The sequence below is a fragment of the Jatropha curcas genome, chromosome 10 (genome assembly GCF_041381405.1).
Source record: "Jatropha curcas cultivar XTBG-Jc1 chromosome 10, XTBG_Jcur_1.0, whole genome shotgun sequence".
NCBI classification, from domain to species: Eukaryota; Viridiplantae; Streptophyta; class Magnoliopsida; order Malpighiales; family Euphorbiaceae; genus Jatropha; species Jatropha curcas.
The window spans coordinates 11620220-11692308 of NC_143160.1; the positions used below are offsets into that span (position 1 = coordinate 11620220).

At 31.8% G+C, this 72089-nt stretch overlaps 3 protein-coding genes, 1 long non-coding RNA gene and 1 pseudogene across 5 annotated transcripts; 4 read left to right on the forward strand and 1 right to left on the reverse strand.

Annotated features, from left to right (window-relative positions):
• Window positions 1-5333: 5333 nt before the first annotated feature.
• LOC105635669 (berberine bridge enzyme-like 21 pseudogene) lies at window positions 5334-6861 on the forward strand (annotated as a pseudogene).
• Window positions 6862-16937: 10076 nt separating this feature from the next.
• On the forward strand, window positions 16938-18792 carry LOC105635664 (berberine bridge enzyme-like 21). Its single transcript, XM_089726528.1, has one exon. The coding sequence runs from the start codon at window positions 16999-17001 to the stop codon at window positions 18622-18624; it is 1626 nt and encodes a 541-aa protein (XP_089582654.1). The 5' UTR covers window positions 16938-16998; the 3' UTR covers window positions 18625-18792.
• A 2294-nt stretch (window positions 18793-21086) lies between these two features.
• On the forward strand, window positions 21087-24333 carry LOC119370142 (berberine bridge enzyme-like 21). 2 transcript variants are annotated; one of them, XM_089715722.1, is made up of 2 exons: window positions 21087-22783; window positions 24162-24333. In XM_089715722.1, exons 1-2 carry the CDS (start codon window positions 21169-21171, stop codon window positions 24248-24250), a joined length of 1704 nt encoding a protein of 567 aa, XP_089571848.1. In that variant the 5' UTR covers window positions 21087-21168; the 3' UTR covers window positions 24251-24333. The 2 variants fall into 2 exon arrangements, 1 of the variants encoding a protein (XP_089571848.1); XR_016318566.1 differs by having other exon boundaries at window positions 21088-23793; window positions 24138-24333.
• A 6034-nt stretch (window positions 24334-30367) lies between these two features.
• LOC149493096 (uncharacterized) lies at window positions 30368-32458 on the forward strand. Its single transcript, XR_016318509.1, has 3 exons — window positions 30368-30849; window positions 31526-31591; window positions 32305-32458. It is a non-coding gene; the product is annotated as an uncharacterized LOC149493096 (long non-coding RNA).
• A 3466-nt stretch (window positions 32459-35924) lies between these two features.
• Window positions 35925-53369, reverse strand: LOC105635661 (uncharacterized). The gene is made up of 21 exons (XM_012218738.4): window positions 52972-53369; window positions 52796-52880; window positions 52633-52672; window positions 52301-52549; window positions 51130-51229; window positions 50967-51041; window positions 48285-48383; window positions 47796-47912; window positions 47559-47674; window positions 47338-47437; window positions 46293-46651; window positions 45449-45779; window positions 44611-44825; window positions 43340-43558; window positions 42425-42611; window positions 40650-40900; window positions 39617-39709; window positions 39413-39514; window positions 37856-38213; window positions 36875-37012; window positions 35925-36789 (listed from the first exon to the last, which is right to left on the reverse strand). The coding sequence occupies exons 1-21, from the start codon at window positions 53101-53103 to the stop codon at window positions 36169-36171; spliced, it is 3987 nt and encodes a 1328-aa protein (XP_012074128.2). The 5' UTR covers window positions 53104-53369; the 3' UTR covers window positions 35925-36168.
• Between the last annotated feature and the right edge of the window lie 18720 nt (window positions 53370-72089).

Sequence of the window (72089 nt, forward strand, 5' to 3'; positions counted from 1 at the left end):
TCAAACCATGCAAACAAAATTGAACGAAAAGAGTAATATTTTAAATAATAGCATTTATCTTTATATTAATTCAATCTCTTAAACGAAAAGCATATTCCAGATTTGCGCAACTACATATATAGAAAGAGAGATTTGCAGTAGGAGAAATTTCTATGAATAAAATCAAATAGTTTCATATTTTTCTTGTCAAATCATATAATATCACATGCTTGGATATTACAACTAATAAGAGCTTCATCCAAAATATTAATAAAAACAAAATTACTTTCATTTTCACATCATTATTATAGACCAACATCGCTATTGTTTTCTTTTTTATTTATTAGCATTTTGTTCCTTTGTCCTATTACTGGCTGCAATCATGAGCAACAGTCTAAGCATTCATTGAATAATAATACGCAAAAAAAAAAAAAAAAAAAAAAAAAAAGCAAGTGGATTGACATTAATATAGCATATCTTGTAATTTAAAGGAACATTTGCTTGGTCTTTCATTTTTCTAAAATTTTCCCCATATCGATTTAGAGAAACCTTCATATGTAGAATCCTCTTACTGGTATGTTTTTTTTCTATCGTTGATGTTTCAGACCATAAAGGCTAATGAAGTGATGGCTTCCACCCTATAATTGTTTGTATTTCGAACTTGTTTATATTTAGGGTTTTTAAGTCTTTATTGTTTGCACATGTCAAGTATAGCCCAATAGTAAATATATATACGACTTGATAATAGATGTATGTTCAAATTCTTTTTCAATACTAAAAAAAAAAAAAATTTATTGTTTGACTTTCATTTTTCGAGTTCAACAAAAAACATTTAGTCTTGATCCTTTAATGGAGAAATGTAAAACAACTTAAAAATTTATTAAAGAATTAGTATAAACATAATGGAAGATTTTGCCATATGCCAAAATATAATTTAGGAATAAAGGTCAATTTGGCTTACGAATTTATTTAGTGGGATCAAAAAGGTTAAATTTGACCTTTTAGATCAATTTAGCTTCTGAACTTGTTTAAAATGACTAAAAATGTTAGATTCAACTTTTTAGACTAATTTAATCCCTGAATTTATTTTAAAATTTTTACAAATTAATAAATTGATTTAATTCAATATGATTGACTTTTCTCTCTTTTTATTTTGTACTAAAAACACCATATCAAACTTTTCTAACACTTCCGAAAACATGTTCAACATGAGAAATACATGGATTCCATATCAATTTTAAATTATTCAAATTAATATATTTATGAATTCAAAATAAATAATCAAAGTAAATAGGATATAATATACTTCATATATGGTTTTCCTTTATTTTATATTTAATGAAATTTTTTTAATAAATTATACAGCATGATCTCAACTATAATCTTAAATGTCTATAAATACAATAAAGAAAAAGCGGCTAAATTAACTTTAAATATTAAACTAAATTTTTTAAATTATTTTAAATAAGTTTAGGGGAGTAAGTTGACTCAAAATCTTAAATATAATCTTTTTAAATTTTAAATAAATTCAAGGGTTAAATTCATCGAAAAAGTTAAATCTAACATTTTTTTATCTCGCCTAAACAGGTTCAGAGATAAATATGATCTTTATTCTTAAAGTTTATTGATTGTAAAGCACAAACCTTATTGCACAGAAAAGGATCCCTTCTGTACATGTAACCTTTTTTGGCCAATCGTAAATAGTAATTGATGATGAAAGTAAAGCTAAAAGGAAATAAAAACTGTCAGTCGATGATGAAAATAAAGTTAAAAAAGCAAATAAAAACTGTGAGTTTAATAAAATGCATTCAAGAAAACAGAATTTTAATAAAATAAAGGATCTATTTGTCATTCTCCTCCTCTTTGAACGTCTCTCTTCTTCAGCCTCAGCTTGTTTATCCGTTTTTGTTTGCGTGCAATTAAGAATTAAAAACATCAAAGTCAAAATAATTGTAAAAACACCAAAACCAATTATATTGATTTTTTTTTTCTTTTTTCAGTTTCCATAAGACGAATAAATTGAATAATCAATTGCAACTATCTTTTTTTTTTTTTAATTCTTTAAATTATACAATTCAATTTTTTAATTCTTTAAATAATTGTAAATACTCTATATATATAGGACGTATATTAGCTTTAGCTTTGAATTGTTTCTTTGCAGATTTAAATGGAGATGAGTATTTTGGAGATATTTAAAGATGGATGTAGACAATGATTAGATAGATATGATTTAGTTTCAAAAAGTCTGAATACATAAATTTACTCCTAAATTTTACAATTTTAACCGTGTTTGAACTTTGCGGATGACTATAGTGCTGCACTTGAATTTATAAATTTTAGTAATATTGCATGTCTTTGGACACTAACATCAATAATTTTAGGATTTTCGTCTTTTATTTGTAAAATATCGACTTGATATACAGTTAGCATAACTTTTGAAACAATAATTTTCAAAATTCTCAAATTTTTAATAATGCTTAATTAATTTGATTTTGCGAATTAAAATGTTTAATAAAATAATTTTTAAAATTGAAGTGTTTAATAGGTATAATTTTATAAGTTAAAGTGCTTGATAGATCAAAGTAAAAGTTAAGAGTGTCATAAGGTTAAAGTAATAAAGTTCAGGGATGGGTTTATATATTCAGCCGTTTCAAAAATTATCTTTAAGATATTAAATGTTAAATCAATTAAATATTAATGCACCAATCAAAATATAGAAAAATAAAAAAAAAATTCTAAAAAAAAGAAAAATACAGTACTGAAAAACACCTTAAATATTTTCTTAGTTTTAGCTTTCATATAGGCCAAATCATTAAAAAAAAAAAAAATCTCAAACTTTGCGGAAAGTTTTAACTATACCTTAAATTAAACTTTTCTCTCTTAGTACCATGAACTTCAATTTTAGTTATAATAACGCTTTAATTTTAAATTGTACTTAATTTAATGAATAACATATTATTTTCGTTGGATCTATGCTCTCTCTCATGGTCAGATTAACCAAAAACTCACGGTTTAACAACACTCTAACTAATATTTGTTATGAATTTAAACTCATAAAAAGTAAAGTAAAACAATAAATTTTAGTTAGTTATAAGCATAGAATATTGGTTTAGGTTTTTGTTTTGCCATTTTTTTAAGCATGAAATTTTAGTTAGGGTTTAGTGAAATTATACTCAAGTTAGTTCTCTTATAAAAATATGTTTTATTCATTATGGTATAATTTTATTTTTAGAGAATCATAACTTGTTGTAAATATCATTTTATTTATTTATAAGCACACGTGGTGGTGAGGGAAGAGTTTGATTCGGAGAATGTTAAAATTGCATACAAATTGAAATTAGAATATTATTGTAACTAAAATTGAAGTTGAGGGTACTAGGAGAAGAAATTTTAAAAAAAAACTTGGCGGAAAGCTCTATGGGCCGAGGCTATATGGGTTAGGAATTTACGGTACAATTAAAATTACCAGCAAAATTTGTATTATCCGACAAAAAACCTAAATTTAATTTATGCGACTTATAGCTAAAACACCCTAAATTGACCTTTGTCTCCCTAATCTCCAAATTAAAAACTTTACAATATTATCACCTCAAATTTAATTTCAGCTAGGATTTTGAATCAAAACTAATAGAGTGTTTCTCATAGAACCAAGGTTGGTTAACTTTAACCCAGAATATCGTCTTTGTCGATGCTCACCTCTAACTTCGTCCAAAAGTCCTAGTAATGGAGAGATTAGGGACGAAGAAAACAAACACCAAACCCACTGATCAATCACCAAAAACCACCAACTGTCAAAATCAACTTTTACACTTACAGATCTCGTGAACCCACGTCTGTTACTTTTGAAAAACCTCCTCAAAATTTTGATACCCATTTCACTCATTTCCAACAATCCCCTGCAGAAGAATACCATCAAACCAACCATTTCTTTCTAGATCTCCTTCTATGCTTCAAAGAATCAAATCTATCAACTTGGGTGATCACTGGTTTAATCCGAACCAATCCAAACGGAATAACTCAATCCAAAAATAGCTGAATTTCATAAATTCATTATCTAATCCAAATAATATTTAATATAAAACTGAAAGTAACCAAACTCGATAATGTGCAATTTCATTACAAAAAATCGCAACGGTTCGAATAACCGCATTAGTATTTTTAGCCGGTTAATTCAAACTGATTACGAGGGAATATCCAAATCCAAAATTTTTCATTATCTGTATTCCTGTCTCCAGATTTGCAACGTGCACTTTTAAAGCAACTATATACATTTGGATCAACAAATAAGGTTTAGACTTAGATTTCCTCTTTTATCTTTATTGATTTCTTAGTTTTATTTTAATGTGGCTTAAAAAACATAATATTTTGATAGGAAAAAATCTGAGATCAAAAAAATATCTTGACTACTAATTTAAATTAACCGAGATTCTTTTCGGACTAACCGCATCATAACCGAAAAATCAAATTAAAATTTATAATTAACCAATTCAAACCAAAATTAATCTATTAACAACTGAACCAAACCAAAATTACTCTATTCGGTTTAAATTTTCGGTTGTATTCGCGATTTGCTCACTTCTACTATCAATCTTTATAATTACTTTAATCAAGAGCCTATTAACTTTTCTTTACAAAAAATCAAGAAACGTTGCCAGATTTCCATTCCATTGTGCACCACAGCAAACTTATCAAGAAACCGGGGAAGAGGAAAAAGAGGAGGTGGAAACAGGGGAAGGAGAAGAAGAACAGAGAAAATTAAAGACAAAGAAGAGACCTTGATTCCTTTATCCAGTACAAGGAAATGATCGGTAGGGGTTGTACAAATTAATTTAGTTTATGGGCTTTTTTTTCTTGTTTTACTTTTTGTTTGGTTAACTTCCATTATTGCGATGGAAGAAAGAAGGAGGAGAACGAAAAGGAGCGGCTGAGAAATTAGGGATTAGAGATTAGGGATTTTTCGACAAAGTTAAACGGTGAGTATTGGTAAAAAACGATGCATTTTGATAAGTTGGGTTAAGTTAACCCAACATAGTTCCGCGGGACCCATTTTATTAGTTTTTTTATTTAAAATCATAGCTGAAATTGAATTTGGAGTGCTAATATTATAAAATTTTTAATTTGCTGTGCTAAAAGATTTAATCACAATCACAGTTAAGATTTTTCGCTCTTCCCTACAGATGTATTTAATGAGAATTGAACTCAATAGCTCTTCTCAGATGTCCAATCTACATTGCTAATTGAACTATATAATCTGAAGGTTTTATCGTTAATATCCGTAAACAAATATTTTAAAGACAAAATTAAGTTATTTTTATTTTTAAAATATTTTTTTCAAACAACAGTTTAGACAGCAATGCAGAAGACACATGACGGTAAATCCCATATATATAATGTCTTTACAAATGACCCAACACACAACAGAACACAATCATTGTCCTCCCTCTCTCCTACTCTGCCAAACCAAAACAAAATGACAAACTCAACAAAGTATATTTTACTCTTTCTCTGTCTTCTTATCTTCAATCTTTCTTCTTCAATTACCTGTGCAGCCACTGTAGATGATACAGTCTATGAATTTTTCCTTCAATGCCTAAAGGACAGCACAGACCCAAATGACCAAATCACAAATCTTGTTTACACAAAAACCAACAAAGCCTTCACTTCAGTTCTTCAATCTTACATTAGAAACGCTAGATTAAACAAGTTAACAACTCCAAAACCTTTAATCATTTTGACTCCAATGCAATATCCCATGTCCAATCAATATTAATCTGCACTAAAAAAAAGTTGGTTATCAGCTTAAAATCCGCAGTGGAGGCCATGATTACGAGGGAATTTCTTATATTTCAGATTCACCCTTTTTTATTCTTGATATGTTTAATCTACAATCAATAACATTGATATAAAGAATATCTCTGCTTGGGTTGAATCGGGTGCTACACTTGGTGAATTATATTACAGAATTTGGGAAAAAAGTAGAGTTCATGGCTTTCCTATACTGGGGTTTGCCCCACTGTTGGTGTTGGTGGCTATATTAGTGGAGGTGGGTATCGTAATATGTTGAGAAAATATGGGTTAACTGTTGATAATGTTATTGATGCTGTAATTGTTGATGTTAATGGTAAGGTTTTGGATAGGAAATCGATGGGTGAGGATTTATTTTGGGCAATTAGAGGGGGCGGTGGTGGAAGTTTTGGGGTTATTATCTGATATAAAATTCAACTTGTTTCTGTTCCTGAAACAGTTACAGTTTTTAGAGTTCAAAAAACTTTTGATGAAGATAAAAGTACTATTGATCCTTTTTATAAGTATCAACTAGTTGCTCCAAGAATTGATAATGGTTTTTTTATGAGGAGTTTAGAGCAGCCTCTTAGTTCAAACATCAACAAAGGTCAAAGAACAATTAGGATTACTTTTAGGACAATATATTTAGGAAATGCAGATAGTGTTGTGAGTTTATTGGGCAAAGAATTGCCTAAACTAGGGTTAAAGAATAGAGAATTGATAGTGTCTTCTTTGGAGCAGGTGGAAGTGAAATTTCACTGTATAAACAAAGATGAGAATCATTTTGCTGACTATACGTCCAAGAAAAGAGTTGAGGTGACTGCATCATTTTTAGCATAGATATAAATTGAATTGAGCTGAGTTTTAAGAATCTGTTTTTGTGATCGTTGCTTGCTAATTCTCTCTTATCATTTTTCATCTCAAGAAACGGTTTTGGATGGTTGGTATAGCTACAGATTATTGCACCTGTTGTTTTGGCTTTATAATTTTAGTTGAGTGTTTGTGGGGGCCTATTGATTCAGGTCAGTACTTGGATAAAATAAATTTTTCTTGTACATTATAAGTTAATAAAATTTAATCTTTTTGCTGATAAAAAAAAATACAAAAAGTTCCCCCATTTTTGGATACATTGTTTTGTTATGAAATCGTTCATGTAATTACTGTGCAGGAACAGATTCTCTAGTTACAGGAATTAAAAGAAAAAAAAAGAATAGTTAATATGTATCCCACATAGCTACTAAATAATTAATTCAGAGCTGATTTAATATATAGAAAATCAAAAATTAAATGCTAATTTCTTTCCTTCAAAAAGTAATAAGAAAAAAAATGTGCAAAGAATATTAATGAATTTTTATACTGTTTCCATAATACTTGTCACATTTAAGGAAATAGTTTGTTCTAAAATGCTTGTCACCTTTACGGTTTAAAGGAGTAATAAATATTTTTTTTCATGTTTATCTTTTGTATATAACCAATAATTATTACTTCAAGTTAATGATTTTCTTAGAGAATTAATATTAAATTAAAGGTAATATAGTCAATGTATTTAATAATTTATTATAACTTAGACAAATTTAATAATTTTCTTAAGAGAGGTGAAATTCCAATTATGACAAGTATTATGGAATAGAGGTAATAATCTATAAGGAATGGTTTAGGTGATAAAATAGGTTTTAATTTTGGATAATTGCGAATTCTAAACTATATTAATTCCACACTCAAAAAATTGTTTAGGTGTGGAACTGCTAACTAGACTTGGAAATATACTAATCATTGAATTGTTAAGCTATGAAACTTTTCAAAGCAGTTTGAATGTATCTGTTATATATATATAGTCTCACTTTCTTTTTTATTCTTCTTAAAATGTATTCCTATTTTCTTTTTTAAATAATTATTCATTGTTTAATTTTTTTAATATACTCCTATTTAGTGTATATCTATATTCTCAATCGATACGCATCATTTAATATTATAAATGGATATTTTAGGAAAAAACCAAATAAAAAATATAATTCAACTATATTAATTAGTTTTTCTTAATCTATGTAAAAGTCAAACTAAGCCTATATATATAAAATGGAGGGAGTAAAAAATAAATTCCAAATTTTGCAGGTAATACTTGATTTTCTATGTTGAATGGCATTAAATACTATAAGAATTTATTGTTCACTCTGTATCCGTATACAAACTATACGATGAGATATTAATTATTATTCATTTAGTCTCATTTTATTTAATTGTTATTCATTTTTGAGATGTCTCAAAATATTTGCAAGTTTTCTAAATTTGTACATATAAATAATTATTTTTCTATAATAATCTTTATGGTTGTTCATTAAATGAATAACTTTTATTAATATCTTAATTACTTAAGGGTAAAAGAAGGTCAAAATAATTTTTATTTGACTAAATTCTTAATACGCGTGTTTTATCAAACCATGCAAACAAAACGGGATGGAAGAATTATTATTATTATTATTATTATTATTATATAAAATAGAGTTGGGCCACCGGCGATACCCCTTATCAGAACCCATGACCAAAGAAAATCTGTCCGGCTAACTTTCAACCAGAAATGGTTAAAATATACGCCTAACCAAACAAATTGACAAATTGATGGTGCTCTAATACAGTTTTAAGATGAAATTGTATCATAAAAGCAAATTAAGATGTAATTGCAATTAGAGTGTACCGTTACAACTAGATTGACAACATTTAGAGTGCACATAATATAAAAATCGATTTAAAGTGAAATTTCAGCCACATGAAAAATTCACGGTGAAATTGAAGATCATTCTAGAATATAACTCATTCAATTATATAGGTATCACTATTGAAATTATCGGTTTAAATTTAAAAACCGCGGAATTTAATATAGAAAAGATAAAATAAGAATTGAACCACTTTTAAATACTTTTTAAAATAGTGTTAATTTGTTATTTAAATTTAAATTTATTGGATAATTTAATAAACTATATTACATAGTAAATAAGGTACATATTAAATATGGTTAGAATATAATATTTCTAAGGATTTTAATTTTATTAGTTGAAAAAGTAAAAATAATTTTAATTTTATTAGTATATTGTACATAAAAGGTATATATTAAATATAGTAAAAATATAATATGTTTAATTCTTACTTTAATATGTAATTATTTTCTACAAATAACTTATTCTACAAAGAATAAATGTAATTTATTATTAGTATTATTTTTATAATAATAGATTATAAGATCTATTTTTGATATAAAATAAAAAATAAAACTCATTGGAATATATATAAAATATAAAATTATGATATAACACATTATATTAGCAAACTATATAACATGTTGAGAGAAAATTTTTTTCTCAAAAAGTGAAACCATAATTAATTATATGCTCATAGACTTTAGCAAAAAATAAAAAAGAAGAAAAATATCAAAATTATAAACGATGCTCTAAAACAATGATTAGTACATTAATTATTATAATAGCTATCTATCTATCAATAATATCAATTCAAAACGTAGTAAGCCAAGTCAAACTAATCATTACTTTGAGAAAATTTATTATTTTTTAATTTAATAATTACTGTGCATAATATTATAATTTATGATAAAAAATAATAAAAATAATATTTATAAATTAATATAAGATTATATATAAAAATTAAATTACATTTAATTGTAACGAGTAAAAATTAAAAATTACAAACAACATGCAACGCGCATTCGAGAAAATATATATAATATACATATAAGTGGAAATGAGGAAGGAGAACATTGAAATTGCCAAAAACGCCGTATTAAATTTATAGATTGATGAAAACATCATTAAAGAGTTTAATCTTATTGATTAAAAAAATTATAAATTTAATTTTATTTGACCGGTTATATTAGTTTTGTATATAAATCTAAATTCTATTGGCTAAAATAAAAAATTATAGTATATACTATATAAGATATATATTAAATACGGGAAGATTATAATATTTTTAAAGGGTTTAATTTTATTGATTGAAAAAATAAAGGTAACTTTAATTTGATTGGTTATATTAATTTTCTGCTTAAATCTAAATTCTATTGATAAAACAAAAAATTATATTATATATTAAATAAGTTATATATTAAATATGGTAAGAATATAAGAATTTAATTTAATACAATAAGAAATTATATAACATATCAGATATGTTGTATTAAATATGGTAAGGATATAAGAATTCAACTTGTTAAAATAAAAAATAATATATTAAATATGTTATTTTTAAATATGGTAAGAATATAATACTTCAATTTGATTTCCTAATAATATTTAATTTAAACAAGTAATTCAAAAAATAATTTTTAAATAATAAAAGTTTTGTAAAGATATATCCTAATAATTATATTTTGTGAGTTTGTTTAATTTACTAGAGTAGAATAAATGTAATTTATTTTTAATAATAAAATAATATTTAATTTGATTGGTTATAAATCAAACTAAAAATATATACTCTAATGAGTAAAAACTATCTTATTTGACATAAAATTAACTATATTTATTAAAATAAATATATTTTCTAATTGGTAGACTAAAATAATTCTATTATAAGGAATATTAATTAAATTATACAAACTATTTTATTGCATGAGATATTAACTATCTTATTGCACAAGAAGTTTTTTAAACATTCTTTTCTATATACATGCACACTTCAAAATATTACTTTGGTGTTATTTTTATGGTTTTGTTCTTATATCTTTGTTACTTTATCTTAAATCTTTTTCATTTCTATCTTTGTTAATGGTGATTAATATAATTTAATTTTCTTTTTTAAATTCTCACAAATGCTTTGGATTGCTTGTCTATATATTGAAAGCTTTCACGGAATTTAGTTTGTTCAATAAAATAGGATTTCTTGCACCTTTATATAATTAGATTTATTTTATCTCATTTATAATATATTACTAATTATAATTAATAAATCTCGAGTAAGTATATATATATATATATAGTAAAAAGAAGTGTTACATTAGAATGGATTAAAAAAAAAAACAATAGCTAAAATTTAAAAATGCTAACTGCCCTGAGCCTGATTCACAGCTGCATCACAATTTATTTTCACAAAATCATAAGAAGGAGGAGGTGTCCACTTCTGCAAAGGCCGAGAATTACAACTCTGTGAGAAGAAAACCATGTTAGCTTCACGGTATTCATACAATAGTTGAAGACCTAAGTTCACCATTTGATGCGGTAACAGAGTTTTGTCCTGAAAAACTATGAGATTTTGCATACGCCAAATAGCTCATGCAACAACCAAAGCAACATGTATTTGTTCGATTGCAAAATGCTCATCCAAAAATTCAAACCACTCAACAAAAGACCTGTGAATATCAGATGTATTAATCCGTATTGGACTGAGAAGCCAAACCTGCTGAGACAAAGAGCACCTCAGAAAAATATGGTCTATTGTTTCAACATTATTACCACACATAACACAAATGGGATTTACTGGGACGCCACGATATAGCAAAGCTTCCTTGCATGGTAGCTGAGATTTACAGACCCGAAAAATGAAGTGGTTAATTTTTTAGGGTACCTTGTACTTCCATAAACTTTTCCACTAACTGGACCCTGATGAGGAAGAAGCAGCACCAGTGTGCAATAAATTCAACTCTGAGAGAGCCAAATATTATATAGTTTTCACACTGAAGTGTCCAGACTTTGTTAAAGGCCATATAAGCAAATTTGCACTCCTTGTGTCACATAGAGGAATTCTAACAATATCCTCCAATTCAATAGGTAAGAAAAGTGATTAAAATAAAGGAAGATTCCAACAAAAAGCATCATAGTCTATTAACTCGCTTACCATTGCCCTTGGATCTAGTACAATTGGGAAAGAAACAACTCTATGGCCCTGAAGCTTTGGAAGCCACTTATCTTGCCAAATTCGAATCTTTGTACCACAACCAACTAACCAGCGGGCACCTTGTCTAATTAGACATCTACCATCCAGTAAACTACTCCATGTAAAACTCGGGTTGAAAACTTTTTGTGCCTCTAAGAAAGAATTATGAGGTAAATACCGAGCTTTAAGAATCCTAGCAAGAAGCGACTCCTCATCTAGGCATAACCTCCAGCACTGCTTGGCGAGCATAGCTAAACTAAAAGCACTGAGATCGTGAAAGCCTGAGCCATTAACAAACTTTAAAGAACACAGGCTCCTCCAACTAGTCCAATGGGTGCGACGCTCATCCTTCCTTTGCCCCCACCAGAAGCGAGCCATTAGACCTTCAATCTGATCATAAATGCCCTTAGGTAATCGAAAAAAACTCATGACACAAGTCGGGATAGCTTGAATAATTGCCTTAAGTAAAACTTCTTTGCCTGCACAAGAGAGGGTCTTTTCTTTCCGTCCCTTGAGTTTTTGCGCAACTTTGTCAACAACGTTGTTAAACATCTATTTCTTTTTCCTCCCTATAGATGCTGGCAAGCCTAAATACTTAGTGTATTGTTCAATAACTCAATCTCCCAAAATATTAAGAATGGTAGTCTAAGCATCCATAGGAACATTTTTGCTAAAAGATATCTTCGACTTCTTCAGATATATTTTCTGCCCAAAGTAATCTCATATTGTTGAAGGATATTGGTCATAATAAAATTGAGTAGCATTTGCCCGACCAAAAATAATACTGTCATCTGCAAAAAAGAGATGAAAGACAGATGGGGCTCTCCTGCAAATTTTAATCCCATGTAATTGGTGGCGAGACTATGCACGACTGATGAGATTAGAAAAAACTTCTGCACATATCAAAAACAAATATGGAGATAATGGATTGCCTTGACAAAGTCCTCTCTGAGGATAGAAGACTTCACTATGCTTCCCATTTATTAGCACTGAATATAAAATAGAGGAAACACAACGCATAACAATATCCACCCAAGTTATAGCAAAACTCATTTTAAGCATAACAGACCTCAGAAAAGGCCACTCCACCCTATCATACGCTTTACTCATATCAAGTTTTAAAGAAAAAGACCATTTCCTACCTTTAGTCGTTTTCTTTATGAAGTGAAAAATCTCAAAAGCTAGTAAAGCATTATTAGTTATAAGACCACCTGGTATAAAAGTAGATTTAGACGGACTAATGATAACAGGTAAGACAGTTTTTAACCGATTGGCAATGACTTTCATAATAATTTGACATTACATAAACTGATGGGCCGAAAATCTTTAGCATGAAGCAGGTTTTTAATCTTTGGGATCAAAGTAATAAACGTCTGATTAATTGATGCAGGAGATTTAAAATGGATAAAACTTTTTCCTTAACAAAAAATTGACCTAAAATATGCCATAATTTTTGAAAAAGGAAAGGAGGCATACCTGGTGGTTTGGAAGGATGCATTTGGCTGAGTGCTAGACAAATCTCATCAGAAGTGAAGGGCTTACAAAGATCAGAATTCAATTCCGCTGTAACCTTGGTTTCCATAGTATCCAGTGCAGAAGTCAAATTTGATGAAGCCGAAGAAGAGAACGATGACTTAAAATAAGTAGTAACCACCTTAGCAATATAATTCTCCTTGTAAAATCGGTTACCATTATCATCCTCAATCTTCTCAATATTATTCCGATCCTAGTGAAAAGATGCCTTCTGATGAAGGAAAGCTGTATTCTTATCCCCCTCCTACAACCACTGGATACGCGAGCATTGAGCCCACATCAACTCCTCCCTCTTAATCAGCTCATTTAATCGATCATCTATCTCTTTGCTTCAGAAGAACAGAAGGAGATTGGGTACCCATTTGTAACTTATGAAACTGCTCAAAAATAGTCTGAAATTTGTCTGTTAACCATCCCAAAATGTTGTCATTCCCATTTGCACATAGTTCATCCTGATTGGGTAAGACGATTCTCCAACTCATTATGGATAGTTAAAGGGTCACACCAAGCATTACGAACTGCCTCAACACAAGACGGTTCTCGTAACCACATGTGTTCAAACTTAAAAACTCATTTTCTTTGTCTTTTACACTGCGTGGTAGAGAAATTAAAAAACAGTTGGAGAGGACAGTGATCTAAACCTTGTCACACTAAGTGGCTAATAAAATAATTAAAAAATAGTTGCACCCATTCCTCAGTAGCTACAAATCTATCCAAGCATTCCTCAATCAATGTATTATCAGTGTGACCATTACTCCATGTAAATCGACAACCATTAAAACCCAAATCTTGAAAGTTGCAAAAATTCAATGCATCATGAAATGCGTTTAACTTCCTCTCCTGATTTTTCATGATGGAAAAGAACTTCATTAAAGTCCCCTCCATAGAGCCAAGGCAGATTTGAAAGACCTTGCAAGCTACATAATAAATACCAGGAGAGATGCTGATTATTTTCTTCTGGCCATCTATAAAAGCCAGTAAAACGCCACTGGTTATCAACCACCACATTGACATGATTAAAAGATGAAGACAAAATCTGAATATCCATTTCACTTGACCATATAAATCCCAATCCTCCTTTCCTACCCACAACTTGGTCACAAGAAATTGCAAAGTGATTAGGAAAACCACACCGGTTACTAACCTGACTAAACTCTTGTGATTCCAACTTGGTTTCCTTTAGAAATAAAAATTTGGGAGACTTATTCAAACTTCGAACTGCATTGAGGTTCCCAAGCCCCCTGCAGTTCCATACTATCGAACTTATAGCATTTGACGGGGTTGCAAAGTAACCTCTGCCATTGGGATACAGAGACGCCTACAATCTTCAAATCACCACCTTTTCACCTTTTACTATCATCAGTATCCATCAGGTTGTCAATATTGGAGCCAGACTTGTCTTTCCATTTTACCGGAAGTTGTAATGTAGAAGTAAAGTCTTTCATAACCTTTCTAGCAAGTCGTTTCCATGATACTTTACCATTATCAACATGGGATGTAGACAAGAGGAATCGTCCAGAGGTTTAGACAGTCAAGGTTGGGTTAGTGTTTTCTTTGGGTGACAGAATCAGTGGGGATGGGTTCAGAGTGGGTTGGCCAGATTTGGGTAAGGGGGTATAGGACTAGGAAGTGATGTAGGGAAAGTAGCATTTTGCATGTTTTCAGTAGGTGAAAGTGGTACAAATAAAGGTGTAGTGGACCTTAGAGGGGCCTCCGTACAAGGTAGGGTAGGTTGTTTAGGATGGAGCTATTCTGAAGCTGTGGTGATAGTAGCTTAGTCTGTATGAGTTTCAGGGTCCGAGCTTATAAGGACAGGTGAGGAGGGAACATGTATAATGGGTGAGGTGGGTAAAGGTGTGGTGTTGTACTGTTGATTATTGGGCTTTTGTTGTGCTGATTTGACATTCATATTTTTTAACTTTGTTAAGATATCCTCAGTTGACATAATACCTGGAGAGACTGGATTCTTATCCATCGTTGTATGGCTACTGGTATCACCTCGTGCAATCTCCATAGGACATCCCCCTGTACCCTTAGTGTCTGACTTTCCTATATGGTTAAAAACCAAACCTCTTTTGACCCACTGCATTGTCGATGCCTGACACTAACTTCCCCGTCTTCCTGAAAGGAGAGGCTCTAATAACATCACCATACGTCATTATCATGTTGTTATCCTCTGGTTCCTCCACACTGTCACATTGTTTGAAACTATAACCATATCTACCATATATGTAACAAAAGGTAGGTAGGGATTCATATTTGAGAGGGATCCAGAATGGTTTCCTCCTACACTTATATTAGTGCCACGCAAAAGAGGATTTTTGAGATCCATATCAACTCTAAATCGCATGTATTTACCCCAACCAACTTCATTATTGGTAAACCATTCCAGGATATTGCCCATTTTTGCACTGGTTAATCGAGCCACTGATTCCTTCATGCAACTCAAGGGAACATCGTAAGCCTGGACCCAGATAGAACAAGAGAGAAACTGTATGGAAGATGATTGTTCATTCCCAATAACTCGGCGAAGAAGCAATAAATTCTTATCGAAGTGCCATGGTTCATTATCTAAAACAAATTTAATATCTCTCCAATGATGAAATTAGAACATGAATACATCTTTGCCCCATTCACGAATCACAATTCCATGCTTCGGTTTTCAAACCTTAGTCATCGTGTCCATGAAGATGAATTTGTTAAAAGGTTTCATAGTCCATAATTTACCTGCGACACATAGTTGAGCTTGCCTATCAAGACTCTCAAAAACTTCATCCAAAACTTCTATTACCTCTGCTTCTGCCACAATTGGAGTGGTACATGTTTGATCAGTCATTGCTCCCTCTTGACTCCACAACAGATTTGCCAAAGCTAGATAATGAAAACAAAAGTGCAATCGAAACCAAAACTTAACACAGAAACATATTAGAAAAAAGAAATAAAGAAACAAAAGCAGAGAGGAGACATGGACATGAAGACAAAAAAATAAAACTCAATATATGAGGGACTATAGCCGTCAAAAGACAAAACCTTAGCTCTCACCGTGGAGAAGATGTGAGCTCTCACAAAAGGAGAGAAAATCTTTCTTTTTCAAATATAGTGTCGATTATTTTGTAGTTGATTAGCTGTTAACAAGTTGTTATTTATAATTTAATCTAATGGATTATTACTAAAGAATTAAAATCTAATGGTAAAGAATAATTTCTTTATTGATAGAATATTATCATTTTCCATTGTATTTTTGTCCACGAATAGAATAAATCTTTACCAAAGTTTTGAGGGACTAATGCCCAAATGTATAAATCCATCCATGTATTTTATACAAAAGAAAATATCATAATGTTTTTAATTTTTATTTTAATACATTAAACATTTCAACTTATAAAATTACATCTATTAAATACTTTAATTTAGTAAAATTTTTTGATTAAATATATCAACTTATAACCATATATACAATTAATATTTTACATATAAAAATTTAAAAATATTAAAAAATTATCATTGATAACGTTGAGCAGTTCTCAATGTTTCTAAAATTATAAATTTAAGGGTAAAATAAATTCAATGTAAAATTTAAAATGCAATATAATTGTTGGCCAAAAGTACAAAGATGAATATCTATGTTTGGGCGTAACCGAATTAAAACTGTAATCCTCTCTTTCCTTGCTAATCGCTAAGCCACAGAAAAAAACAATGCCGAAATCCACTAAATATGTATTACCTATTCTCCCCATATCCCTAAATCTTATATAAATAAATCCTTATACATGACTCGATTACACAACACAATTACATTTAGTGGATTTCGACATTCAAGAAAAAAGAATGTCGAAATCCACCAAATATTTCTTGCCTTTTCTCTTTGTTCTTATCTGCAACCTTTCTTCTTTATTTACATTTGCAGCCACGGTAGATGATACCGTCTTTGAATCTTTCCTTCAATGCCTACAGAACAACACAGACCCAAAAGACCAAGTCACAGATCTTGTTTACACGAAAACCAACGAAGCCTACACTTCAGTTCTTCAATCATACATTAGAAACGCTAGATTAAACAAATCAACAACTCCAAAACCCTCTATAATTTTAACTCCAAAACAAGTATCCCATGTCCAATCATTTGTAATCTGCACTAAAAAAGTTGGTTATCAGCTTAAAATTCGCAGTGGAGGACATGATTATGAGGGAATTTCTTATATTTCAGATTCGCCGTATTTTATTCTTGATATGTTTAATCTAAGATCGATTAATGTTGATATAAAGAATAACTCTGCTTGGGTTGAATCGGGTGCTACACTTGGGGAATTATATTACAGAATTTGGGAAACGAGTAAAGTCCATGGCTTTCCTGCTGGGATTTGTCCTACGGTCGGTGTTGGTGGCCATATTAGTGGAGGTGGCTACGGTAATATGTTAAGAACATATGGGTTAGCTGTTGATAATGTTGTTGATGCTGTAATGGTTGATGTTAATGGTAAGGTTTTGGATAGGAAACAAATGGGTGAGGACTTATTTTGGGCAATTAGAGGTGGTGGTGGTGGAAGTTTTGGGGTTATTATTTCTTATAAAGTTCAACTTGTTTCTGTTCCTGAAATAGTTTCAGTTTTTAGAGTTCAAAAATATATTGATGAAGATAAAACTACTGTTGATCTTGTTTATAAGTATCAATCAGTTGCTCCGACAATTGACAATGGTCTTTTTATGAGGATGTTAGTGCAGCCATCGAGTTCAAAGATCAACAAAGGTCAAAAAACAATTAGCATTACTGTTAATGCTTTATATTTAGGAAATGCAGACAGTGTTGTGAGTTTACTGAGTAAAGAATTGCCTGAATTAGGGTTAATGAAAGAGAATTGCAGTGAAATGAGTTGGATTGATTCTGTTCTTTGGTGGGCTAATTTTGACAATGCTACTTCTCCTAATGCTCTTCTGGACAGAAAACTCAATTCTGCAAATTTCTTGAAAAGAAAATCAGACTATGTGCAAAACCCAATTTCAATAGATGGGCTTAATTCAATTTTTACGAAAATGATTGAGTTGGGTAAAACTGGGTTAGTTTTCAATCCTTATGGAGGCAAAATGGCCGAAATTCCAGCCACTGATGCTCCTTTCCCTCACCGGGCCGGAAATTTATATAAAGTTCAGTATTCAGTGAATTGGGAAGAAGCAGGAGATGCAGCAGAGAGCGAGTATTTGGGTCAAATAAGGGAATTATATAGTTTTATGACTCCATTTGTGTCAAATAATCCAAGAAGTGCATTTTTGAATTACAGAGATCTTGATATTGGTATTATGGAGCCTGGTAAAAACAGCTTTGAAGAAGGTAGTGTTTATGGGTTTAAGTATTTTAATGGAAACTTTGATAGACTGGTTAAAGTGAAGACTGCTGTTGATCCGGAGAATTTCTTCAGGAATGAACAGAGCATCCCTACTCTTCCAAGCAAGGCTTAATAATTTACTGCTGATTTTTTAAGTACTAGAAAAATACAATGATTGTTCATTGTTATTGAAATAGAAATTAATGTGTTGTGTGTGTATATATATATATATATATATATATATATAATTTATTATTACTAATTGAAAAAAAAGAAATATTCAAAGGAAACTCATTACTTATTTTTTTTCCCATATTATTTATTTTTTTTAGTCTAGCATGACATCATTAATTTCTGTGGTTTTGTAATGGGAAGTGCTTTTTTTTTTTTTTTTTTTTTTTTTTTTTTTTTTTTTGTGGTAAATAAAAAAGACTTAGAAACACTAACTATAGCACATGCAGGCATGAGCAATGCCACAGAAATCACGAGCATGAGAGACGCGCCCCCCATAAAAAATTGGAGGAAGCAAAATTTAGCTAGAAAATCAGCATATGAATTCGCATCATGAAAGACGTGAAACAAATGATATGAGGATGAGTGGAAAGCGCTCGAAACTGTTAATTTAACCGAAAACTGAATTAAAGTGATTCTATTTCAGTAACTATGGTTCAATTTTTAAATAATCGGTTCGATTTAATTTTAATTTTTTTAAATATTTCGATTCAATTTGATTTTGAAAAAAAATAAATAAATTATGCATTTTTAGCTTACGAAAAATAATTGAAGCTGTTTTTTCTCCACTGGAAGTTCTATCTTCGAGAGCTCAAATTAAGCCAAGTGCTGATATGGCAGGGGCCTTTTGGCCCAGAGTTTATTAGCTTTTTGGTTATTTCCCTCCAATATAAAGCCAATGAACTTCTCAAGCACTTTCACTTTTTCTTTGAAAACATAAGAATTTACTTGACGTTGAATGATCGGAATTTATTGTTGGAAAAATTATAATCATAATCCTATCCCTCTGTTTTATTGAAATTAACTATTTTATCATTATATTTTAAAAACACGGCTATACCAGCATACCTCATGTTTTTAATCCCTTAAACATGATTTCTCTTACGTTCATTTTATACATTTTTCAGACGTTAAATTGATATGGAATCACTTCAATAACTTTAATTAAAAGACAAAATCAATTTTATTTTGAAATCAATTTTATCTCTTTGCGATATATCGTCAGTACTACTATCTACAGTGGTCGAAAAATTGAGTTATCTCATAATCTTTCAACCTAACCACCAAAATAATTAAAATCTTATAGGGAACTCAAATTTTACATCCATTTTCCTTTTTCATTATCAATTAAAACTGATATCAAGAAATTTTTAAACCTCAAAACTTTAAAGAGAGAAAAATTTGTTCATATTTCTCTCTAAATTGAAAATCATAATTTTGTTATTATTTCAACAATAACAACAACAAAATGTAATGATTTCCACTATATTAATCTCTTCATCTTCTTATTCTTTTTTTTTTTTTTTAATTTTAGAAAGAGAAATTGTATAATTGCTATTATTCTTGGTTTCTGCTGATTGATTCATTCGGAGCAGCTTTATGTGGCAAAAAGCTACAATACATTGTTCTAATACAGGCAATCCAGTGCTTAAATACTCTTGCAATGATCAAATTAGAACTTGCCAAGCTTACCTTGTCTCTAGATCTAAACTCCTTCAAACAAGGTAGGGTGTTAAAATGGGTCACACATGAAAATAAACAAATTATGTATGACGTTAAACAAGTTGGTGTTATAAATGTGTCACTCATATATGACGCAAATATACATGTGTCGTGTCGCAGATTGACACGCGAGTTAAGCGAGTGACTCGTTTATTTAGGAGGAAAGAAGTAATTTTAGTGTCAAATACAAATACTCTACTAAATCCTATTTAAACTTTATTGTTGTATTAATTTTTTTATTTTAGTCATAAATCTTGAAAAATCTATGCATTTTATGTATAAAAAAATATTTTTAAATATGATTTGTATTAAATAGGTTAAAATTAAAAAATATTATAAGCAGGTTAAGTGGGTCATATATAGGTCAACATGACCCATTTAACCTGTTTATGATATTAGGCGGATTACACGAGTTGTATATGAGTCAATACGATCCACTTATCTTGTTTATAATATTAGGCGGGTTAAAAGTGTTATGCTCCTATCTTCTTAATTTTCATATGTCTTCATATTGACAAATTTAACACGATTATCAAATAAGTCATGTTCTTATTAACTTTTAATCATATTACGTGTTAAGCGAATTCGTATCAAACTCAACACGCCAATTTATTTTGACACCGTAAAATAAAGGGAGCCGAAGCTCAAAACCAATCCAAGCAGAAGGCGAATAAGAAATACCAGCTAAGTCTTGACATGATCAAGCCAGACAACCAAGCCAGGTAATAAATATGAAATTACTGTAGAAATAAACTGTAATGACATTTAATCAATATTAAAAAAAAAAAAAACTTGTTTCCAAGCAACAGCTTAAACATACACCTTACCCCATGTCCCTAAATCTTATGTATAAATAAATCCTTACACCTGACTCGATTACACAACAGAATCATTGTCCCTCTCCCTCTCTTTCTTTGCTAATCGCTAAAACAAAGAAAAAAGAATGTCAAAATGCACTAAGTATCTCTTGCCTTTTCTCTTTGTTCTTATTTGCAACCTTTCTTCTTTATTTACATTTGCAGCCACGGTAGATGATACCGTCTTTGAATCTTTCCTTCAATGCCTAAAGAACAACACAGACCCAAAAGACCAAATCACAAATCTTGTTTACACGAAAACCAACAAAGCCTACACTTCAGTTCTTCAATCTTACATTAGAAACGCTAGATTAAACAAATCAGCAACTCCAAAACCCTCAATAATTTTAACTCCAAAACAAGTATCCCATGTCCAATCATTTGTAATCTGCACTAAAAAAGTTGGTTATCAGCTTAAAATTCGCAGTGGAGGACATGATTATGAGGGAATTTCTTATATTTCAGATTCGCCGTATTTTATTCTTGATATGTTTAATCTAAGATCGATTAATGTTGATATAAAGAATAACTCTGCTTGGGTTGAATCGGGTGCTACACTTGGTGAATTATATTACAGAATTTGGGAAAAGAGTAAAGTCCATGGCTTTCCCGCTGGGATTTGTCCTACGGTTGGTGTTGGGGGCCATATTAGTGGAGGTGGGTATGGCAATATGTTAAGGAAATATGGGTTAGCTGTTGATAATGTTATTGATGCTGTAATCGTTGATGTTAGTGGTAAGGTTTTGGATAGGAAACAAATGGGTGAGGATTTATTCTGGGCAATTAGAGGTGGCGGTGGTGGAAGTTTTGGGGTTATTATTTCTTATAAAGTTCAACTTGTTTCTGTTCCTGAAATAGTTACAGTTTTTAGAGTTCAAAAATACAGTGATGAAGATAAAACTACCGTTGATCTTGTTTATAAGTATCAATCAGTTGCTCCGACAATTGACAATGGTCTTTTTATGAGGATGTTAGTGCAGCCAGGGAGTTCAAACATCAAGAAAGGTCAAAAAACAATTAGGATTACTGTTATTGCTTTATATTTAGGAAGTGCAGATAGTGTTGTGAGTTTACTGAGTAAAGAATTGCCTGAATTGGGGTTAAAGAAAGAGAATTGCAGTGAAATGAGTTGGATTGATTCTGTTCTTTGGTGGGCTAATTTTGACAATGCTACTTCTCCTAATGCTCTTCTGGACAGAAACCTCAACTCTGCAAATTTCTTGAAAAGAAAATCAGACTATGTGCAGAACCCAATTTCAAAAGATGGGCTTAATTCAATTTTTACGAGAATGATTGAATTGGGTAAAACTGGGTTAGTTTTCAATCCTTATGGAGGCAGAATGGCTGAAATTCCAGCCTCTGAAGCTCCTTTCCCTCACCGGGCCGGAAATTTGTACAAAATTCAGTATTCAGTGAATTGGGAAGATGCAGGAATTGCTGCAGAAAGCGAGTATTTGCGTCAAATAAGGGAATTATATAGTTTTACAACTCCATTTGTGTCAAAGAATCCAAGAAGTGCATTTTTGAATTACAGAGATCTTGATATTGGTATTATGGAGCCTGGTAAAAACAGTTTTGAAGAAGGTAGTGTTTATGGGTACAAGTATTTTAATGGAAACTTTGATAGATTGGTTAAAGTGAAGACCTCTGTTGATCCAGAGAATTTCTTCAGGAATGAGCAGAGCATCCCTACTCTTCCAAGTAAGACATAGATACAGATATAATTTAATGGTGATATTTTAAGTAATACTAAAAATAAACATCATTGTTTGCTGTAATAGAAATTTCATTTTGCTGTAATATATATATATATATATATATATATATATATATATATATATATATATATATATATATATTTTTTTTTTTTTTTTTGATATGCTTGTATGATCGTTATTTTAATGGAAAATGCAAATCTTCAACTTGCAATTAGTAGGTGTGAGCAAATTGTTTGATTAATACAAAACTGAAATGAATGATTCTATTTCAGTAAATTTCAGTTTAGTTTTAGTAATTTTGATGCATTATGATTTTAGTCCTTATTGAATTTCAATCATCTTTGTTGGATTTGGCTTTGGTAACTAAAAATAGAATAATAATAATAATATTATTAAATAATTTGAAAAAACGAGCTAAAGTAGGTGCATGATAGGCGGCAATCTGCTTTTTGGATGTGAGCTTTTTCTTTTTCAGTCGTTTACTGTATATGCAATTACTTTAGACTTAAGAGGACAAGGATCGGTGAGTCTTACGTTGTAAACGCGTTTAATAATTTTAGAATGTATTGTTTTTTCTCCATGTCCCTACGAACTGATGTGATGATTATATAACCCTCACGCACATGGCTTAGCGCCCGGAATCACAGAAAGAAAAATCGTACCATCTGAACTTTCACGGCAAATGGGTTAGACCCACTCGACTAGGTTTCGGTTCTGATTCTGAACTATATTGATTTAAGTCGAACCAGTTGGAACTCTATTAATTCTATTCCTGTCCGTGTTGAGTTTAGGATAATAAGTCATGGGAATCAGAAGATGAAGCACAGGGTATAACAGAAAATGTAGTCTCGATAAATGTATAAATTGATTGGAAAATCTTTATTATCAGTGAAACTATCTATTCCCTCCATACCCACATCAAAACATGTGATCAAGAACTACAGATCAATTGTGGATTTGATAAATCAAACCAACCGGCGTTCGGCGGCTAGGGTTTGTCTCTCTTTATGGCTTATCTATGTTCTAGATTCTTGGTTGACCCATTGCTTGGCAGGTAGCATGTTTCAATCTCAATGACTGCGTTTAGAGTCATTTGCATGTGAGATGTTTGATACTAGTCCCCAGTGGTTAGACTTTGACATGTACCTAATCAAATTTGAGTTAATAGAATTCAAATAGGAGAAAAGTCTGTTTAATTAATTTTCCATGTCAATTTTGGCTACCCAAATAATAAAATTGCATTATAGTACATTTTAGTCAAGTTGTGGTCGAAACAAAATGTACCATTTTTTGTTTGCTGTTGCTGCGACTCTGTTTGTTTTGTTTGATTGTTACAGGAGACAACTCGAGTGTCAGCAGAGGAGACAACTCAAGTGTGAGCAGAGCTTCAAGGGCAACATCTATAGTGAGGCTGCTAGGAACAATTATGTGTTTACTCGGCTTTTCTTGATGGATTTTAGCGAAATAGCTTATAATTGTCATAATAGCATTTATTTAAGTAGTTTTTTTATAAAACATTAAAAGTTAGATTAATCTTTATGTTATTTTAATTTTTAAAATTAGTTCAAATGTTATATTACTGGTCAAAACGAAAAAAACTATTTAAAAAGTTGTTATCAAAACTTAATTAGTGACAGGAAAAAAATAAAATAAAAAATGAAGATAAAAAATATTACACAACAAATGTTATTATAAACTTTATTTTCAATAATATATATTTCATATTTAACGTTGAGAATATATTCCATCATAAGTATTGCTTATAAAAAATGTCTATTTCAAAAAGCATAATAAATTTACTCATAGTAGTTTTTATAAATTTTAGACTTCCAATTTAAACTCCGGGTATCTTAGAAAAGTATTGGCATTTTCTTCTTTGATAGGAGAGATGATGATGAGGCAGGCAAGGGGTGGTCTTTTTAATGGTAGTGTCTGTTCAGTAAAATTAGCTGTTTTAACAGCGTTTAACTGTTAACTATTTGAGTAGTTTTTTATAAAACTTTAAAAGTTAAAAGTTATATGAATTAATTTTTTTATAAAACGCTATCTTAATTTTTAAAAGTCAATTCAAATATTATAAAAAATAGCGTTTAACATTTTGACTAAACGTTACCTAAAAAGCCGTTGCCAAACACAGCTGTAATATCCGACCCACAAAATTAAATATATATTTGTTATTAATTTTGCATGGATGGATCGGAAATGGATCTGTTATGATCCATTTTCCTAAGTTGTACTGTATTAGAATTTAGACAAATTAAATAGGGGTAAACAAATCGTGGAATTGAATTGAATCAAAGTTAAAAAATACGAACAGAAGATTTTGCACTATAGATTGAACTAAATCAAAAGTGGCATCCGAACAAAACTGAACAAGTTGATTCATTCGATTTTGATCAGTTTTTTTTTATGTCGGTTTGATTTTAAGCCTAATCGATAAATTCATAGAAATGAATGTCAACTAACAATAAATTCGGTTCAAACTGAATAAACCGAGCTTCCATTGAATAATTGAACAATAAACCGAACTTCCATTGAATAACTGACCGAATAACTAACCGAATCGAACCAGTTTATTTGATTGATGGTTTTACTCACCCTTAAACATATCACTTTCAAAACTCATAGTAAGTCCAGTGACAAATCCATAATTTTTTCATAGGGGAGAGAAATTATATTTGTTATTTCATGATGAATAAAAAAATAAACCTAACTGAAAAAGCACCTAAAAATAGTGTAATTTCATAAAGAAATACATTACATATGGTCAAAATTTTTTTAATGAAAATAATATAAATGACAACAAAATAATAGAGATTGTTTTAGTATACATAATGACTTTGAATAGAAAAGAAATAATTTTTCAAAAAATTTACATATTAGAAATTACAATGAAAATAACTACCAATATTTAAAATTTAAATATGTTATTGTAGTTTTAAAATCCAATCAATCCGATTTCATATTATTTTCCAAAAACTATTAAAATAGAATCATGAATTACAATATTAAATCTATCTCTTTGAATAAATTAAATATTATATGTGTTTATTCAATGAATTTAGAAATTTTAAATTTTTGTAGGATATTAAGTTTTAATTAAATAACCAAAAATAAACATTTGAAATATTATTATATATTTTAATGTTTACATGACTTCTATATATTCATAGAATGTAATCAAATTTAAAACTAAAATTTAAAAAAGAATGTAAAATTAAATAATCTACAATTAGAACTAATGATACAAGTCATTCAATAGCAACAAAAAATATTTTACAAAAATTGTGGTACCTTGTGTGGTTATTTATATGTATTTAAACTAACCAAATCTATATAAAAACTAACTAAAATTGTTTTTATATATAAGAACTCATTAAAATAACTAGATAAAACTATGTAAGAAACTAACCTAAAATACAAAAAACTGCAACTTCTGCGGATTGATCTCAAGTCTATTGTTTTTATATATAAGAACTAATTAAAATAACTAGCTAAAACTATGTTAAAAATTAAACTAAAATACAAAAAACTGTAGCCGGCACGAATTGATCTCACATCTATGTCACGATCCTTTTCCAAGGGCCGAATTGACACTAAAACTTGAGTGGGCTTAAGGCCTCTTAAGTCCATAGTACGCCTAAATCTGTTAAGTCAATACACCGTCCACATCAAGTTCTCTAGCCGAATAACCAACCCACATAAATAAGGCTGTAGGCTCATCCAATCATTTCACAGTCAAATTCAAATATCCAACAAATACATTCTCATAATCGACTGATACATCATAATTGCATATTATGAGATAGAATACATGTAACTAACTATCTTAGTTAATTATAGCTCATTTGGAATATAATTGTGAAACCTCTACATATATTTTAAATCAGCAAGCGTATGCATCCTTAAAGTTCTTCTTTTAAAAAAAAATCAATATTAACAATAGTGCAAAACATTTAAGTTATCAATAAAATATTTTCATGAAACCCGAAAATAAGAGCACTCATTGTTTTCTCTAATATCTTTAGGATCTAACAAAAACATATTGTCTATCATCACAAAAACTATTCTTAGATAATTTGGTTTAAACTCTACTATTTACAAGTCATTGTATCAATACTTTCCCTTTAAACTAAGAGTATCCTAACTTCACATTCAAGGTTTCATTTATCACCATTGAATCATTAGAATAAATGTTTCTCACCTCTAACTCAATTTCCTCCCTTGCAATGAGTCATTTCTTTCAGAATAGGGGAGAAATGAGTTTTCTCTCTCATTACATATCTTATGCTTGATTAGTACTCTATTTTTTGATTCCTTCAGACTGGTCATTTAGAAGTTTTCCCAATTAGTATTTTATTTTACTTCATAATCGGTATTCCTTAGAACCGAATCCATTTGAATCCTAAGGTAACCTTTACAACCTATCACTTGAGGCTATTGTCCTATGGAAACATTACTTTAGTTTTAACACATAATTTTCTAGTAAGAGCTACTTTCTCTTCTGCCTTTGTCACCCTTCCTATCCCTCCAACACTCGATTTAGTAGAGATATTATATCCATTATGGCATAACCTGACACTGAGGCATGGAGATGTGGACTTGGACAATGAGGTCATCTAATAAGTCTATCCTCTAGTTAAGGCTCCACATCAATTTAATCTTAGTTTTGCTAACAAATGAATCTAAAGCACGTATGGACTATTATGAACTATAAAAACTATTCCAGATAGTGAGTTTCATAATGATAAGTAATAATTGTAAAGATATAAGTCTAGAGGTTTGTTTGATATGTGAATTTGTTCATGTGTTGATTGTAAGAAAGTCAATTTTCAAGTCCCTTTGATGAATAAACTAAAGTGATCAAAATCTTGGAGGAATAACTTCAAAAGTATCGTCAGTCTCTTTAAGATTTTCTACATCATAAGAATAAGCTTAAGGTGAAAACGCACCAGTTTCCCTGTATAACTTGAATGTTAAGTAAAGGATAAATTACCATGGAATGCCTTGAAATTGTGTAAATGAGAGTAACCAATGTTGGAGACTTGGTGAGATATCAAAGAACTTTTATAAGGAGGGAAGATTTCTGACCAATAATGTACATTCTACCTTAAAAGACCAATTAGAGGATCCCATTATGTAAAGATGATATTAGAATAAAAGTTGGACCTTAGGAATCGATTGCGGAACTTAGGAACCCCATTTGAGACTCCTATATTGGGATCGACCGTAACCAACAAAGGAGGCAAATCCTAGATTGAACTCTATTACAGTGCAGGTGGACGTACCATGTGCTAAAATGGAAAGGAATCTATAAAATTTTAGGATGAGAACTAGATCAATGTGCTATAAGAATAACAATAGATGATGAACTACATGCATGCCTAGGGTAACTGACAGTTTATGAAAATGTGACATCCTGATCCGGCAAAGCGATCCTAAAAGCACAGGTAGAACAAAGCTCCTGGCTAGCTTCTAGGATGGTAGACTAGCTACGGGTAGAGAAATGCGAGATATGGGAATGAATTAGATCATATATTAAAAAGAGAGAAACTAATCATCAAATGCGCCTTTTGGTGGAATGGCTTGGAGAGTTGGAAGAACTCTAGGGTTAAGCATGCTCGCTTAACGGAAATCCTAGGATGGGTGACCTCTTGGGAAGTTTTTCATTTCATCTGCGGGACAAAATCGTGCGAATCTTGCCAATCTAATATGGGATGAAATTGGCTTGATCCAAAGCGGACAATTAATCTGTATGGATGGCATACATAAGTTTTAATGACAAACATTGAAGTTAAGGGATGAGTTTCTTTGAACTGTGATTTTGGAAAGCTCATTTATATTTAATTATTGAGAATTCACTATTTATTAAAGGTTTTGTATGGATGGCATGTCACAACGGTTTGAATTAAAGTTATCTTAGTTGAAATGACTACATGATTGACTTTCTTTTAATGTCATATTGTCTATCCCGCGAACTAAACTAAGGGGTGAAAGTTAGAGCAATGGTGTAGTAATAAAGATAAAATATCAACAACAAATAATATAAGATGGAACATTGGTTCCAAATGGATAAGCTGAAGGAAGTTATGGGGGGGGGGGCAAGCATAGAAACATTATAATGTAAAATGGAGAATATAAAGTGAAGAGTTGAAATAAATAACTGAAGTAGAAGGAAGGATCAACAATGAACCAAACTAGTTAAGGAAATTAGCAATATAGAAGAAAATGATTGCTCAATGGAATCACATCGCGACACAGAGAAGGATTGGAATAGGAAGATAGGGCTTAGGCTTAGAAATAGATAAATATGTTCTTAATGAGATAAATATTACTAGGAAGGAGTTTGATGAAAAGATAAAAGGAAAAACTGGGATAAGCTAAATAAGATGGGCAAATGATTATTTTGTTAAACAAGGAAATAAAGAGGAGAAATATCAAAGTAACAATCAAGAATAAAGAAAAGTAGAAAATAATGTGTTAAATTGAAGTAATGATGCCATACGACAATAGCCTGAAGTGATAGGTTGTAAAAGGTACCTTAGGATTTAAATGGATTCTGTTCTAAAGAATACCAGTTATGGAGTGAAATAAAATACTAATTGTAGAAACTTCTAAATGACCAATCTGACGGAATCAGAAATAGTGTATTGATCAAGCATAAGATATATAATTAGAGAGAAAACATATTTCTCCTCTATGCTAAAAGAAATGGCTCATTCCAAGAGGAAATTGAGTCAGAGGTGAGATACGTTTATTCTAATAATTCGATTGTGATAAATGAAACCTTGAATATGAAGATAGGATACACCTTGTCTAAAGGAAAACTATTGACATGGTGACTTGAAAATAGTAGAGTTTAAACTAAATTATCTAACAATAGTCCTTGTGATGATAGACAATATGTTTGTGTCAAATCCCGAAGATTTTAGAGAAAATAATGAGTGCTCTCATTTTTTGGGTTTCATGAAAATATTTTATTGATAACTTAAATATTTTGTATTATTGTTAATATTGATTTTTTTTTTAAAGAAGAACATTAGGAATGTATACGCTTGGTGATTTTAAATGTACATAGAGGTTCCACAATTGTATTCTGAATGGGCTGTAATTAACTAAGATAGTTACATGTATTCAACCTCATAATATGCAATTATGATGTATCAGTCGATTATGAGAATGCATCTATTGGATATTTGAATTTAACTGTGAAACGATTGGATGGGCCTACTGCCTTATTTATGTGGATTGGTTATTGAGATAGAGATCGTGATATGAACAGTGTATTGACTTAACGGATTTAGGCTTACTACGGGCCTAGGAGGCCTTATGTGACATCCGAATCGGCAAAGCAATCCTAAGGGGGCGAGTAGAGCAAAGCCCCTGGCTAGCTTCTAGGATGATAGGTTAGCTATGGGCAGTGGAATGGGGGACATAAGAATGAATCGAATCATATATCGAAAAGAGAAAAATTAATCATCAAGAGGCGCCTTTTGGTGGACTGGCTGAAACAACCCGAGTTTTTATTTTCAAAAATTATCCAATTAAATTTAATTAACCGACAGCCTGGAAATTAATATTAATATTTTAGTGCAACTACTATGAGAAACCGAACCAAAAAACCGATTGAAAAAGTCGAAAACCAGTTGAAAATTGATGATTTGGGCCGAATCGAATCGAATCGAACCGGTTCGACCCAAAACATCTAGAAAATTCCCTTTCTTTTTGTTTTTTTTTTATCTCCAGCGCTGCCCTCTCTATTCCTCACCATCACAGCAGCGCCTCCTCCTCCCTCTCTTCTATTTTCCTTTTTCTTCTTCTTCTTCTTCTTCTTTCTTTTCTTTCTTTCTTTTCTTTCTTTCTTTCCTTTTTCCCTTCACTGCGCCTGCGTCTTCATTTCTGGCGACACAGCAGCTGATCGCGCCACCCAGCCACCGTGCGTCACTGCCGCACCTTGCTGTCGCAGTCGATCCGCCATCGCCACCCTCCTCTCCGGCCACCAACCTCCATTTCCGGTTAACCAAAAAGTCCGGCAACAATATATATTTGGTATAATTTCATTTTAATAATAATAGTTAATTAAATTAATTTTATTATTTGAAGTTAATTAATTTAGTAATATTAGTTAATGAAATTAATTTTATTACTTGTAGTCAATTAGTTTAGTTAAGTTAATGTTAGTAATAGTAGTTAATTAAATTAAATTTATTGGTTGTAGTGAATTAATTTAGTTAATTTAATTTAGTAATTGTGAGTAGTTACTAGATTTATAATTTTATTGTTGATTTAATGAAGGTAGTTTCGATATAACGTTATTGTAATGTATAATTTTGAATGTGTGGTGATGTTGAGTTTGGAGGATGGAAATATTAGATTGATTGATTGCCCGATGGATGGGTTGTGTGGTTTGGAGTTATTAGATAAATTGTTGATATTTTAACAGGTGGATAGTCCAATTTTTAGGGGAGATGCTGCCGAAATTTCGGTAGAAAAATAAAATAAATCTTGGTAGAAACTAAAATAGGAAATAAAATATATTTCAGACGAAAACAAATAAAATAGAGTTAGATAGAAAAATAAAAATTTTAGTACAGAAAAGAAATTAAATATCGAGATTTATTTACGTAGAAAAAAAAATGTAGAATATAAAATAAAATTCTTAGAGTGGTAAAGAAATATTGTCTGATAGAATTATTTTCTTTTGTGTCGTTCTAACTTTGCGTAGATCGCCCGGGTCCATCTAGTGCTCCTCCAGGACAGAATCAAAGCTAGAACTTCGCTCTCCATCACAGTGAGTAATAATAAATAATGCATGTCAACACTGCATTTGCATAACATTACATTTTTATATATTTACATATTGTATTTTCTCAAATATATTATGTTATGATCACTATAATTATACTTATGCATAATTGTGCATTTGGATGAAATTGGTGTATTATGATAAATGAATTGTTTGATTATTTGTGTTGTGTATATACTGTGCTCTGTTTGTGTGGAGTTGGGATGAAGTGGGTCACCCTGGGTTTGTGAGGACGGTCGATAAATAAGGATTCTGATGAACTGATGAAATTGGACCGTCGGCCGGGTAAATGGGAGATCGGCGCCCCCGTGTGCACCTGATGAATTGATGAAATGATGTTGATGATATGGAAAAGAAAAGAGAGAATGTAAAATAAAATATTGAGAGGACTGGTCAAGTGAGGATTAGACCGGTCGGCCAGATATGGGGGATTGGCTCCCCGGGTGCACATGTTTGAGAGGATGGGCTGTTTGAGAGGACGGCTCGTCGGGGGTTTAGGTGACGCCACTGACTAATTTCCACGTGATGTGATTATTTGAAGGTGATATTGTTTGTGGGTGCTGATGTAATGTCATATGATTGACTGTTGTGTGTTTATTCAGTATACTAGGGTGCATTTTGCTTGACTGTATGTGGTGTGTATTATTTATTATTATTCACTGAGTTGCAAAACTCACCCCCCCCAACAAACCTCCCAGGTACTAGGAAGCAGCTGATTCGACTGAAGCTCTGCAATCTTCTCCGCAGAGTTACAAATGTAAACTTTATATTCATGTTATTTAATTTTGGATGTATAAATTATTCTGTTATCAGATTATTTTTGGACTCCGCAGTTATAGGGTTGTGTATTAATATTGGACTTATTGTTCGCACTACACTATAAATTAAATGTTAGGTAATTAGCTGCAGGTGAACCAGTAAGCCCATAACGTGATTATAATTTATTGTGAATAGGCCCTGGTTATACATTATGTGTTATTTGAGTTTGTGCCAGATGTTTGTATATGGGTTTACTGTTTTGATGAAATTGGAAAAGATAGGTAGACATATTGGATAATTTAGGCTTACTACGGGCCTCGGGGGCCTTAAGCTTACCTGGGCCCTAGTGCCGGTCTGGCCCATGGAAACGGGTCGTGACACTGGCTTAGAGAGTTGGAAGAACTCTAGGGTTAAGTGTGCTTGCTTAATATAAATCCTAGGATATGTGACCACTTTGGAAGTTTTTCATTTTACTTATGGACCAAAACCGTGCGGGTCTTGCCAATCCAATATGGGATGAAATTGGCTTGATCAAATCGGCCGTGACACCTTAAGTCTACCCAGGCCCTACTGCCTGTCCGACCCCTAGAAACGAGTCACGACAATCTAGGGACCCAAAAAATAAGAGTCGTATCACTAAGCTAACAAGTTCATCATGAATATTAAGCACATTACAAAATTTTATCATCATTGAGTAAGTTTATAATAGGGCTATTTTCACCGTCTTCCCTAAGCTGTAGCCACTATCACATTGTTGTCACTGGAATTTAATTTGTAATACTAAAATCCCTTAACTCCAATTCCTATAACAGAAAAATGTCTTTGTCGTTTTTTTATGTTTCGTTCATCGGAATGCTATGTGGCAATACATGTATTTTTTTTAATAATTTCCTTTACAACTAAGCATTATTTCTTCACTTTTCTCTCTTTCCACATTAAATTTATTTTTTTCTCCACCCTCTCTCCCCTTAATCACCAAGGTCTTTCTCCTTAGTTTTGAAACTAAAATGACAATACCTTCATAGGAGTTCATTCATGCTACTAGAAACATCACAAACGCTTGATTAAAACTCTAATCTCTCTGCCAAGGGTGCATTAATGCACCTCCCTATCTCGACAAAAAAAGTGATGAAAATTTTGATTTAAGGAAAGTTTAAAGCTTTTTCCATTGGAGAGCTTACGAAGATATCATTTGGTTGTTGTCAAATTAGTTAGTGAGTGGTGTAGTGTTATATAGAAAAAATATATATATTTTTTCACTTGAGAGCTTGTGAAGATTGAGTCACTGCTAATGGCTACCCGAATCTTCAATTCTTCTCTACACTTTTTGGCAAATCAAAAGTTCAACTCGTTTAGTCATTTTCATATGTTTTATAAGTAAAGCAGCACCACCATTTTAAATGATTTTCAATTGTTGGATTCCTGAAAGGAAGTTAATAGACGGACATCGTTTAGCAACAAGGCTTATCTTTTTTGTTTGTCAAGATCTTATTTGATTTTTAAAAAGAAACAAACAAAGATGAATAATGAGAAATGAGAGATTGGAAAATTGTTAAAGTCGGAGGCATAATGGTCATGTATAGAATTTGCTTTTTGATTATATTTGATTTAAGGATTCTAGAATGGTCAAAAGAGATGAGAGGCGATGGTGACTAAGGAGAGAGGAAAGAGAAAAATAAAGTTAAAATGGAAATAAAGAAGGTGGAGGAGAAATGCTTAGCTGTGTAAAGAAAATTAAAAAAAAAAAAAAAAAAAAAAAAAAATACACATGTGCTGCCACTTCGTATTCCAACGAACGAAATGTAGGAAAAACGGGCAAAGGTATTTTTCTGTTACACAAACTGGAATTAAGAGATTTTAATGACAAATTGAAATTGAGAGACGATAATATAATAATAACTACAATTCAAGATAATGGGTGAAAATGAGCCTATTATCATCATCTCCCATTTTTAAAACCCAATTCCCACAACCCTTCAATAAGCCCATACTTTATTTTTCTTACCTCATCACTAAAGGCCAATTCATATAATTAATTATGAACATGCATAGTACAATTATGGGCCTAATCATATTCATAATCCATATCAAACATTAATTAATTAGCTTATTAGTTCATAACAAATACAGACGAATATACACATACATATATATAATTCATAAGTTTTACACATGTCCTATCGGAGATTAGGTATCCATATCCATAGACATAATTAATTAGCAATATGTATAGTACATACATATTTTCACCTATCATGACTGAACTATAACACATGTTATATTGTTGTATCTAAAATTCAATTTGTAACGTAAAAATTCCGGAATTACTGTTTGTGTAACATTAAAATCCCTTTGGTCCAATTAATTGAATTCCGGGGACCGAAATGTCACATGGATGACACGTTATTTTATCTATGTTAAAAAAATTTTACACATCAACATCCTCATTTCTCTCTCGTGCCAACAATGCGAAAACCACCACTGCTACCACCTCCCTCTCTTTTAAAAATCTAAAACCATTTCGACTAAAATGAAAACCATTACCACCTCTCTCTCTCTCTCTCTCTCTCTCTATAAAACCACCTCATTAAAATCTCTCGAAAAACATTTAAAATAATACTTATTTTTTTTTATTTCCATATATATTGGTACATAATCCAAACATAAGAACACCAAAATAAAAGCCCACAGCATTGGAAAATTGTTCCAATGGAAAAATGAGAAAAAGGAAAAAACATGTATAAATTAAAAGAAATTTATGTCTGATTAAAACTTAAGAGTCAAACTGATGCCAAAAAGGGAAAAACAAAAAAACAAAAAAGAAAACTATGTTGTAGTTTCCAGAAAGCCAAACAGATCAATTTTCTTTTCCTCGGAAATATTAAACAACACAAAAAATAAAAGGAGAAAGAAATCAATATATATATATCCTAATTGAGATTGAGACTCTTCAAGGAAACACGAGTGCACAACCTGCAAAGCTTAGCTATTTTAGGGTGAATCTCTCTCTTATTTCTCCTCTTTCTCTTTCTGATGAAGAACGAGTTCGAGCGCTGATATAAATTGAGGACGACAACAATGACGCATAGATGACGTGAATAAGGGGTATATGAATTCCGGTATTAACGTGGTAGAGCATAATAGCAGAGTTGGAATTGGAGGTTGAGCTAGTCTGGTTATGGCGCTGAGGACCAGTTTACTGTTTCTTTTGAATTCTTTTGTAGTGGAGGATTTTTAAGAGAAAGAGAGAGAGAGAGAGAGTTGTGGTACTGGTTTTTGCACAGCTGATTGGAGAGAATTACAGACGTTGAGGTGTGAAATTTTTTAATATAAATAAAGACACGTGTCGTTCACCTAGCATCTCAATAGCCAAAATTTCATAAATTCGTCATTCTAATGTTGCACAAATAGTAATTCAGGATTTTTATGTTATAAATTAAATTTTAAGTACGATAATGTAATATGAGCTATAATTCAAAAACCATGGGTGAAAATAAGCCATCAAATATCAGTAAAAGATCTCCATTAGAAATAATCCACAACTCTGCAACTCAACCCAGTCATCTAAAATTATAAACTGCATTGTAAAAAACTATACGGTGCAAACAAATAATACAAATCAGAATACAGAACATAGCTAAATTCTGCCTCCCAAAGTAAAAAAATGAATAAAATATAAGAGTCAATTTGATGTGAAACTAATATCTACTCCACATTCCTTTCATGTAATTCTCCGCAAATCAAAGAATCAATTAAGAATTCCCAATATGTCCTGTTTTTCCAGTAGGCCACAAACTAGATATTCAAGCAAGAGTATCACTTAAGGGCATAGATCTTGAAACGGTTGCTCCCTCAGTATCAGGTATTTGTGCTGGTGGTACTTCAGTTGGGGTTGATGTTGTATCGCTCGTGGACACTGGTGGGATACTTTCTCCTGATGCAACAAGATCTGGGTTGCTTCCTGAAGATGGGACAGGAGCATTATCACCAACAGAAACAGGAGGTTCACCTGCTTGAGTTTGCAGTTTAGCACTTTCTACTTCTGGGGTAGAACTAGGAGGTGCATTTTCTGGTGTTGTTGCAGCAGTAGTGTTAGGAATAGATGTAGATACTGGTTCGGTTGTAGCAACTGGGGCTGCTTCTATTTGTAATGGTTTACTAGGTTGCTGCTGTGAACCCAGTGTACCGGGACCAGGTCTTTTCTGGCCAGTAATAAAAGCAGAAAGTGATGGCATTCCTGGAGGAAGAATTTCAATTGGTGGTTTTTTCCCTGCATCTGCCAAACTGGTAAGCTTGGGTTCCTCGAGAGAAGCCAGAAATGCAGCTGCAGCGTCCATCTTGGTTGACGGACCATGTTCAACCTCTTTCTGTAGCATTTTGTTCCAAGTCTGAACCAAGGTCTTAAGTGTTGGCCGCCCATGAGCCTGGAAAGATATGTGATGGGCCAGTTAGAGTAGAAAATAGTAGTTCAAGGGTTTTTAAGAACCTGTCTATATAAAAAATGCATACATGGGCATGAAGTACAGCCTCAGCGAGCATCCCAGTATCCTGCCAAGCCTTTTCCATGAGAGCATTGTCTCCCAGAACAGCAGCTGAAAATGCTGCTTCACGTCCCAAGCCAATTGAAATCAAATTATTTACTAAACCCTGCAACCATACAAATATTGCTTCAAAAAGTAGGCAAGTGAAAATAAAAACATTACAAGGAACACTTATATTGAAATCAGCATTAGGCATGCCAGGTGGATGAAAGACCATTTGACATTCATATCTCAAAATCAACAAATTTCAACTTTGCACTGTCTACAAAATTGCCGGTCTTCTATTTCATTTTTGAGTATCCAGTAACTTCCACAAGCACAAATTCACTTTCTACAAGCCCAAACACTTGATATATAAATGTTCGAGACATCATTGACTATGGCAATGATGCTGTACATTTCTCCTCACACAACAATGTACTTTTCATTTATCCTCTCCTGAGTTCCCGATCCTCCAGATCCATAGTGCTTTGTTGTCACAGCTATGATAAATCACTCCTTTCTATTACTAATTCAGCTTTATTAGATGCTATAAAAAATGTGACTGTATCTTTGAAGATATGTGAATTGAAAGTTGAAAACGAATATAAAGTGGGATAGAACATAAAAGTTGTTGTGGAAATTGAACAAAAAAGACTAAAAACATCAGTTTTGACACTGGCCTTTTAGGATAAAGTGCGGAGTCAGAGTAAACTATGCATAGTAAAATGGCTAAATTAGTCTCAAAATTTTCCTAAGGTGTCAAACAACTCAAGAATTATTATGTAACTGATGCAGAGTGACTAAAATTTTTTTTGCCATCTATATATTAACAAATAAATATATCATGAAAATTTTGAAATGGATGCACAAAAACTAAACAAACACAGAAGTTGCTTTAAGTTCCTAGCATGTACGAACAGTTCATAAGGCCAATATGCAATAAGTATGGTTCACTGTGGTAACATACACTCAGCCTTGTCAACTCCCCATGATTTGCAAGGCGTAAAGCAAGTCCTCTTAATTCGTGATCCTCTAAAGCTCCTCTCATGGAACCTGCAACAGCTAATCTCTTGAGAGCTTCGCGAGCAATGTCAACCTGTGCAGTAGCATCTGCAGCATCAATAAGGTCCAAAAACTCCTTTGCAAACTTTACTATTCCTTCAACTGCTTCAACAATATTTTCCTTCTTTGATGTTATGTTGAGAATGTCACTCAAACCAAGTCCCGTACCATCTTGCCCTATGTCCCTGCTATTGCTCATCGTAAGAAGGCACTGAAGTGCTCTTTTCAAATCATTGCTCTGCATGGCTAGATCAAACTCCAACCTAAAAAAAATTTATAGACAAGAGACACATTAGAATTCAACATTAAAATGCTCTTGATGCACTTGAAATTCTGGACATCAAGCTTGGATTACTAAAGCTTTATTAATCACCATAAGGAGCAAGATCCCATTTGTGATAATGAGATTATAAGCATCAGACACATAGAAAGATGCCTTGTGTGTAAGGCAACAAAGAAATTGTGTATGCTACAAGCATACATGTTCATACATTGCATAAAATACATGCAAACATTTGTCCATGAAAAAAAAAAAAAAAGTGTTCAGGACAGAATAGCACAGATTATTTAATTTATGAAGAAGAAATAAAGGCATTGTGACAAAATCTAAATCAGTGAAATAACAAAATTATGTTAAATCTGGGCCCTATGAGCAATTAATCAATTTCATTTAATAACTTAGGCTTATAATGTGTTAGACTTACCTTTAATACAAAATGACTTAAACCATTTTAGTTGATTCACCTTCCTCATTATATACCATTTACTTGTCTTATATATTTTCAATGTGAAATTAACCCCACATACTTCTATACTTCCCTCTCAAGTGGCAATTCGGCCACTTGATAAGCACACGATGGGCAAGAGTCCACCAAGGTACAACCCACTTGGGAACTTCACTCATGCAATGGGTTTGGATCCAAGGCTTTGATACCAGGTTAAATATGAGCCTTAGGAGTATTAAATTTATTAACAATTCATATAATAATTTAGACTTATAACGAGTTGGATTTACCTTTAACACAAAAATGATCTAAGACATTTTGTTTGGTTTGGTTCGTTCACCTTTCTAATAATATGCCATTTTACTCTTCTTATATTATTTTCAATGTGGGATTAACCACATACTTTTTACATTCCCCTCAAGTGGCAATTGGACCACCTGACAAGCACACAACGGCCCAACACGGATCCATCATGATATGACCCACTGGAGAGCTTCCCTCATGCAATTTGGGTTCAATCTCAGGCTCTGATATCATGTTAAATCTGAGCACTAGAAGCAATTAATCAAATTCAATTAATAATTTCATTTAATAATTTGGATTTATAATAAGTTAAGCGTATCATTAATACAAAATTGCCTAAGTCATTTTAGTTGGTTCACCTTTCTCATTATGTGCCATTTACTCATCTTACATATTTTCAATGTGGGATTAACCCCACATACTTCTACAAATACCTCTTAGATATCCCTGGTAAATGAAGTGCTTCCATAGCATAGCCCATCCCCAGCATAAATTGCGCCAAATCATCATGATGTTCTCTACCAAGCCTACTTGACCTGAATATGATAGAATAAATTACAGAAAGTTGCAGTTATATAAGGAAAAGTTATACCATTTTCCATGGAATTAATCTTTAGGAGAAAAGGATTGAGAAGTACCATTTCACTGCAGTAATAGCATCTCCATAAGCAGCAAGACACCGACAGCGAATCCCAGGGTGACTTAGGGATATGGCATGTGCACACATATACCTACCAAAGAGAATCTAAGTATCATCTCTCTTTTCCTCGCATCATATATTAAGGAATGACAAGTTTGAATTGAAAAATTAAAAGGAAAACAAGGAAAGGAACTCTCAGTTTCCAGAACATAAAGAAAAAGCTACAGTATGCCCTTTTCTAGAGCCTTAATAGTACTTAGCCTTACATAGAAATAAAATCTCATCAAAATAAAACTGATTAAGTTGTTACTTGCCTTGTTGATCCTGGTAACAACACTCCCGTATCTTAACTAGAAAGAACAAATCTAGAAACCAGCCCAATAAAATAATATTACTTTACACTATTTCCTCTGATTATACTGCCAATTGGTAAATATGAATATTACTTTATCTTATAAATACTACTACAACAACAAACTTGACAGAAATGGAGGTGCAAACTATGAGAGAGGGAAAAGAATTAAAATTCAGGCACGATGACGGAACTGAAATGAATAACCTTTGCAGGAAAATGAGAAAAGAAAGAAATGTTCTCATCAGAGGAACACAAGTTTCATTCGCATTAAGATTTTCTTTTTCTCAGGAATTAATGAGATTGTTATGTATAAGTAAGGTCCACATGTGAAGTCTCTAACGAAGCAACTGAAATATGCTTTTGGAAGGAACTTAATGTGAAAAAAGGAGGTTTAGGAGTGAATTTGTTAGGAATAATCTGTGCCTGCATGCTCCCATACTGGCAGAAGTTATTATTAACATGAGAGGATTGTAGTTTAAGGGCAGCTGAAAATTAAAAAATAAGCATCCGATTAGATAGGGACTCCATGCTACAGCATAAGAGAAGCTTGAAAGATAAGGTGAAATAAAAAAATTTAAGTGAAAATAACATTTAATGGCTCCTATGTTAATAGGAAATATAAAATGGTCTATTTAAGTAGACAGTGGACATTGAATACTGGAGGCAAAGATGATACCTATCAATCAGCCAAAGAACTCCATCTCTTACACCCACCACTACTAGAGGTCCAACGGGTCTTTTCTGCTCTGTTGGGAAACGAGTAACTGCCACAGACACTCCTCCCCCACCAACTGCTATCTCATTAACCCGCTTCTCTTCTATCTCCTTTGGTGTTGCCCAATCACTGTCATCAACTCTTGTCTGCTTTGGCAATGTTAAGAAAGGTGGTATGGAGGGAACATTCTGAAAAGAAGCTAAACGAACCACCTGAAAAGAAAGTAAATTGGTTCATTGAAAGGTCTAAGGCGATAATGCTTCCAATCACATAATCATTATAGTTCAAAGATGAACAAATTCTGAACTGTTCAATCCAAAAGAATTATAAAATTAAATAAATAAAGGAAATTACAGTAGATTGTTTGCTAAACTATACATGCAAAATTCAAATAAACTCAATTAAATTATCATCCCAACAATTTGGTCAATTTTGTTAGGTGTTAATACTAGGACAAAATTGACAGATTTTTGAACATTTTCTAATTTGGTTTTCATCTTTACCAAAAGAGCAGTTATTGGAAACTTTAAAAAAAATAAAAAAAAAGGTGAAATTTTTTAAATTCACTACTCTTCTGAGTATTTATTTTAGTTCAAATCATAAAGTCGAACCAGACTAAACTAAATTAGACAATTTGGTATGGTTAGAATGGTTCAGTCTATTTCACTTTAGATGAACACTATGTTTGAGAAGGAGAGAAAAGAAAATAAGGGAGGAAGTAAAATAAGAGAGGAAAATAATGAAGGATTGTACTATTTAATTTCTTCCCTTATTTTCCACCCTATGTTTGGATTTGAAGGAAAATAGAATGGAGGAAAGAAAATAACATTATGGCTAATTTACAGTTTTATCCTTACTAATTATTAAATAATATAGTAGTATAAAAAAATTAAATAATATTTTATTATTTTAAAAGATGAAAAAATATCATTGGTTGTTGTTTTAATAATTATTAAAATGTTTTTTTTTTATAATAGTTACCCGGTCAACTTTAATCCTTATCACAAGGGTTACTAAACTAATTTGTGGGTGTTTCTGTAAATTTACAGTGAATAGTGCATTTTTCCAGCCTTCCTTGGTCATTTTCTCTCCATTTTGAAGAGATTGAACTTTTGTTGGCCAGGAGAGATTTTGGTACAAACTTTCACTCCCAAATTTTTCTATCACTTTCCAAACAGGGTAAAATAACTGACCTCACATATTTTACCTCAACATTGTCTTTCCTCCCTTGTTCCAAACAGAGCATAAATGAAATAATATTATTAGGGAAGTATTTGGAAATGTTCATTTCATTTATGTATCATTGTAGTTTAATTTGTACAAAACGTATTTATTGGACAAGCTAGAATTATGCAATTAATATTTTATTTAGTCACAGAACATTAGTTCGGAAAATTTTAGAGAAGCTCAAAACTTATGATTGTAATACGTTATAATAAATTGTTAACCATGCCTTAGGTGTTCTGCTTTGGAAAAAATCATTGTATTTCATACAAGAATATTGAGCCAGCCTAATCTAGGACAAAAATCCTTCTAGCAAATAAAAAGTAAAATGCAGAACCAAAGAAGGTAGCGAGTCAAACAGATCATTAAAGGTGCAATTCCTGGAAGTCAAGGGCCTGCCTCATTGTGCAAATAAATAGGGAGCTCAAATATCTGTTTTCCTGTTCCTCTTCCCATAAACCCAAAACAACATCTCAGTATCAACAACCACAAAGTAACTATGAAATACTAACCTGTAGCATAGGTGGCCTTAATTTTATTCTTTCTTGTGCAGCAGTTTGGGGATTTTCTACAGTGATTAGGGCTAACTCTCCCTGTTCAGCAACTGCTCTTGCCTGTGCCTCTTTCATTTTCATCTCTTCTTTCATCTTTCTCGTTTCTATGTCAATTGCTGCAACTCCAGCATCCACAAACACACATCTGACAAAATTATGAAACTTAAATATTTGTTATAAATTTCTTTTTCTTCTCCATCATGTTCCAGCTTTACTTCCACCATCTAAATGACTATCTGAAGCATTGTTGCAGTAGAATCTTACATTTTTAATCCGCATTAGTAAAAATAAATAGCCAATCTATCAGCATAATCTTCTCTTAGAATTGATTAAAAATGTGAAACTCAATCTATACAATGGTTTACTTCAAAGAAATCCTTAGGGTCCAATTTGAATAAATGTATTTGAATTTGCACTTGAAGTGAAAAATATGAGAAACCAACATCATACCAAATTCAAATATTCAATCATTTCAACTAAATATCTGTCCAACAAACACTTGTCTACTTTCTAAAAACAGAAATTCTCATGCATATATAACTACAATCATGAAATCAGCCATGTCCGGCTTCATTGCTGAAATGCAACATGAAGTTGCCTAACAACGTCATGTGCATTATATTAGCCTCTTCATATTTATAAAAGCTCCACTCAATGAAACAGAAATATCCTGTTTCAAGCCCCAGACAAAGTCCAACTAATATGAGCAAAGGTTTGAGGTTCAAATTACTTCATCAAAGAACTATTAATTCATGTGTAAATTCCAATAGTGTCAGAAATAAAACAAAATTTGGTGCAAAAAAAAATGTACTAAATAAAACCAGAAATACGACTAAACAGAACTAAATCATTAAAAAATTATCAAGATCATACTCAATGGTAGTTGGTGTAGCCACAAAAAGCTGTCTCCGATGCCAAACTGCTCCAGTAGCATAGGGAATTGCAACATCTCCCAGGTACCGATATTGAGGGCGCAAAGAAGATATTACAATATACTGCTGATAGGCAAAAGCACAATACTCAACTGTTTGATCCCATGCAGTCCATTCTGGCTGAGGAAGTAGTACACCCACAGGTTCAAAATTTTCCCAACTGCAAATTATGATATTAATCGAGGATTAAAAAGGATCAAAAGGCCTTAGTTCTTATCAGGTACAAACCAAAAACAAAAGTTCAACCATGTAGCAGCAGGCAGTTTCTGTGTGCAACACAATTAATTTGATGTAGGTTAGAAGCCCGAGAGACCAACATGTTTGCAATGAAGCAATGTGTGGATAATTTAAACAATAGTCAATTGGAAAGGCAATATTGTTTAGCCTTTTATCAGTTGGACAAGTAAGAATGTTAGCAGAGGATTAACTCGAAGCAAATTTGTCTGGTTTAGATGGAAAGCAGAGTTAGATGACAAAAGTAAATACAAAAGAAGTCCTAATGCCTTTTTAAGGAAACTTCAGTTTTGGTACCTCTTTCATGCCCCCAACACCCCTTCCCACCTCTTTCTTTTTCTCTCTTTTCCCACTCTTCACTCAATTCCTGGCAACTAACAAGAATCTAAGTGACATTAGCAAGTAAACTGCTGCAGCAGTCATCAGATCAAAGACACATTATGGAAATGGATTTTCTTCTGACTCTAGTCTAATAGTATGAGGAAAATTTCCTTCTCTCAAGCGTGTCAAGGTATCTTCGTTTTCCCATTTATAATGTCTTGATATTAAAATCAAAAGTTAAAAAGAAAAAAGATGAGACGACTATTACAACTGAAGTTCTATTGCACTTCACAGACAATGTTAACAAATGCAAGCATTCAGTAGCTCTAAGAAAAATAGTTAATACGCATTAAAAAAGAAATCATCCAAATTAAAATTTTCAATTTTATTGCCAATGCAACCATTGGAAACAATATTCTTGACCTTTTCACATTATATTTCCCAAAAGTAAAGTGGAAAAATTGCTGAGACACTTAGTTATGTTATACTCTTGGGCTATATTCATGTCCATCGAAATGACATGATGATGCAAAAGTTCAGGACATCTAGGAAAATTTATAGGCAAACACCATCAAAATATTGACTAATATTTGTGTCCCAGGAAGCAAAGATTTACCAATAATTGAAAAGATAAATAAAAATAACCATGATTCTCACCTATACAACTGAAAGTTTTGAGGGGCTGCCTCTGCAGGAGATCTCTGAGGAGAAAATCCATCTTCAAAAGTACTAAATGAAGACACGCCACTACTTCCAAATCCTGACAAAGGCATAGATTGAATAGTAGAAATAGCTGTTGCTGCAACAGGGCTAATCCTCCGGGAAGTTCTATAGGCCACACCTAGTAGTGCCCCTCCATGCAAGCCAATTACCTAGAAGAGATTATATACAGTCAGAGGACACTTACTTTATGCAAGAACAATGGTGAACAAAATATTTGCCTCAAATTACAATGGAGCATGTCAAAAGCCACAATATATACAATATAAATTACAAAAGAAGTTAAACACTGTTTAATAGTGAAGAATTTTCAAACTTTCCAGTATAATGTAATAATCAGAGTGAAATCTATACAACTGTAAAAGAGGCATAGAACTGTAGCTTCACAGCAATGTTCAGTCTTAAACTTTAAATGATATTTTGAGAAAACGGAAAGGTAAGGTTATGATCCTCATCTGGCAATGAGTTCACTGGTGACTTGTTCAGTAAACCAACAAAAATGACAAAGAAACAATTTAAGAGGAAAAGAAATATTATTATGAACCCCCTAAAATGACTTAATTCCATTTACACAATTTTTAGAATTACAGAAAATAATAGGGAAAGCTCTTTATGTGATGTAGTTCAGCAGATAACAACAGAGAAACAAAATGTCAGAATAAAAACAAAGGATCTTGAAATTCTAATGCATATAATTCCAGGGACCAATTTCACAAAGTATAAACTTATATCCAATGGAACTAGAACGCCTTATGCTGAGAGAAATGTCAAGTACCGGTTCAGAACGACTTCCTATGGACCTCATCAGGATATTTGATGTACCATCATCGAGCAAAATACGCACTTGCACACTGGCAGCAGAAGCAGCACTTGCAGCAGCTGCTGCAGCTTGTGCTGCAGCTGCGGCTGCTTCTCTTGCTCTCCTTGATGAAACCCCCTTGGGAATCACAGGAATTCTAGGAGCTAATGCAGATTCCAGTATAGCAAATCTATCACGACATGTATCCCAAGCCAAAAGCCTTGCACTGCCTGAATCTACAATGGACCAATCACTGACCTTGTATATGGAGAAGTAAGGAATATCGGGCCACACAATTGCAAGGTATCTGCAATCAAACTGTGGTTAGAAAGAAATTCCAGTGCCAAAATGATATCCAATGGAAAGAAATTCCACTGCCAAAACGACATCCAGTAGAAAGAAATTCCACTATTAAAATGATATCCAACTCCAGAAAACGAAACGATAAACTACTGAAAGAATAAAAATAATACAAATATAACCCAGATCAAAATATCAACATGAGAAATCATGACATGCAGAAAGGCAGTATAAGTAGATCCACTTTCACAGCTGCCAATCATTTCCATAAAAACAGAAATTATGCACTTTATAGTCTCAAACAAAGAGAAAAAACATATAAATAGATGCATATTCATCTGTCTCTAAAACATCAACAGCAAAAATTTGATTATGAATCTCAATGACAAGTAAGTCCACTTTCATAGCTGTTGCTAATTGAGTTAAAATGATGGTTTATTTGCCTCATAATGACAAAGAAGAAGTAAAAATAAACTTTGTACAACTGTATTTCCATGTCAAAAAGGAAAAGGAAACTTACTTCCCTGAACTGCTAACAGAAAGAACTGAATATGAATCATGTGGAACAGGTGTACTAATATGCTGCCTGATCTGCTTGACATGTAATGGTTCAGCTGATTCTCCCCTGTACTTTCCTGTTTCAGATAAGGAGCCATTGCTTCCAAGAGATGGGTTTACTGTGTTGGACAATTGAAAGTTCAGTAACTTCAACTCCCTTTCAACTACATAGACAGCAGAATGCTCCCTATTTCCTGGTGGTGTTGGTAGGGGAGCTACCGCAGGAAGAGATCTGGCATCAAACTCACTAACAATAACACCAATATTGGTTCCAGTAGCAACAAGGTGAGGCTGTAAAGGATGTGCAACCATACAATAAACCTGCATTGGTAACACATGAATGTTATCCATTTCTCCCTTTTTTCAATCATTTCTACATAAATAGAGCAAGAGTGAAAATAATTCGTAACAATTAAAGGGGCATATTAAGAATGTTAGAAGCCAAATCTTAGCATAATATCAAAGCATTGTTAGTCATCATTACAAAGGGACATGCAAAAGTCCTGTAATTTTACCCGTGGCAAGCCTAGGTAGATATTGATTTTTAAGAGACTAAAAGTTACTTTGGACTATAATTGGTTTAATAAGTACAATATGTTGAAAAACATTGTATTTGGAGGCAAGAGCATATATCAACCTATAGACTAGTATGAACCAACACCTCCAGGCATGTGGATATACAGGTTTACCATCAGATGAGTGACAACATCAGTCAAACAATAATAAAAGTTTTTACACAAAAAAGCTGATTAAGACATTGTTGATGTGTGCTGAATTTATAATTGGTCAAGAAAAAAAATCCCTTCAGAAATAACAAGGGAAATCAATAAAGAAAAGAAAATAAAGGGAACTAAATCCAAAATAAAGCTACTTCTAGGACAACTTATCAATGCCCCTCCTATCTCTCCAAGTTCGACCACTAATCAAAATGACTAGGAGGCTTCTTGTAATATTAAAACTGAAATCAAATAACTAAATTGCATCTTTTCAAACAAAACAATACATACCCTAAGTTTCTTGTTTGGTGCTAGAACTTGAGGAGGGATGAGTGAAGAAAGCTCACACAATGGCCTCGTAAGGGCTGAATATGTGGGGTGTTCAATAGCCCTGCAAAATGTTTAACAAATTTACCATTCAGCATCCACCATATAAATCCTGTTATCATTATACCTGGAGGCCAGACTTATAAAGAAACGTAGAAATTTACTAGTAAGAGGCAAAAGTATACCATATATGTGAATCCTTAACACAAGTTAATATATCGAGGTTTGGAGCTCGAGGATGGCACCAAGATGCCACACTGTGGCAAGCCAGTTTTGGAACAGGCTTAATTCGCCGTAACTCCTGTGCTCATCAACACATGCAAACACAAAATTAGAAAGGTGAAATAGTAGGACATAAGAAGAAGGAAAAAAATTCACAGCCTTAAACATGAACCAAGTATTTTGTTCACAAAGCTCAACACCTTGAAAGAAATTGTATCCCATATAGCTAATGTTTTATCTGCGCCAATGGTAATAAGTTGTGGAGCACCTCCTATCACTCTGGAAAGCTCAACAGCCACGACTCCACCATCATGTGCCTGTAAGTGTAGTAAATAAAAATATCAAAAATACAACTCAATTTTAAAATCAGATAAGCAGAATGCATAAGAGACGTGCACTTGGCAAAGAATTTTGCAGTTAAAATCTATACCAACTCACCTTTAAAATGCTGAGAGAAAGTTAAAAGGCCCCATTTTACCAAGTCACTCTACTTTTTACCACACAAAATGGGTAGTTTAACAGGAAATGCATTTCTTTTTTCAGAAAAGCTATTATCTTGAAAATCTCATCTCTTGTGATCAGTGCAGTGAATGTGTTCACAAGCTTCGAGATAAATATGTATGTATAACCATTCTTCATTAGCTATTAGATATTGAAGGAGGAGTATGAGAAAAATTAAAGAAATCCACCTTTAAACTTAGCTTAGGTACAAGTTCTCGGGAATCTTGACCATGGTCTGCACTCCAAAGAACAAGTAAACCATCGCTACCACCTGAGACAAGAAGTGCCTGAATTTAAGCATAAAAAAGGTGACAAAGGAGTTAGTTAGGCATAAAGTGATACACAAGCACGACTGCATGAACAAGCAAGCAGAACCCTAAGATGGTGCATGTCTTCCTAAAATATATAGAATTATGATACCAAGAAAAGAGTGCAACGCATGCAGACAAGTACTACAATCACAGAAACAATGGAAAACAAATTAGAAACAATAGGCATCACTCTTGAGGGCCAAACTTCTGATGAAGCATGATATAGAAAATTATTTTGTGAATGCCAGAAAGAAAAAAGAAAAGATGAAATGACACATCACATGATAAAGTTGGTGGAAATTTTAAACAACTAGGATTGCCAGAGTCTGTGAATAGCTTGAATAACTTCAATGCATTCAACTTTACTGAACAAATATTAGAGAAATTGCAGCAGTAATCCTATGCCTATGGAACAACTAATGTAATGTGATATCTAAGGATTTTCTTTTGTGATCCCTTGAGATCACTCTCTCCATTCCTCCTCCATTTTAATTTCTCTCACCACTATGCCAGTGATGTCAATATGACAATCCAAAATCCATCACATCAAAGCCCCAAGTCATAGTCATCTAGCAACCAATTAGCATCCAAATCCTCAATCTCCATGCTACATATTCCAAGTGCAGACGTGCACACAGATGCATTCCAAACATCCAATCAACCAAAATACAAATATTAGGACACTTATACTCACATCTGAAGTTGGTTTAATTATGGGGATCCTCCATTGTTACTGATTTACAGATAAACTAAGTTTCACAAAATATTAAGGACATTGCTTTTAGGTCCCTATGATTTAGTCATAAATTAAGAAAAATCATTTTGACAATTACATGCCCCTATAAAAAATTTATATGATCAAGATAATTCAGATCAAAATGATAATCATTTATTATTAAACTTTTCAAATTCCAAAAATGCCCTTAACTTTGTCATAATAGTAAAATAAGGATTGATACATGAACTTATGAAAAAAAAAATTACATAGATTGCACTAATTTTCTCACAAATGTCCCTCGAGTCTCGATCTCTAGTTTCTCATCCAACGTTTTAGTTTTGATCTCATTGTTAGTTTGATTTTGTATAATATGAAAACTTCAAATATTAATTCAGATTTTGTGCTACGTTTAATCTAACACTCCTTATAAGGTGTCTTATCTTTTTATGTTTCAAATTCATAGTCTTCTTAAAGCTTTCAACTAGATTGACATGATTTATTGTTTGAATATGATAACTAATTCTCAGAAAAAGATTATAATATTTGTGACAGACACAGACAAAAACACATATATGTATTGACTTATAACCCAATGATAATTCTTTTTCTTGAGTTGCTATTATTTATCGATCTAAAGGACATAAATAAATTTTATCCAAAATCTAAAGAACACATTATGAGAAGAGACATTGTCATTTTAAAAATTTCTCAAACTTAGAATTCCAAAAATATTGTCCATGAAACTGGCTGAAAGACACTGACACCTCTATGTCTGTCTTTCTTTCTCCCTAAATGAGTGGACTGTAGTGGCACAATGGGATCTCCTTCCATCTATAAATCTCTCTAAATCTTTTATCCTCTTGCTTTTCTCCCTCTCTCAGACATAAACTATCTCACTTGTCATAAGAACAGTCTCGCACAAAAACAGACATCTTATTATCACAAGCAAACTTTTCTCTATCTTATCTGATTTTTACTTTCTATGTCCATTGCATTACTCATCCTCATACCTATGTAGTAACATGTCCACAGCAAGGCAAACTGCAGAGTCCACTAAAAAAGCTTGAAAATTTGCTAATGGTACTGCCAACTTCACAAGACAGCAAGTCAGCAACTAAATGACTTCTCAAAATATCGATCCCCTTGCTAGATTCCATCCAAAGCCATATCCTTCTTGTGGTCAGTAAACCATGCCTCCTTTAGAAACCAAAACCTAGACAGGTATTACCATCTTACCATCTGCAAACCACCTTACAATCTTGAGAATCCTCTTTCAGTGTTGTACTACTGAACTGATCCCATTCATATTCCTCAGTCTATATAAGCAAAAGTTAACATCACAAACTCGATTATCCTTGTTGATAAATGTAAGATTGTGGCTGTAAAAGATCCACGGCGAATCTCTCCAAATCCTCCAAGTGAAACATTTTAAGTCCCAAGAACATACAACATATATTAATATGCATAAATTGCTCTCTGCTCTATATATTTATTATCTATCCAGTTCCGCAAATTTCCTTTTGAATAACTTACGAAAAACATTAAAGGCCCAAATGATCTAAGAAAAGAGGAAAAGATGAAATCAAGAATGAAGGTAACTTCATCAACAAGATCTACTGCACATAAGTGTAATCTTGTGCACCTAGGGTTGCATACATCCCTTTCTTATTGGCATTTTTATTCCCATCTACTCTGTTATGTTATTAATTACTAATAAAGTAAAGCATCCCACTCAAATAGGTTGCACGTTTAACCAGATTATTGAGTATAATGTATTACGCCAAATGCTAACTGAAAGGAATTTACTAGGCATCAGAAGAATAATGGGATCCGACGACTACCTCTCCAGAGGATGCCATGAAAGTCATCAAACAAGAAATAGATCCTTTGTGACCTCCAGTATACCTACGTACAAGCTGCAAGAAATAAGTATAACAAATCAACATTGGTAACCCTATATTGTGATCATAAGATGACAGAACAACTTCTTGACAAAACACAAACCCTCCATGTTATCATTGAAAGAACTCTAATGACACCATCCGATCCACCAAATGCAACTAAAGGGCCCTCCCCAGCAGTAGATCTGGAGAGAAACTCCATACTGCAGGAAACAAAAACACAAACCACCAAATAACACTATAAACATAATAGATTATAAGAGTACAGGAAAATAGCAACACCATCTCAATACAATGTATTCATGAGTGGGAAAAAATTATTATGGGAAACAAAAGGGGGAAAAAGGAAGGAAAGACTATAAATCCTATAGAAGAACCAGAATATTAGGCAGCTGGCTACTGTTAAATATCACTCTTGCAGCATTTGCTATATAAAAGATCTCTCATAAGATAACTAAGAAAAAAATATGCAGGGAGTAAAAGGGGAAAAGCTTTGGGTCATTGCACTAAGGATATAGTTCAAATTTATAATTAAAACATAAGAATAGAAAATTAAAATGGTAAAGAAAAATATGAAAACAACGAGCATCAAACTAGAGAAGTTTTGACAGAGAAAAGAATGTCAACTTCTTGTTTTTGGAACTCTAAAGCAGCTCGATAAATTTGATCCTTTTCCAAATTATACCAATACACATCTCTAAAACAAACTAGATTTTCACAACTCATTTCAACTGAACCTTGATCCCAGTTTGGTTAAAATCAATTATTCAGATCATTTTCCCTCCATTCCACTCAATTCAAAGATACACATTATATACAGGTCAATAACTGAAGCTAAATCCGTTTCCATAACCTTCCCCATATCATCTAAGTTGATCTTTTTCCTCCTCCAGTTTTATGACCTAGACAAGAGAATTTTTTCTTACTAACACATTTTTCAATTTAAACTAAACATGATCAAACTATCTCATGATCCCAATCTCTGTATCTCAACTTATTTTCAATAGGTACAAAATTCAGCTTTCCAAAAATGCACTTAACTTGTATATATTTAATCATTTCTAGTGTTTTCACTCATCCATCTCCAGCATTCTCATTTTTCTCCATAGAAACTTTTGTTGACATATTGTTATTCGCCGCCCAACACTGACAGCCATATGCCAAACTGAGCTAATATTTAGTAAAATGAAAATTAAGAGGATCTTGTGCCTATGAATTTGTGAGTATGTGAGTGCTTCACAAAAGAAAAAGGGACTTCTCATATTAGTACTTGCCATAAGAGCGACTTATTATCCAGCTCTTGCTTAAGCACATCACGACCACGCATTGTAACCAAATCCAAGAAAATGGCTTTATTTTCACAGCAAATTACAAGAAAGTGCCTCCCTTTAGTTGATGGAGCAGGAGAAGTGAATGTTGAACTAACATTATTGACAGCACCCGGAGCTTCAGCAGCTGCCGAGCGGTTGCGCCAAAGTTGCCAAAACCGTACATCATCATCATAGAAGTTCACCTGTTTAACACTTCGTATCCAAAAAAGAAAGGAAAAACATATCAACAAATGGAAAACCTTATCTAGAAATGAAAAAAATAAAAAAAAAATTACCTGCCTCCTCTCATGGCTTCTGTGGGTTTCCCTTTAGAGTCTGCAAAAATGCAAAATTAAGCAACAACAAAAAAATAAAATAAAACATTTCAATATCAACATTTCTCGGCATTTCAAAATATCAATCAAAATTCAAACAAATAGGGTAAAAATAGAACAGAACCTAATTCGCCCTCGGCTAGCTTCTCCAACTTAGCTCCAACCAAACGTCTCTCATCAACGCCACCAGCTTTTAGCTCATATATTACCTTTCAAAAAAAAAAAATCATAATTATCAATTCAAAAATAAAATCACACTTGCAATTTCAAATAAAAGCAAAAAACAAAGTTGAAAGAGACCTGACGGTGTTCCCAATTCCAAACAGAGACGCGATCGGAGGCATCGGCAGTGACAAGCCATGGATGCGTTGGATGTAACTGTATCTTTACTATTTTCTCACTGCTCGGCTTAAAAGCTTTCAATCTCAACATCTTTCTTTTCTTCTTCTTCTTCTTGAATGGAAATAATATTTGTATCTGATTCGTTTAGAAACACAAGATCTGAGACAAATTTGCAGTTCGCATTGTTCTTTCTTGGTATCTATTAGAGTGGAGACTTAGAGAAAGAAGGAGATGGAAGCAAAGCCTTCTCTATTACTGGCCTCAGGCTTTAGTTTTTTTTTTTAAGTTTGTTGAAAGAAAATAAAGGTGAAAAGAACGAAGGAAAAACAGCAGTTGTGTAACAAACAGGAAAAAGAAAACAGCGTATTTGCATAACGTACTAGTGTTTTTTTGGCCTAAAAGTACAAAAAGGACTCGTTACAAAATAACTTTAAAATCAGCCTTGTGCTCCGGATATTATCGTTTGGACACGTAGATATATTGATATTTAGTTTAAAATTCATAAAAAGACTTAAAGTGATATTTAGTATGACACCCACTAATTTACCTTGAATCAGCTTACCTGGATGAACCAAAAACTCATCATTTTGCTATCCTTTCCTTTAATCCAATAATCTTTCTCTTGCAAAGGAACAATTCATCTTCTAAAATTCCTCCTCTAACTGAAGACATTTTGCAATTTGGATCACCCAGTTCAGCATTCTTGATAGTGGTTCTCATTTTTCTCGGATTAAATATTCTCCTACCAATGCTGGGTTCCAAAATCACAACATCATCATCATTATTGGAATACTTTTCCTTGCAATCACAAACCTTTCCCTATTCCAGCATCTCCATGGATCCTATAAGCACCAAGCAAGGCGTGCTAAATAAGCAAACCATGCTTCATGGGTAATCTCTCGATGAAAGTCTTGGCTTTTCATTGAGAAGCTCTGCCCGGTCAAATATGTCAACAACACATGCATAGTGTTCTATTCGTGGACTAATTCTGTGAACTTCTGTCATATATTTAAAGAATCTAATGCTCTTGTCAACTAAGCCTAGATGGCTACAAGTAGGCATGGCCATATTGCGGTTCCGGGAACCGGAACCGTCGGTTCGAACCGGCCCGGAACCGCAACCGGAACCGGTGAGAACCGGAACCGGGACGAACCGGAACCGGAACCGGAAAATTCCGGTTCGGTTCCGGTTCCAGCAAATGTGGAACCAGAACCGGCGGTTCCATAGAACCGGTCGGAACCGGAATGGAACCGCCGGTTCTCCGGCCGGTTAGAACCGCCGGTTCGAACCGGCGGTTCTAGCCATTGTAACTGTCAGATTTTTGTTTTTTTTTTTTTTTTTTTTTTAAATTTGTTGTTAAATGTCTTAATTACCCCTCCCAACTGTCATAAACGGCTACATAACGGCTAGTTTGAAGGGTATTTTTGGAAAAATGAATTTTTGGATTTATTATAAATACCTCATTTTATTTACAAATTCATTACAAAAAAATCTCAACTCTCTCTACTTACTCTCTCTACAATATACTACACTCTCTACTTACTCTCTCTACAATATACTACACTCTACTCTATATTATTCATTTATTTTTCTCTACTCAACATTTATCTCTTATTAAGGTAATTATTCTCTCTAATTTTTTTTATTCAATTTTCCAAATTATATTTTATTATCATATAATGGCAAGTGGAGGAAACTCAAATTCGGGTAAGGGCAAGGGAAAAATTGGAGAATCATCTATCCCTACAAACGACATCTATGATATGATTCCCGACCAATTTAATTTTGAGGGTTTTCCAAATGAAAATTTGGATATTCCAACTCAAGAATCCGAATTTAATGAGCAATTTCAAGAAGATGAAGAGCAAGAGCAAGAGCAACGAGCAAAAATTGTTACAAGAGCAAGACAAAGTTCCGACATATTCTCCATTCATTTCACAAAAAAATTCAAAGGTGAGAAAATGTATGATGTAATTTGCAATTATTGTGGAAAATCTTATAAATTTAAACAAGCGGGCGGCTATGGATCATTTTGGAAGCATTTGGAGGCAAAACATCCAACAAAAATAGGAGTTGATCGGTCTCAACAACAAATTTCCGGGTACACTTCTAACCTTTCTTTATTTAAATATTCTGAAAAAATACAAAAAGAAGAATTAGCAAAAATGATTTCTATGGAACATTTATCTTTTAGTTTTGGTGAAAAAGTAGGTTTTAATAATTATTGTCAAAAAGCTTTAAATCCTTGTGCTAAAAGAGTACCAAGAAATACAGTAAAACGAACTATTATTTCTTTGTATAATAAAGGAAAAAAAGAATTAGAGCTTTTATTTTCTCAATTGAAAATTCGTGTTTCAATTTGTTGTGATGTTTGGAGTGATCATTGGCAAATGCATTCTTATATGGGTATTACATGTCATTGGATTGATGATGATTGGAAAATTCAAAAAAGAATTATTGGTTTTCGTGTTTTTGATGATAAACATACTGCAAATAATATTTATAGAGTAATTGTTTCAATTTTAGATGAATATAAGTTGAAAAAAAAATTTTTTTCAATTTCATTTGATAATGCTTCTGCAAATACTAGATCTATTATTGAACTTAAAAGAATTTGTGAACCAAATATTGGTGGTAAATTTTTTCATATAAGATGTGCATGCCATGTTTTAAATTTATGTGTACAAGATGGTTTAAAAATTCTTGATTGTTTTATTTCTCCAATTAAAAAAGCTATTTCATATTTATGGACACATCCCCAAGTAATGAAAAGTTGGGCTAAATTTTGTAAAGAAAATAATAAAAGACCAAAACGTTTTCCAAGGGATGTCCCAACTCGTTGGAATTCAACATATGAATTACTAAACGAGTCTTTTTCTTATAAAGAATTATTATGTTTTTTTGTTACTAATAATATTGAGGATATTAATTTATATCCACAAAATTGGGAGATTTGTGCAAAAATTTTAGATATTTTAAAAATTTTTAATGATGCTACCTATAAATTTAGTGGGGTTTATTATCCCACATCTAATTTATTTTTACCTATGTGTATTAATATTGTTACTGCACTCCAAGAATTTCAAAATGATGATTTATTAAAAGATTGTATTTTTTCAATGAAAAAAAAATGGTTATCTTATTTTAAAAATATACCACCTCTTTATCTTGTTGCTATTGTATTTGATCCTAGATGTAGAATGGATGTATTATGTGATTATTTGACTATTTATTATGATGTATTAAATCTTGATGTAGAAGATAATGTTAATATAAATGTAGTAATGCATGAAGTTAAACAAAATATTATGCAATTATATAATGAATTTATTCAAGTTTCTAGTTCATCTACATCTACTTCTATTTCTACTTCTTCTCAATCTAATATTCCACAATTTTCAACACAAAGGGTAAGTGGTGTTGGTGTTGCCCAACAAGTTTTATTGCAAAGACAAAAAAGAACAAGGGAATCCAATTCTATTTCAGAATTTGATAATTATCTAACAACTTCTTTTGAGTTTGGTGATGATTATGCAGATGCAGATTTTCCAATTTTAGATTGGTGGAGTCGTCACGCAAATACTTTTCCAATTCTTTCTTTACTTGCAAAACAAATTTTAGCAGTTCCGGTCTCCACTGTTGCGGTTGAACAAGCTTTTAGTCAAGGAGGTAACATACTTGATGAAACACGATCTCGTATGACACCCGATTCATTAGAAGCACAAGCGTGCGTGGATGATTGGACCAAAGCCGAACTAAGAGCCCAAGAAAATCCAAACGAAAATGAAGATTTATTTGATTTATACGATGGGTCCTCAACGGGAACATCAACCGGTGGTGCAAATAGCGATTAAGGTAAAAGGGGTGACATTGATATAAGGTAAGTAAGAACTACGTGGGCTTTGATTCCTCTAAACCCCAAGAGGATACGTAGGCAACTTAATTTTTTTTTTTAAAAAAAAATTAAGTTCAAGCCCATTTTTTTTTTTTTCAAATTATGTTCAAACTTAAAAAAAAAAAAATTCAGTTCAAATTTTTTTAAAAAAAAATCATTATGTTCAAACTTAAAAAAAAAAAAATCAATTCAAATTTTTTTTTAAAAAAAATCATTATGTTCAAACTTAAAAAAAAAAAAATCAGTTCAAATTTTTTTTTAAACCGGTCTTAAAAATTTGAAATTTTTTAGGTGTATTTTTAAATTTTTTATGTTCAAATAATTTTTTTTTTAGTTGGTCTTGATATTTTAAAATTTTTTAACAGTATTTTTAAATTTTTTATGTTAATATAATTTTTTTTTTTAAACCGGTATTAAAAATTTAAAATTTCAAATTATGCGATTCGCCGGAAAACCAATCGGAACCGTCGGTTTTGTAATCGGATCGGAACCGGAACCGAAACCGGAACCGGACGGTTCCAAACCGGAACCGGAACCGGCCAATTTCGGTTCGGTTCCGGTTCCAGCTTTTCTGGAACCGGAACCGCCGGTTCCGGAACCGTGGCCATGCCTAGCTACAAGCATGAAGCAATGACAAAAAAGTTACATCTGTTGCAGAGAGGGATTTTAGAAGATAAATTGTTCTTTTGTAAGAGAGGGATTTTTAGATTAAGAGAAAGGGAGTAAAACGAAAACGATGAGTTTTTGGTTCACCGAGCTAAGTTAACTCAAGGTAAGTCAGTGAATCTCACACCAAATATCACTTTAGTCATTTTATGGTTTAAATTTTAAATTACGGTACCAATATATCTAAGTTTCCAAATAAGATGTCCAGAGTACAAAGATCATTTTAAAATGATTTTGCAACAAGTCTCATAGTTTGAGGTATTTTTATAGTTTAAGTCCTAATTTTTTACACAAAATTAGCTAGTATAAATGCAAAAGCCCACGCACGTTGCTGCGGTGTTACCGTGATCTATGATGCACGGACACCTTAAAAGGTCTAGCGTACCGGTGCCATATTCGTGTTGGACACCAACACTCTTCGAACATTCTCGGACATATGCCGAAAACTTTAAAAAACGTGTTCCATACTTTAAAAAATGTGTCCGACTATTTTTTTTAATTTTGTTAATTTCAAACACTTCTTGAACACTTTACGGACACTTGCAAAAAATTTATAAAATTTTTAGATAAATTTGTTAACAAAACAATTCAAATTGAAGTCATAAATATAAATTAGATAAATATATATATCTTAAAATAAAAAATTACAACATATATAAGAAGAAAAAACTCTTAAATCATTATGTAGGGTTTATAAATTTTATTGCCAAATTTAAAAATGGAATTTTGTTCATAGTAATTTTTTACTTTTATCAAGAAGAAAGCCATGATATTATATTGAACAAAACAAAAATGTAGAGCATTGCAGGAGATTAATTTGACTCATTTGAAGATGTTTGATTCTTGAAATTGCCGATTTACCTTTAGATAAGCCAAAGATAGAAACGATGATCTTTAATGATGATATTATTATTGAGGATTTAACTAATGACGTTGAAATAGAAAATTAAATTTTTTATTTGATGTTTATGATTCTTTATGAATAGTTATTTACATAATTAAATTTTTAATAAATTATATTTTTTTATTATAACGTATCTAAACGCGTGGTGTTCTATTTTTTGAAAATTATCGTGTTCCGTCTCTATTTTGTGTCGTGTTCCGCGTCCCTTGTTCGAGTCAATGCAACCTAGACCATGACATTATATCTTTGAAAACTTTTTATACCATAAACATATATTAATGTTTTTAAGATAGTTATAATTAATAATTTCAAGATATATCATAAAATAATTTATTGAAGTGTATCAAACTTTTTTTTTTTTTTTGAGGAAAAGTGTATCAAACTTTTTATACACTTCATTTGTTATATATATATATATATATATCACTTATTTTCTATTGATTATATCCCATATAATTTTTTTTTAATTACTATTACATTTCTATATATATTGAAGTACAATTATATCCTCCCTATTTTTTTAAGAAATGCTTTTTTGAAGTCTCTATGTTTCATTTTGTCGTATCTCTTAGTCCTTTCTTCCTGTCCAATTTTATGGTAAAAAACCATTTATTTTGTTGTTCCTTTTGTTTAAGTTAATGCCAGATTTTTTTTTTTTTTTTTGTCAAGATTAATGTAATAAATCTTTATCTGGATCAATTTTGAAGTTAATTGTGCTTGGTTTTCCTTTTAGACTTGTTATAAAAATGGATAGTTGACTTTGGATGAGTGAATAGACAGTTCCATCGTGAGAAGATATAGAGAGAAGGTAAATTCATCTTTTCAGAAAGCAGTTAACAACAAATGTATCAAAATTATACAGAAGGATCTAATATTAGAACGAAATCAAATAAAGAACTTCTAAAAAGCATTTCTAAAAAAATAAGAATGAAGTAGTTGTATTTCTGTTTATATAATGATGTAATTGTAATTTTTTCTAATTTTTAGGATGTATCTCCGTTCCAATAGGTGATGTATTTTTATCTGCTGGTGCCATTTTTTTTTTTCATCTAGAGCATTCTCATGTACATTTTTCTTGTCCGAAAACAATTTAAGACATTTTAATAATTGTATAATAATGAAGATTATAATTTTCAAATTTTACAGTGAAAATCATTACAATTTAAATCTAATCTATATAAGTCAACTTCAATTTAAGAATTGTGCTTATTTTTCAAAAAATAAAAAAATTATTAAAATATTTTGGAAAGTTGAAAAGGTAAAAGAATAAATTAAATCCCCCAAATTATCTTAAACCTACTACCATCCTTTGCATTCTCTTTAAGTTTTCTAATATATCATATTCTTTAACTTTTTAAAAAATAAAATGCATTAATTTTTGTCATATATTCAAAAAACTAATATAATAATTTTTTAATAAAAACAAAAAAACAAAAAATAAAAGAATATATATATATATATATATAATTTAAATATATTCCCGCTTTATATTAAACAATTTTCCGATTTATATTTTAAACATAGAAGAATAAATTGAAAATTGGAGGGTATAGGGGAAAATGGCATGCCAATTCCTATGGGCTTTATTTTATTTTTTTAATATAAATATTTATTTTTTTTATTCTTAAATATCTTTATTTTAATATCTTAAAATTTTGATAAAATACTTGAATTAAAAATAATTTGCAAGATTGGAACATATAGTAATGATTTTTGTTTTAGGGTTAATTTTGAAAGTTGATATATAAATTAGAGAGATTTCTGTAATTAAGATTAAAGTTTAGCAACATGGAACTATAGAAGTTTCCTCCACGCACTATTATCGAGACAGTGATTGGACAAGACTTTTTAGTATATGGGAGCAAAATGTCAATTGAGCTCAAAATCACTGTTTATGGAATAATGATTTTGGGTTTCATTTTAATATTTAAAATATTACATATTATAAATCACAGCTATTGCCAATATCTGCACTTCCATTACCTCCATTCTTAGAAAATGGAGGCATTAAAGCGGAATCACTACATATATTATCATAAACAAAAAAAAGAGGCTTGACTTTTGGCTAATGGAAACAATACCATTGTTGTTTGTGAAGCCTAAGCAAGGAGCAGGCCATAAGTGTGGAGATGGTTTTTTATGCAAAACCAACAAAGGAACTAACTCTAGCACCAGACTGTGAAAAATAGGTGTTACTATTGCTGGGTATTGAAATGGGATTCAGTGGTGAAGCAGAGGACGGTGCAGAAGGTGTGGATAAGGTGTTCGTAGAAAGTCCTAACTAGGTTTTAGCTTTAATAATTACACTTTGCAAAAAGGGATTCAGATCCGAAAGCTAATGAAAATAAACCCTTGTCACTAAAGTCTTGTATATAAGGATAAAACCCATGATTTTGGAGGCATTTTTTCGGGTAATCTGTCTCCTAGTCCTTTCTTTTCATCAGCACTGCTTTCTCTTATATTATTAGCTTAATAAAAATAATTAAAATGCAAACATTAAGCGTTGGATGAGATTATAAAGTCTAATCAAGTTCCTTCTTTTTTCACAACTATTTTTATTTTTTATATTATGTATGAAAAAGGTGGGAGATACTTCGTGTGGCCATTTCCCTCCTAAATGAGGTGTTTCTTTTACTTTGTTTTTTAGCAAGGGTTATTAATGTCATCTCATAGGCTTTTAACGTTCAAATTTGATAAAATGGCCGAAAGAATAAGTCAGTGTAACAAACTTAAACTGTGGACGCATAGTAGTGTATTTTAAAAAATACAATAGTAAAATATCTAATTTTGCAAAAATATAGAGATATGATTATAATTTTTCCTTTTAGAAACTCATAAAAAGGAAAAGAAATATTATGTTTACGTGACTATAAAATCTCCACATAATATGTTTTTGGGTAAATATTTTACCAATTGCAAATTTTTTGTACTTTTCTATCTATACACCCGTCTCACGCTCATTAATTTAAAAACTAGAGTTTCAAGCTCCATATTATTCTATGATTTAATTTTCCCTATAAGTTTTGGTGCATGTTTAAAATTCAATTAAAATTTCGCATTTACAATTCAAACACTTAATTAACACATTAATTTTCTCCAATATCCCAAAATATTAAAAAGCAATTAAAAACATCTAACTCATCTTGCTTTCTATTAATATAGGGAGGAAATCATGTTTTTCATGTGAGCACATTTAGCATGCACTAAATTAAAATATAAAGTAGGCAATATATTTTGAGGTATAGTTTAGTTTTGTAAACAAAATATTTATGATTAAAATGCGATCATATGTAAATGATTTAAATTTTGGTAACAAAAATCAAGTCTGTCATGTAATTTGGTGTAAAAAGATTCCACAATAAATGCATTTTTCATATTAAGAATAATATTCTGGTGCTCCATAATGGTAATTTATACATTTATTACAAGCTTGTCTTCTTTTCAGATCTCTCAATGAACAAATTCAAATAATTTGTCTTCTTTTTAGATTTCACAATAAACTGTTCATCTATCAAGTCTTCTCTTCAGATTTCTCAACGAACAAATTGAATCACAAAATAGATGAATTGAAGAAAATCTGAAGAGAAGACAAATTAAATTGACAAAACAGATGTACAATTGGAATTTATGAATAAACCGAATCATTGAATTGACAAAACAAATTAGAATCTAGGAACTAATCTATGCAAACAAAGACGGATTGTCATCCCTGGATTTTCATGTCATAATCTGTTATAAACCATGTTTCTTTGATTTTGGATTGAATTTGGGAGATAAGATATGAAAGATCCAATCATCCAAAAAAAGGCCAATTGCTGAAAAATTGTGCCCAGATTGTGACGACATTGGTAAAGCACAAACATAGATTTGGGTGCCATAAACTGGGTAATATTTCTTAAGCCTCAGCTTCAATTCCTCAACGGCTCAAATAGTGCCGATGGTGTTTGTTTGCGGCGACGGTGTTTGAGAACAACAATCACCTTCCGATTTCTATTGTTAATGTAAATTTTCTTATAACAGTATAGATTTTTCAAAACTAGAAGATTTTCTGTAGATTTTTCAGATTTAACAATAGCAACAACTCTGCAGATTTTTCTTGGTTAGTTTATGGGCTTTTCTTTAAATCATATATGGGCTTCTTATCATAAAACTTGCTACATGTAAATTGACAATCATATTAATTTAATTATATTATTTTTCTCATCAATTTTTTTATTAATTAACATATCAGTTCTTGTTTTATTCCCTTTTGAACATTTTCAGAAGAAAGAGTTTATCAAAGGGTTTGATATTGGGTGTTGTGTTCTTGAACCTGGAGGACAAGAAGCTACAAAGTTGTTTGCTAGGAGGGAGAGGGAGAGGGAGAGGAAGAGGAAGAGGGTAGTTTGGTGAAATATTTTTTTCTCTCTCTTTAGACCGTTAGATTTTCCTTTAATTTATATCTTAAAATTGCAAAAAATAGAAATAAGGCAATGTAGTGTAACGGACTCGAAATTCAAAAGTATAACAATCTATTCTTAAAAAGACAAGGTAAAGTTTTTTTTTTTTTTTTTTACAAAATATGAGGGTACAATTATAATTTTTCCTTTATTTAAATAAAAGACATTATTGTGTTTGATTGATTTATTCATTCAATTGAATATAGCCCTAAAGTTTCAATCTACTTTCATCTTTGTGTATGTGACAAACCTACTCTTAAGTTTCATCATTTATTCTATTGCATATTTGATCATAAAACAACTTTTCTCTTTTTGTAGCTCCATTTTCACGCTTGTAAACAACAGTTTGCAGTTATTACCTCCATTTGATGAATTTCTAGAGGCTTTTTTAACATGATTAGTTATTGAAAAGGAAAAAAAAATAAAAATAAAAATAAGTTTTCTGCTCTGTTGTTGTTAGTTGTGGGTGTAATTCGAACACTATGGAATGGAATGACCATCATTCCAATTCTGTTTCAAAATATTTTAAAATTTGAAATTGCATTTTATTTCATTTGAAATATTTTGAGATTTAAAATTTTATTTCATACCATTCCATTGAAGTTCGATTTGAAATTTAGTACTTCAAATTTCTTAACCAAATATAAATCTAACATATCATGATATCTTTTAAGATGTAAATTTTTAGATTTAACAAGGAATAATCGCCAAATTTTTATATATACATGCTAAAAAGATATAATTAAATTTTCAAAATAATAAATTAATATCACATATAACTAAAAATCAAAATATATAGTTTTACATGTTTATAGATGGTAGGTATACTTCACACTTAACATTTAATAATTCAGTTCATATGATTAACAACTTAATAATATTATAAAATCAACAAAAGATAATACCATTCATATTCGGATGTATCAATATATGTAGTCACCAAATCCATTAAAAAGTTCTAAATCCACAAAAAAAAAAAAAAATCTACTATAAGTCTAAGTATACTAAAATATTTCAAATCATATAATCTAATAAAAAGTAAGAAAATTATAACTTAGAATCGTATTTTTCAATCCAAGAAAGTATATATGAGTATTCAAGCACATAGTATATGTTAATTACTAATTAGGATTAGGGTTAAAATATTCTATTAAACTACGTAGTTCTAGAATTAAATAGAAGTTTTCTTATAAAATATGAAGAATTAGAGATAAGTTATTTTAATTTTTAATTTATTATTTTATTTTAAAATATATCTATATCTATCTATCTATACTATATATACAAGTAGAAATGAGAGAAAAATATTGAGATTTCCTGTATTGTCTTTGTAAAATTTAAGATAATCTAAAATAGCCTTAGTTATAGCTAATTAAAAAAAATTTTAACATAATATATATATATATATATATATATATATATATATATATATATATATATATATATATAATTTGATTGGATGTTTTTTTTTTAAACTTTTTTTAATAGATAAATACATATAGATAATTAGGTATTTGAAAATTTAAAATTTTGCTATTATTATCTTATTATGTCTAATTATGTTTTATTTCATTATATTATTGTATAAATTATTAATAATAATTTAATAATTTATTATTATTATATTATTTTTATTTTTATAATTTATCTTCAACATTATTATTTTAAATGAATATGTGTAAATGTGATTTTAAAATAAATATATATATTTTTTAAAATTGTAAATATATATTTTAATTGTAATTTATGTAAAAATTTTTATTTGTTTCAAATTTATTTTAAAATAAATATATCTAGATAATTAATATTTTTATTTACAAAGGCTATAAATTTCTTTAATTAAAAAATGCACTCTAATTTGGTTGGCAAAAAAAAGATAAAAATATTATTTCTAAACATCTTGAATTCGATTAATTATATTGATATCTTATTTAATTTAAATCTTATTCTTTATATACTAAAAAAATCCTATTCTTTCTATTATGGAATATAATTTTATTAATAAATTTTTAAAATAATTTCAAGATTTTGATTGGCTAAAAAAATAAAAATAAAAATAATTATTATTTATAAATATTTAATTTGATTTATTAGATTAGTTTCTCATTTTATTGTTAAAATATATTTATTTACTAAAAGAGATTATAGTGAAAATTATTAACAAAACATATAAGTTAATCATAAAATGTAAAATAAAAGGTATATGATGGTTTTTATAAATCAATTTGGTACTTAAACGAAAAATAAAGCAACTAACGTGTAATAAAAACTATATGAACCAGTATGTTAAAGAGAATATAAATGACATATTTCATATTTAAATTGTTATTTTAAACAGAGAAACAAATATATCAATTTTTTTCAATGAGATATTACAGTGTAAGACATATGACTAAAAAAACTATTTTACTGTATATATAAAAATTACTATATTTATTGTAATCTAAATAAGAAGTTATACTTTAATTATATAAATAAAAAAGTTAAATGAGTATAAAAAATGAGCATATAATAAGTATAGTCAACATGTATCGCATGTCATAAAAAGAACTAGTAATTATAAATTAAAGAATAATAAAATAAAAATTCAAGTATATGGATTGAAATATGGAATTTTATTTTTAATTTGCATTCCATATTTGTCACGACCCGAATCCATGGGCCGGACCGGCACTAGGGCCCAGGTAAGCTTAAGGCCCCCGAGGCCCGTAGTAAGCCTGAAACACTAAAAATTTACTATCTCAATATAATTTTTTTAACATTCAGCCCATACTGATTGGAAAATAAACCGCAAGATTCTATTAAACCTCGGCCCAAATTTAAAACATCTTAAACATTTACAAATTACCCTGCTTACAATACAATATTTATAATATATGCTCACAGAATGATTTCATCTATAATAATATACGACTAAAAATATACAAATCCTATAACTGCGGAGTTCACTAACAAATGAATACAGATAAGTCTTCGGACATTTATCTATTTAATAGATCGATACTAAAATTAGAGAACTCTTTTCTAACAGTGAAAGAGTAGAGTTATAGCTGGGATTTAGAAAGAGCTACTTCCTGAAAGATTTAAACAAAAGAGATGTGAGTTTGTTAAAGAATAATAATTATTGCACAACACACGCATTCACACAAATGTATAAATATATCAATCTAGTCATCCGACTAGTTATATGTTCACACAGCCAGTCACACAATTGGCATATCACCAGCACTCACAATTATTAACATCTTCACATAATCACATCACGTGGAAATTGGTCAGTGGAGTCACCGTAACCCCCGATGAGCCGTCCTCCCACATGGCTCATCCTCTCACGTGTGCACCAGGGAGCTGATCCCCCATACTGGCCGACCGGTCTAATCCTCACTTGACCAGCCCTCTCATTGTTTTTCTATCCTCTCTTTTCTTTTTCATACCAACAGGAAGCAACCCGGTGGTCTCCATCCAATCTAGATCATCAAGCGCTCACAACAGGAGGCCACCCTGCGGGCAGCGATCAAATCTAGACTGTCCGGTGCGCAACGACGAGAAGCCAACCTGTGGTTAACGGTAACGGTAACGGTAGGTGCACACGGGGGCGCCGATCTCCCATTTACCCGGCTAACTGTAATGGATCCATGAAACGGTAACGGTATATATAACGGTAACGGTAATCAGGATCCACATAACGGTAACGGTCTCACAAACCCATGGTGACCCACCTCATCCCAACTCCACACAAACAAAGCATAGCATTATCACAACACATCTAATCAAACATTGCAATTCAATGCAGACATATGATCAGTTACATATTGGAATGCAATGCATGATTAGACATTCATACTCAAATGCAAGCAAATAAATAAATAAAATTAACAATAAACGGCAACGATAGAGCAAATAATAATAATAATAATAATAATAATAATAATAATAATAATAATCAATAATAACAACAATAAATAAGTAATTGTATAATTAAATAAATAATGATGATAATAAAATAATTAGAGCACTTTATTTATTATGAATTAAGTTATAGAATTAATCTAAATAAACTTATTAATTATATTGTTAATTAAAACTAGTCTAAGTTTTATCGAAATTTCGGCAGCACCTCCCCTAAAAATTGGACTATCTACCTGCTCAAATATCACAATATTATATATATTTATCATTCAATGCACACAGCCCATCCGTCGGGCGATCAAACAGTTGAATTTCCCTTCCTCCTTAAACATCAACATTAACACCCCACTATCTCAACCACAGGTTTATAAATATAACGAAATTCAACCTGTTCCAACAATACTCATACAAGATTATTTGTTAAATCATAAGCTAACCAAACTAATAACTTATGATAATTAAATTGTTAAGTTGTTAAAACTCACTTTTAACAATAACTATTTGTAACTACTGTTTATTTAATTTCGATCATCTAATTATCTGACTAATTACTTCCAATTTGTCCTTCACGTTTCGACTTACGACAATTATTCCACAATGACTTATGTCCTAGAAGTTCAACATTAAATATATTAATTAGGTTGAATAGTGATTTTTAAATTATGTACTTAACTTAATATAATCACAATTTCTAACAAATAAATCCTAAGTTCCAATTCTCTTATGAATTTCCCAATTAAATTCACAAGCTTCCAACCTAATATATCAAAGTCCTTCGATTAAATACCTATTCGAAGTTAACTAAAATGTCCCATAAATTTAAATGTTGACATTTATAACACAATTAAATTTAATAATCAATTGATGCTTTATATGCAAAAAAAAAAAATTTGAGAATTGAGTCTTCGAACGTACCAATTGAGAATCGGGTGACGATTCCATGCTCAACGCGAAGAAAAGAGAATTCTGTCTCCCGGGCCTCGCCGGAGTGTCCCCGGCCGGTCACCGGACCGCCGCCGGCCGGCCGCCATGCACGGTGGCCGGAAAAGCTAAACCGCCCAGAAAATTGCAAGGTCACCACCACCTGACTCCAATTTTCGCGAGGAGTCCAAATCTACCATCGGTTTGATGAGGCAGTGGCTCGTTTGGCCGGATCGACCTCCACAGCCACCTTCAAGCCGCCATCCATGGTGGTTCATCAAAACTCAAGCAAAATCACGTACCAATGGAGGGGAATTGTTCACGTGGAGGAGAGGAGTCGATCGAGACCATCTCTAGCACCTGACGTTGACGGAATCAACGGGATTCGCCGAAAAATCGAAGAGTAGCGCTGTCGGAGCAAACGAGCTCGATCCGCGCCGCTGGAGCTCCGTTCGTGCGAGAGGAGGCAGGAAAGATGATCCGCAGTGCCAGGTGAGTCGACCACCACCTCGTTCTCGCTGAACGGTGGCCGGAAACGAGACGGAGAGGAGGGGGAAGATGAGAGGCTGTCGCGCGCGAGAGAGAAGGAGGGAAAAGGAAGGAGAGAAAAGAAAGGAAAAAGAAAAGGAAGGAAGGAAAGTGGGCTGGGCCATTCCGGTTCGATTCGAACCGGTTCGGTCCGATTAGTGATCTGGTCTCATTTGTTCGGTTTTCGAGTTTTTCCTATTATTCGTGTGGTTTTCGATAAATCGATTAAATTTCCAGGTCCGGTTTGATTTATTTTAATTATTTTTATTATGTTTTGCAACCTTTCCTCCACTTACTTAATAATACAAGTATTAATAGTAATGATTTTAAATTTAGAATAATTAATTCATATATATATATATATAATAGATTAATCCTGGTGTTTCACGTTATTCTCGAAAATTTTTAACTGTCCTCAAATCGAAAATTCCCGAATGAACTGTTTTGGGCTTAGGCCCAATTCGAAAATTTGGGCTCGAATTGGGACTATGTTACAATTGCAACCCACGCGGCCAAAATTTGCGATTTTTGATTTAATAAAAATTTAAAAGTTTTGAAAATAAAAATTCAGGGTGTTTCAATCTCCCCCCCTTAAGACAATTCGTCCTCGAATTGAAATCTAGTAGGAGAGAGTAAGAATGAACACACAAAGAATTTCAAAGCCATAAGAAATTACTTCCAACACCAAGGGCACATCTCGAGAGTACATAATGTGAACCTAGGAAGGAAAAGGGTCAAGTATTCCAATTGTAATTCTCTCGCCAACCATCATTTTTAGTGCCACCTAGCTAACACTCACAAGAATTTGAGTTTATTACCTAAATCTCCAATCACTATCTTTAGACAGCTACTGAACTCTTTAGAAAATCTTTCTTGAATAAAAATTTGACAATAAAATCAGGTTTAACAGAAAAGTACATATCATATATCATAGATTTTTCTCAAAATTATGTAACTTCATTTGAAAATTTAAATTTTATTAGACATTCTTCTGTGAAGGCCAAACATAATTTACAAAGGCAAACAATTGTAATTATGATTTACTTACAATCATAAGAATTAACTCGTTCAATTCACATGTGTTATTTAATAAAACCCTTAGTAATCAAAACTTTTGAAAACTTGTTGCTTTACTTCAAAACTATAGGCAAAATCATCTGTAATTTCCGCTATCCATTATATCACAGGCCGCTTCGAAATAACTGTTTTTATTTCTCATTTATGCAAATTCGATTGTCTCTATAATATCTTTACTATAGATTAGTTCATCTGTTATACAGCTCCTAAATCACTGCATCCCTTAGCTATCTCAATCCTATAAAAATTTTCACTCCCTCCACTTAACCATCAATTTCTCTTTCCAACGCTTATTCCTTATGTCGCCTTAATATTCATCACGAAAATTTAACTTTCATAATAATATCTCTTAGTAATTCGCACTTCCGTTCTCAACCTAAATCTTATCTGATAACCTTTTATTTTACTAATGTTGCCTAATCACCAATAATTCAACTTAGTATCTATTACCTATCTTAAATATTCACCTTTATCTAATACCTATCAACACAGATCTTTCAATTAAATTCCATTAATTCCCAACTTGATACTACCTTACCATCCAAATATTACATTAAGTTGATCTCAATAACTCTTCATTGTCCAGTTTATATTTATTATTAACCTCTCAGTTCCTGTTCATGGCCTAGATTAGAATTTACAACCCACGGTTCTAACATTTTAATTAGAACCTTAATTAAACAAAAGTTCAATTCTCTACGTGGAATTATTAACTCAAGATTCGCATCTACTTATCACTACCTTACGTCAATTTCACATTCAACTTACCTATTTTATCTATCTTTAGTCAATCAATCTTTCCCTTATTCAAGTCTAGTAAGGTATTTATAAGTTCCTCAAATTTATCTACCACTTACTCCTAATATATATATTACAATTTGTTACCTATTATGTCTTACCCTTAAACTATCCAAGTTCATTTCTATTGTTATCTTCCTCACTTATACATTAAACAATCACATACTCCAAATCTAATTGCCACTTAACTTCTATACCAAAATCGACTACCCAACATTTCCAGCGTTCATGTTCTGAACTTGAATCTAACTGTCTACTTACTTATTATTATCTCCACCAGTCTTATTCTTCTTTTTCCAAACTTCTTTCAAAATTTTACTATCCTAGTAACCATTTCATTTTATGATCTAATCCCATTGGCCCGTAATATAAATAGACAGCTTCCAAAAATAATTTTCTAAATAAATAATCAATTTCAATTTATTTATCATAACACAATTTGAATTCAAAATTAAAATGGGGGTTTAAATTTAAAATTTTAGGTAAATAAAATGAAAACAAAAACAAAAATAAAAAGTTTATATTTTTGAACAAACTCTAAAGAAATTCAGTAGCTGTGTTGAAAACTAGTCACAAATTTCTAATTGCCCCAAAGTTATTATTTCTGTTCATGAATCTACCATACCAATGAAAATCCTATTTATTCTCTACACTATTCTACTCACTGACAGGAATAGAGTTCACATGAAAAATAGTGTACTGGGTGATCAGGCCAATCCACTACCATCAGGTATTACTCTATTCCCTATAGTCTATTGATCTACACAATAGGTGTGGATTTTCCCACCTCATAGGGTCTAGTGCGTCCACCATCCCTAGAGAGGAAAATCACAAGTTTCCTTCCTTATGTTGGTTACGGCCGATCCCAACATAAAGAAATTCCTATACTCCGCAGTTGTGTCCTAGAACCCTAACCTAAGCTCTGATACCAACTTTGTCACGACCCGAATCCATGGGCCGGACCGGCACTAGGGCCCAGGTAAGCTTAAGGCCCCCGAGGCCCGTAGTAAGCCTGAAACACTAAAAATTTACTATCTCAATATAATTTTTTTAACATTCAGCCCATACTGATTGGAAAATAAACCGCAAGATTCTATTAAACCTCGGCCCAAATTTAAAACATCTTAAACATTTACAAATTACCCTGCTTACAATACAATATTTATAATATATGCTCACAGAATGATTTCATCTATAATAATATACGACTAAAAATATACAAATCCTATAACTGCGGAGTTCAGTAACAAATGAATACAGATAAGTCTTCGGACATTTATCTATTTAATAGATCGATACTAAAATTAGAGAACTCTTTTCTAACAGTGAAAGAGTAGAGTTATAGCTGGGATTTAGAAAGAGCTACTTCCTGAAAGATTTAAACAAAAGAGATGTGAGTTTGTTAAAGAATAATAATTATTGCACAACACACGCATTCACACAAATGTATAAATATATCAATCTAGTCATCCGACTAGTTATATGTTCACACAGCCAGTCACACAATTGGCATATCACCAGCACTCACAATTATTAACATCTTCACATAATCACATCACGTGGAAATTGGTCAGTGGAGTCACCGTAACCCCCGATGAGCCGTCCTCCCACATGGCTCATCCTCTCACGTGTGCACCAGGGAGCCGATCCCCCATACTGGCCGACCGGTCTAATCCTCACTTGACCAGCCCTCTCATTGTTTTTCTATCCTCTCTTTTCTTTTTCATACCAACAGGAAGCAACCCGGTGGTCTCCATCCAATCTAGATCATCAAGCGCTCACAACAGGAGGCCACCCTGCGGGCAGCGATCAAATCTAGACTGTCCGGTGCGCAACGACGAGAAGCCAACCTGTGGTTAACGGTAACGGTAACGGTAGGTGCACACGGGGGCGCCGATCTCCCATTTACCCGGCTAACTGTAATGGATCCATGAAACGG

What these genes read in the sequence shown, in the direction of transcription:
- LOC119370142 (XM_089715722.1), top strand. Translation starts at nt 21,169, where the DNA reads ATGTCAAAATGCACTAAGTATCTCTTGCCTTTTCTCTTTGTTCTTATT. An exon ending in GAGCATCCCTACTCTTCCAA is followed by an intron (nt 22,784 to 24,161) that starts GTAAGACATAGA and finishes GTGTCAGCAGAG; the next exon opens with GAGACAACTCAAGTGTGAGC.
- LOC105635664 (XM_089726528.1), top strand. Translation starts at nt 16,999, where the DNA reads ATGTCGAAATCCACCAAATATTTCTTGCCTTTTCTCTTTGTTCTTATC.
- LOC105635661 (XM_012218738.4), bottom strand. Translation starts at nt 53,103, where the DNA reads ATGTTGAGATTGAAAGCTTTTAAGCCGAGCAGTGAGAAAATAGTAAAG. An exon ending in TAAGGCCACCTATGCTACAG is followed by an intron (nt 40,901 to 42,424) that starts GTTAGTATTTCA and finishes CTTTCTTTTCAG; the next exon opens with GTGGTTCGTTTAGCTTCTTT. An exon ending in TTACCAGGGATATCTAAGAG is followed by an intron (nt 38,214 to 39,412) that starts GTATTTGTAGAA and finishes AATTTTTTTTAG; the next exon opens with GTTGGAGTTTGATCTAGCCA.